Here is a 58,281-nt window from a genome sequence, read left to right on the forward strand (position 1 = left end):
CTCAGTTGTGCACCAGGGCCTCCCACTCCTCTTTTTATTCTGGTTAGGGCCAGCTTGCACTGTTCTGTGAAGGGAGTAGTACACAGCGATGTACGAGATCTTCAGTTTCTTGGCAATTTCTCGTAATGAATAGCCTTCATTTCTCAGAACAAGAATAGACTGACATGTTTCAGAAGAAAGGTCTTTGTTTCTGGCCATTTTGAGCCTGTAATCAAATCCACAAATGCTGATGCTCCAGATATTCAACTAGTCTAAAGAAGGTCACTTTTATTGCTTTTTTAATCAAGACAACAGTTTCCAGTGTTAACATAATTGCAAAAAGGGTTTTCTGATGATCAATTAGCCTTTTAAAATGATACACTTGGATTAGCTAACACAATGTGCTATTGGAACACAGGAGTGATGGTTGCTGATAATGGTCCTCTTTACGCCTATGTAGATATTCCATTAAAAAAATCAGCCGTTTCCAGCTACAATAGTAATTTATAGTATTAACAATATCTACACTGTATATCTGATCGATTTGCTGTTATTTTTATGGGGGGGGGGGGGGGGGTGTGCTTTTCTTTCAAAAACAAGAACATTTCTAAGTGTCCCCAAACTTTTGAATGGTAGTGTATATGTCTGTCTGTGTGTATATCTATATAATAGATAATGTATATCTATTAACTGAGTGTGTTATTAATGAACTAAATATAACTCTCTAAAATCTAAACTACATGAATGTAATATTCAATATAAATAATTGAGACAACTGTAGCATTCAAAAGAAGGTATTTATTATTGACAATACATACAGTACATGAAGCAGAATTGGAGCCCACAAAAAAAACTTTGAACAATTAATCTGCATATCTGAACAATATAATAGTCAACTTTTCAGTAAACATGGCTTCATGGCTTTGTTAATTTCCCTTTAAATTCATGGATTAAGACTTAATATAAAAGAGCAGAAATAAATGCAGTTGTAATAAGGGAATTTATGCGAGCTAATGATACAATGAAGCAAAAATCTGATTATTTAGCATGTATTCAGTCTAACTATTGTGCATTCTACAAACTGAACCTTAGAATACTATATATTGTAGTGTATTATATAGTTAACCATTTGGTAATATGAGGAGCTACATGAAACACTTGAATAAACAAAGTACATGCTATAAGAATAAATACATACTTATAGAAAAATGTAAAAGTTTTGGATCTCCTACATGAGAATATTGCTTTTCACCATTGTTACCAATTCTTTGGATTAAAGGAAATAATACATGTACATAAGAGACACATTTTTCTATTACAGTCTTAAATGTATACATTATTTAAGAAACAAACGCTATACCAGCATATTGCATAGGTATCCAGTAATTATTTTCTAATTGACAATTTAACCAAAGTGAGATTTCTTCCTTTCATATGAATAAAATAATGATTGCTAATGTACGTATTACCAGATTTCTCCACTGTTTGTACAAGCGAAACCAAAAAAAAATAATTTCAGGGATGGCATGATTAGTGTGGCGAAAACCTGCTGTATATGCTCTATCCCATTCACATATTTTTTCAAGCATAATTCTTTCCCTCAGTATCTTGTAGACAAGAACTACACAACTATGTAATAACTATGTAAAGGAAATGCATTTGAGTTAGCCTATGGCAACCATATGAAGCAGAAGCAAATCAAGCATTGGCCAGTAAGCAACAGAGTTATTATCACAGGCTGACTATTGGCTAATCAAGCATATGAAATGCAAACATTGCATTGTCCCAACAGGACAGAGGCAGCACTGGTACTTGAGATGACATTTTGGCCTTCCAAAAGGCACTAGCCTTGAATATCTTCAAAATCCTCTTGACAACATAGCCAACACATTGCCCTAGTTGTATTTCCTTAAAATAAATATACACCTGAGCAGATTGAGGTCTTTGTCTTTTATAAGGCATGTGCTTTTAACTCACTGTACTCAAGGACTCAATGTTGATGCCATTTCTCAGTCTTTGGATGACATGAAGAGATGGCTCAAGTCACAAACATACAAAGCTGTACTAAACAACAGATCAAAAGTCAAATTGAACAGGCAGGTAATGCTATCATTGGTGAGTGTGAACAAGTGCTTCAAGGTCAACTGCCCCTTGGAACCAACTTCACTGGTTTTAAACGGCCTATGTGGCATCGATGAGTCAAATTCATTCTAGTGTCAAAATAGAGTGCAAAGTGTAAATAGAATAATTTTTATTATAAAGTCAGTCTCGTTTAAAACAGAGTATTGTAAGTGCGTTCGTCACAACTTACTAGGGGGTTGGGTATGGATTACTTACATGGCCACTTTTGTAGATGATGCCCAATTGCCTAGAGAGAACACGTTGTCGTACCATGTGGACATTTGATGTCAAGTCTGCATATGGATACAACACACGCACGTTTCGCTCAGCAAACAGGAGTGAAAATAGGCTTCCATAAAGTTGCTGCAAACTCCCAATGCATTTCAACAATATTGCCAGATTACCAGGAATAGATTGTACCCGACACAGTCAATTCTGCTGCCTGTCAACCGTCAAGCGACTAGTGTTGGTGAGTATGTTAGCTAAATAGATAAGTGGTACTAGCTATCTAGTAGCTATTTTTGGTTATACATAGGGTGTGAAAAATGCCATATTTTGACTAATGTTGTATTTGTGTTGCTAATTGTGTAGCTAATCCTCTTAATGAAACCAATGGTTCAAACTGCATGTCTCTATCACAATCCGTTCAAAAGTTATTGGTGTTTTTTCCCTTGTAGGATGGCCAATATTAGGATGTCTAAATCAATGGAGGCCAGAGAAAAAAAGTGGTCTAAAGTTTGGAAAATTCCATTGTCATCTAGGCTGGATTCTGTGCAAGAATTAAGGCTACTGGCTACCTCACTTTCCTGTTGAAATCATATCTTTTCTCGAATCCGCAGGACATTAAACAATATAGAGGTAAGATGGATATTGATTTTGAGACATGGCATGTAGTATTTTCATATTTTAGTATACGCTTTTCATATTAATTCGAAATTCCTATTTAAAAAAAAAAAGATTTCTCACAAAAACAAACGTATCTCTGTGAAATGTCACTGAGCATATACCAAGCATTTTATTTTCAAAGCTTTTAATATTTATTTCACCGCTATGTCAACAGAGCTCGGTGCTTATTATTGGATGTATTAGGTTACTCATGTTAGAGAAAGACCCCATGGAACGATTCAGAACATAAGTAATCATATTTGTCTTGGTAAAATGTATTTTATAACATAAGGAAGTGAAATTTCATCAACAAAGCACGTTTTCACCCACCCTGGGCAGGACACCCTATTATAAAACATGATTTGATAATGCTAGCGAGCCAGGCTAGCTGTGATACCACAGATGAAATGGGAATGATACTGTAACTAGATAAATACATTACTCTAACGTGTAATGTGATGTACAGCATGTCAGAGGAAGATGTGCATAGCTCACATTAGCTAGCTACCTTGGCATTTAGGGTCAATAACAGGGCAAGCACTTGGATACTAGCTTGTTAGTCAATCATAGGATGTAGCCAGCTTGTTTTCAATCATGTTTTAACTCGAACTGCATAGCTAATGTTACGTTAGCTAGCTAGCCAATTCATTGAAACTCGTACAAAGATATGATAACTAACCCGGATTTGCAAGTTAGGTCTCTAGCTAGCATTCGGGGGCTTTGTCTGATAGCCCAAAACAACATGCCTGTTCTCATAAAAGTTTATCATGTCTGCTCTAGGGCAAAAATAAATGTAGGATGGCACTTGTCTACTGTAAATATAGCTATGGCTCTGGCAGCAAATAGCAAAACATAACAGTAAACATTCAGCAATGTAGACTGCTGGTTGCATAGCATCAGCGTCACCGGCCTGAATCTATTCCGTAGTTACAGTCCCTCTATTAGCATATAAATTACTTACAAACTAGAGAACCTTATGTTTCTCGCTATTCCATTCACAGGCTACATACAAAACCTGGTGGATTTGTTGTTCAGCAGCTTCGTGAGTAACCCCATACCATATTAGGAGCTGTTACAGAAGGCTGAGGCAGTGGTGAGGCACCAGTCCTGCTTCAGAGTAATGGGGGTCACATTTGGTCTGGTCAATGGTCAAAATTACTATCTGTCCTGAAATTCACCTAATCACCATTCATAATACAATGAGTGCCATGTATAGTATGTTGTAAGGAGGTGGCCCCTTCCACTGTGCCAATGGACTACTCCTGGGCCCCAGTGAGTAATGCCAACCAGTCAGTGCCATGCTGGCACGTGTCCCTTGTGAATTAGCTATGAATCAGGATTGGCTATGGCTATGTTCAACCGTGAAATAACGGCAGAAGAGATGCTTTTGAAATGTAGTCCTCTGACTGAAAGACAAGTTGACACTGATGTCTGAATTGGGAGAGACGTTGCACTCAGCATTAAAATTATACACATCTATTACTTTGTATCATATTTTGTTACTTTTGAATTGAATGGTACTATCAATAGGGGGGAGGGACCCTGTGTATTCTTCAAACATGTCAGGGAACTTTTGTCTTACACCATAAAGGAAGGTACAATATTTGCACATTATCAGAACACTTCTTCTACAGTATTATGTGAAGTATGGTTTATTATACATAGAACTGTTACACTTGAAAGTTATCAAAACACTTTGTTTAGAATATCTACATAAGTTTAACAATTGCACTCTTCTCATATTACTCTGTAGGCTCCTGGATGGAGCTTTGAATTGGGCAAACTCTGTCATATCCAGGCTGGAGTGTCATGCACTCCACCCCTCCTGCCCCCTAACTGCACTTGTCTATAACCTGTAATACATTACATATATTAAAGGGACCTCCTCACCCAGAGTTTTGCATGTCAGTGTGTGGTTAGACAGCCAAATCCTTAGATTTGGCCAAATAGAATGCCATTCTGATTAGACAGCTGAAGTTGTACTCTACACAACTTGTTTTTATTTGCTAGCTAAGTGTAGGCAAATCAATATGATATCTACATTATACAATACTTTGTCTTTGTAACACAAACTCATCCCTTTGTGCAATGTCAAGATTTAGGCTAGGTGACACCTGTTGTAGGGATATTAGTAGTTTTGGGATTTGTCCCCCTGGGAAAGATGTAACAGTGGACACAAAGAGAGATGAGACAAAACTAGCCAGTTATAGAATATTGTGTTGGTGGACAGCTGAGCTGACTTAAGACCAGGTGTTCAACTCTCGGTTTAAACCATTTCCACGGTAACATGCATTACATGACTTGACGAAACACTGAAACTAAGTTCTAAGCTACTTTCGTAGCAAGGTGTTGTAGAACGAGTGCCTTATGAAACACATTCCAGACACTGGCACTTGCTATCTTGGCATAACTGATTTGACAGAGAAATATTAGCTAGATAGCTGCAGCTGGCTATCCTAACACCAAGCTACACTAGCTGCTGTCAGCTTGACTAAACACAAGCTCACACAAACTGTAGAACTGAATTAGCTGACCATCTTGAGAAGGTCGAGTCAGTCAGGAGGGGAGAAGTCCTCAACTTCAAACGTTGTTCTCTCCATAGCAAAGCTAGTTTGTTTGTTGTGATTCCGCTAGCATTTCTTTATGAGCATTGATGAAAAACAAGGCCAAATCAGGAAGTGCAGTCGCCCTTTAATTCTCATCATTTCCTATTTCCAGTCAAAGGCACTTATTTTGGATGAAATCATCTCATTGAAAGCCAGATACACAAAACAATCTGAAGCATTGTACACAAAACGTACACTTAGGCACTGAATCATTTACAATATCTGCAGACAGAAGTTAAAAAAAAACTAAATTCTTGGTCCACTAAAAAGCATACTTATTGGGGTTGAGGCTGGAAGGTGCAGTGCTGCATAGTACGCCTGTTTTTATTTTCTGAGAGATCAGCCATTTCATTTCATCTTCAATTTGTATACATTGGTGAATCTTCTGAAACGGCATCTTCTGAAAGGCACACATTAGATTCTAATCTTCAAGATGCTCAATCTCTGTTCCCCTTTGTTGTTTTTTTGGCTTCCTGCATACTGTAGTCCAAGCATGCAGACGTTGTAAAATTATTGGTACAGTATGGTATTTCCCTTTCTTCTGCTTCAGTCCTCCTGTGTCCATGATTAAAGTGGTGCTACGCATGACTGTGGACAGAGATGCTTGAGAGGTCGTTCCTGATGATCTCATTAACTGTGAAGAAAGGAGAAAGATGTCAATTTCTCCCAATCTACATCAAAGCATCTCCGGTACATTCTTAGAAAAAAGGGTTCCAAAAGGGTTATTCGGCTGTCCCCATAGTGGAAAGGGTTCTACATGGAACCCAAAAGTTCTACCTGGAACCAAAAAGGGTTCTTCAAAAGGTTCTCCTATGTAGACAGCCAAATAACCCTTTTAGGTTCTAGATAGCACTTCTTTTTTTAAGTGTATAGTTCATAGTATTTGAGAGATATAGCTAGGTGTTTTAGCAGGTATTACGTCATGATGCGTTCAGTGTGCAAAATATATTCATTTGTTCAAACGGAAAATAAATGGAGTCTTGTTAACACAGATAAATAGAAGTCTCAGACTGTTTGGTTTGGAGAGGATGCAGCTTCTTGCCCTCTACAAAGGATCCAAATGCACTTGTCATGCACTTGTCTCTCCCCCTTTCCTGCCTACTGCCACTCTTTCAGTGTTCCCACAGTCGGTGAGCTTGTCCCCTTTTATCAGCTGTGTTCTTTGGCTGATGGGAGGGAAGTGACCAAACACCAAAGGGACCAATTGGAACTAAACAAACAGCAATGTGGCAGTGTGTGCCTTCTGAAAAAGAGGATGGCAAAGGCAGCCATCTTGATTGAGGAGTCCACCATGAACCAGCAGTGTCAGACTCTCCAAGAGGACCTGACTCCCTTTACAGTGCTTTTTCTGGCAAGCCTTATCAGATCTGCAGTCTGTCAATATTTCACAATCTGGTAACATTTGCAAAACCTAAAGCTTTTAGCAAGAAAAGGTCTCCTTCATATTAGAACAAGCTATGCCCCTTCATTACTTGTGAGACCGAATCACCAGCGGTGTTATAGTTGCTTCAGTATTTAACCTATCTAGGACTGGCTCGCCAACAGCCAATGAAATTGCAGGGCGCCAAATACAAATCAACAGAAATCTCATAAATCAAATTTCTCAAACATACAAGTATTAGGCACCATTTTAAAGATACAATTCTCGTTAATCCAGCCACAGTGTCTGATTTCAAAAAATGCTTTACAGCGAAAGCTCCACAAATGATTATGTTAGGTCACCACCAACTCACAGAAAAACCCAGCCATTTTTCCAGACAAAGAGAGGAGTCACAAAAAGCACAAATAGAGATAAAAATTAATCACTAACCTTTGATGATCTTCATCAGATGACACTCATAGGACTTCATGTACCGAACAAAACATACATGTATTGTGTAAAAGTTCATATTTTATATCCAAAAATCGTATTTTACATTGGCGTGTTATGTTCAGTATTTCCAAAACATGCAGCGATATTGCAGAGAGCCACATGAAATCACAGATACACTTCTCCTTAATGCAACCGCTGTGTCAGATTTCAAACAAACTTTACGGGAAAAGCATAATCTGAGAACGGCGCTCAGAGCCCAAATCAGCCAAAAGAAATATCCGCCATGTTGCGCAGTCAACATTAGTCATAAATAGCATTATAAATATTCACTTACATTTGATGATCTTCATCAGAATGCACTCCCAGGAATCGCAGTTCCACAATAAATGTTTGTTTTGTTTGATAATGTCCATCATTTATGTCCAAATAGCTTATTTTGTTAGTGCGTTTGGTAAACAAATCCAAAAGCGCGTTCAGGTCCAGTCGGACAAAAAGTTATATTACAGGTCGAAGAAACTTGTCAAAGTATAGAATCAATCTTTAGGATGTTTTTATCATCAACGTTCAATAATGTTCCAACCGGAGAATTCCATTGTCTGTAGAAAAGCAATGGAACGAGAGATACCTCTCATGTGAAATGCGCGTGACTGAGAACGAGGCTGCTGCCAGACCCCTTAGTCAAACAGCTCCCATCCGGCCCCCCTTCACAGGAGAAGCCTGAAACAACGTTCTACAGACAGTTGACATCTAGTGGAAGCCTTAGGAAGTGCAAAATAACCCATATCCCACTGAATTCGATAGGGGCTGAGTTCAAAAACTACAAACTTCAGATTTCCCACTTCCTGTTTGGATTTCTTCTCAGGTTTTTGCCTGCCATATGAGTTCTGTTATACTCACAGACATCATTCAAACTGTTTTAGAAACTTCAGAGTGTTTTCTATCCAATACTAATAATATTATGCATATATTAGCATCTGGGACTGAGTAGGAGGCAGTTTACTCTGGGCACTCTATTCATCCAAAAGTGAAAATGCTGCCCCCTATCCCAAAGAAGATAAATAAACATTATTTTCCTATTATTTTTTTAAATATTATTTTCCTATGATGATAGGATAAAGGGTCAATAGTACAAGGCATTTATTTTCATTGACACAGACACCTGATTGAGGAGCTTGGAGGAAAATTCCTTCCTTTTTTGAAATTCAGAGGATATATCATTTAATAGTACTGAATGAACCAGCACTACTATCATTTAACAGCCTCTGTCTGAATCCCAAATGGCACCATAATCCATAAATAGTGCACTACTTTTAACCCTGGTCAAAAGTAGTGCACTATTTAGAGAATAAGGTGGTATTTGAGTCTCTAACCACCTCGGCAGCAGCTCCTCCTGGACTAAGATCTAGCCACAGGCCAAGGATGTGTCTCTCAGCTCCACCAGATAGCAGCCAGATAGGGGAACACCCCTGGAGCCTGGTGGTGGAAGCCAAGCCCACGAGCCTACAGAGGAATTCCCTTTGACCGGACACTGGCCCTGCACCATTAGCTCGCTCCCATTACAGCCAGGAGCTGGGGCCTGGAATTGTGAGATTCCCTCCCAAAAAATGGGGTGGTGCTTTTTCATCTATTGTGGTGCGGTACAGCTCTTCCCTGTGTGGACCAGCCCAGACACAGCCACTTCCTCTCAGCCTTCTCCCTTACTTCCCTGCACAATAAGAGTGACAGGGTGTTCCTAGCAGCGCTTGGCTGGTCCCGGAGGTGTTTACATGGTAGAGAGAAGTCTTTGTGGTCCAAACAATGTGCAGGTCAAACTAATTTGACATGATCACAACCGGTGGTATAAATGTACAGAGGACAGAGGTGAATGTGAGAAACCGATAAATGTGAGCAACCAATAAACTAAACGAAAGAGGCATTCCATAACATGTTCAGGGATTTCGAAGACAAATCACTTGCATTTTGATAGTAGGGAAGCTCTTTTCTTATGGCTACAGAGTACAGTACAAATGTCTCTGAATCTGAGCCGTCAAGTTGTCTAGACATAAAGTTAATATGTTTGGCCAGCTGATTGACTGCTATTAATAAAGAAATAGGAAAACGATCTGTGTTGGCTAAATGACGGAGTAGAGCTCTCATACGTGTGTGTCATAGAAACACACAGACACACACTATTATGTGTCTTTGAGGACAGGCGTGTATTTCAATGTGATACGGCTTCATGAGGAACTTGGCAAGAGCAGATACTTGTTAGTGGAATTATGGCATTTTTATTCAGGTACATTAAATCACCTCTTAATCTGCCATAATAGTGGATCTAGAAAAAAATGGCTTCAGTTTCCAACAGTTCACTTCTGTGCTTTAAAGTTTTATCTTTGTAATACATCACCAGCAGACAATTTCCAAACCCATCTTTCAGATATTAGCAAAGCAATGTGCTAGGAGAGCAGGCTAGCCATCTTTCAGATATTAGCAAAGCAATGTGCTAGGAGAGCAGGCTAGCCATCTTTCAGATATTAGCAAAGCATGTGCTAGGAGAGCAGGCTAGCCATCTTTCAGATATTAGCATGTGCTAGGAGAGCAGGCTAGCCATCTTTCAGATATTAGCAAAGCATGTGCCATGAGAGCAGGCTAGCCATCTTTCAGATATTAGCAAAGCATGTGCTAGGAGAGCAGGCTAGCCATCTTTCAGATATTAGCAAAGTATGTGCTAGGAGAGCAGGCTAGCCATCTTTCAGATATTAGCAAAGCATGTGCTAGGAGAGCAGGCTAGCTATCTTTCAGATATTAGCAAAGCATGTGCTAGGAGAGCAGGCTAGCCATCTTTCAGATATTAGCAAAGCATGTGCCAGGAGAGCAGGCTAGCCATCTTTCAGATATTAGCAAAGCATGTGCCATGAGAGCAGGCTAGCCATCTTTCAGATATTAGCAAAGCATGTGCTAGGAGAGCAGGCTAGCCATCTTTCAGATATTAGCAAAGCATGTGCTAGGAGAGCAGGCTAGCCATCTTTCAGATATTAGCAAAGCATGTGCTAGGAGAGCAGGCTAGCCATCTTTCAAGGGAGACCTTGGAGTATTCCCATTCAGTCATATGGAAGATCTGTGCTTCTGTGGGGATAATGTACCATACTAGGCCTCGGCTTGAATTTGATTGAAATCTTTAACAACTCTATTTTGGTTCAATGCAAGTCAAATTTACATCATGACATTTTTTAATGCATACACAAGGTGCATAGTTTAATTTCAACATGATCTTCAGAGCCCCACACTACTTCTTAGTCTTTGTCAGCAGCAAGGTGTATAACTTGGCCTTTCAAAAAGAATAGCCATTAACCACAAAGTGAAGAAATAACCACATCCCCACCTCAATCCCCACCCTTTGACTTTATTCTCCCCAACCCCTGCCACGTGTGTCCTTCCCAGAACTCAGTCCACTGGCCCGGCCGTCAGTCGTCTATTTGATCTGGCATCAACCTTCTCTGCAGCTGGAGGTTATGGGATATCCTTTTCCAAACTCAAACAACCAGGGACGAGTTGTGCTCCAACGTCTCCATACATACAGTACATACATCAAGTCATGATGTCAGACATCAATCTGAGACATTAATACATCAGAAACAGACACACCATATCATCACCTTCCCATTTAATGACCAACATGGTGGATGGATTACGGAGGTTGAATAGATTTGCAGAAATATGCCACATATGGTTCAATAGGTTCTAGATATCTGCTGAATATAGAAAATACACATCTGTAAAAACATTGTATTTTAAACAGATTGACAGCAGTTTACATGAATCTAAATCTGGGATTGATTATTAAATCTAAGTGTTGAGTTTAACACCAACTATGTTGGTGGTAGATCCTACAGCGCTGTAACAAGAACAATGTCCCCCTTTCTGAATCAGTGCTGTTCATTTTGACTCTGCAAAAGCAAGCTGACCCACTGACTACAAGCAGAAAACACTATGGCTTACCCCCACCAAGCCCACACCGTTGTCTGTTTACGTCTGTTGCCTTGGACTACATTTCATTCTGTTGCCACATTTCATGTGAGGGATCTAATTGAAAAAATCTAACCGTTGATCTGTGTATGTTTACGGATGATTCAGGCTCCCCGCCCTCAACAAAACATTAAAAATAGCCTCCCGTATGAAAGTGACAGTAGCATGTGGAACTGGTTACTATGGCGATGTTCAATACCGAGTCTTGCAATAGAGACATACTGAAAAAATCTGTGTTGTTCAAAGCAAACAACCCAGATGGGAATTTCTTGTGTGAATGGCAAGGACCACTACTGAAGGAACGGTGGAAAACAATGACTCTGAACAGCTAGAGAAACAAAGTCAATCACACCATTCACAAAACAATTAGCAGAACAGTGCTGTTAGCCTCATTAAGGGTTCCAGAGCAACAACAACCGTGCCAATAACGAGTGTTTCTGTCAACACAATACTACAGGACAACCGGTCCACTAACATGCTAACTACCACCTTTAAAACCTATTCATATTCACAGAAAAAGACAAGCCCTGAAACAGTGAGGAAGGGTGGTGGACATGCACGCATGTACACACACATCCTCCAGAAGATGGCCACATGGCTGGGCCAGGCCACAAGATGTTCTTGGCCCGTGCGGGCTGGGGCTCCTGCTGTATTACTGTTAGTCAGTTCCTGAGTGCAGTCGGTTAGTTCAGCATGTCACCCTGTATTACGCCAATGAAAACACTCATCCAACCAGGTATTTTATACATGCAAATTGCCTGAACAATGGAGAAATACTGAAATATGGGAAAGGCTTAAAAAATATATATATGAAAAAGGAGGGCAAAGTGAGAGAGAGAGCAAAAATGTTACCGTGCGGATAACATTCCATGTCAATATCTGGAAATGCAGCATTGACTGGCTACTTCTCTGTGGACAGTATAAAACCAGTTGGTATTCAATATTGGATCATGGTAATCCAAAAGCCACATAATATATCCTAACCAAAACTGTAAAAGTGGTTTTGTTTCCTTCCTTAGGTTGAGAATATTTACCAAAATGTTGAGGGAATCACAATCTCAAGCTATAGCCTTAACCTCCCTCCCCTCCTCTCCCTCGGGTCTCTCTCCTCTACTACCCCTGGCTCTCAGCTATGACTTTACAGTAACAGTACACTATGTGCCCTGGTCCTCTACTCCTCCACTGCCTCAGGCCACAGTGGCAGCAGGCTCAGGCAGCATCCAGAACACACAAGCTCCAGTCAGTAGCTTTTATAGCCACGTGGCCTAGTCAGAGTTTCCATGAAGAAAGAGGTTTGGAGCCTCCTACAGGAGAATCTGAGAAATGGTAGACAGACAGGGGGGATCTTGAGACTAGGTTAAAAGATAGCACGGTGAGGGAGATACTGGGATGATGGAAGACAGGGATACCTTTTGGTAGTGTGGTAGGACAGTTATTAAGCATGGGGCTCAAAATATTAGAGGTCTGTTGTATACAACTTTGTTTTACACTATAATTGAATGTATGGACATTCCATTAGGATATTCACATCGGGCGACATGGTGGCCTAGTGATTAGAGCGTTGGACTAGTAACTGAAAGGTACTGACAAGGTTCAAATCTGTCCTTCTGCCCCTGAACAAGGCAGTTAACCCACTGTTCCTAGGTCGTCATTGTAAATAAGAATTTGTTCTTAACTGACTTGCCTAGTTAAATTAAAATATATATACACTGTCTCACACCATTTTAAACTAATAAAAAGCTAGGAAGTATGACTTCAGCGGCCACATCTAATGATCATTTTTTACAAATCAAATTTCCTGTTAGTGCTGAAACTAATTGAACAGAATAAGTTACTAGTCCATGGACAGTAGGTGTCTCTGCACAAAATACAAACATTATATTTGTCTATGTGAACTTTAACGAGCATAGTCGACAATGAATTAGCGTACCACCACACCTGAGTGAGTCAATAAAATTCAAATCCACATGTACCCGTGCCAAAACGTCTGTCCACATTACTGTAATTATACCTCTCCTGGTCCAAATCCACATGTAACCGTGCCAAAACTCCTGTCCACATTACTGTAATTATACCTCTCCTGGTCCAAATCCACATCTAACCGAGCCAAAACTACTGTCCACATTACTGTAATTATACCTCTCCTGGTCCAAATCCACATGTAACCGTGCCAAAACTCCTGTCCACATTACTGTAATTATACCACTCCTGGTCCAAATCTACCATTGTTCACTAAGTGTACAAGAGAAGCACAACTCCTGATAAATGTGGTTGGTGATAACTTGATTATTAGAGGAGTGATGTAAATAACCTACTACAATAAAAGCTCTGCTGCTTGATTTCCCCAGACAGACAGAGCAGCCCAACAGAACTTCAGTCAGTGTGTTATTTAACCAGACTGTTAGCAGGAAGGGGGCAATTAGAATGGTTGGAGCGTAGCTCCAGCATAACAACCAATCCACCAGGGCTAGGAAGGCCCAGCCCAACCCAGCCAGACATTTGAGCTCAGTTCAGTTCAGCTGGGGTCTGGTGCAGATCACATCAAAGAGCTCTACTTTTACTGCTGCTGATAGCTGCTGGTTAGCGACTATCCCAGCTCCAGGTCTGAAGGATGGTTTCCTCCCAGTGATTGATATGGGGCCAGGCAGCACTGTTGTCTAGCTAACCCCAGGGAAGATCATTTATCCCATTTATTGCAAATCAGCACACAGCCCAGAACCCTTAGTGGTTGTGAATTCTGGAATCCCAGACCAGTGAGATCATAAAACTGGGTTTCTAAAATTCCCCAGCTTGCACTCTGCTTGGGAGGAATAAAAGAGGTAGAGGAGAGTTGTTTATTTTATCAGTGGACTTTTAAAAGGCCTGGCCATTATTCAGTGGCTTCAAAGTATGATATTTCAACCATAGACCTACCAGGGTTCTATGATTGAACTGTAAGTCCCTGTTCTAGTCGCCTGATAGCAGTGGGAGGACAAGGACCAGAGGGTGTTAATCATAAAAGCCTTTCTCACCAAGTTCATGAGAAGGCAATTACTGTAAATAGTGACTGATAGTAGCATAGTATTACATCAAGTGTGCATTTACATAGCTTCTAAGCGGCTGGCTATACAAAAAATGATTTACTGTATGATTCAATGGTGGCTTTAATTATCACAGTGCATTAGGTTAATGTGGAGAGGTGTATGATTAATAACGCACCATCATCTAGGTACATCTGGTCCAGTTCCTCTGGCTCCTGTTTGATGTTAATGGCCAGCGTGGGGCTCGACGAGCGGCTGCCTCTCTCTGGCACTTTGGAGAACTGGGTCACTGGGCTGGAGCTGCCACTGATGGGCTGGGGCGGCGTTAGGCAGTGGGTGGGGGAGAACGGGGCCTCCGGGCCGCTGGTGTCAGGGGTGGAGGGCTGTGAGCCTGGTGAGGATGAGGCACTACTGGGTGGGTAGAGGACAGATTGCGGCTGGTAGCATTCAGAACTCTCCTGGATGATGGAGACATGTGGGATCGGAGACTGGGATGGGCCTGCTGACAGGCACTTGGAGAAGGGCGTGGTGGGTGACAGGTCATGCAGTTTGGGACTGGTGCTGGGGGAGGATGAGGAGGATAGTGAGGAAGGCTTCCCTCCCAGTCTCCGTTGGCAGGCGGAGTAGGTACCCCCCACACATGGCCGGAGTTCTGTGGGTATAATGGAGGTCATGACCTGTGGGGTGTAGTAGGGCTTGGTGCGAAGCGCCAGGCCAGGGCCACGCTGGGGACACACCTGAGGGGGGTCGTAGTCATCATTCGGCTCCATTTTTATAATTGGAACTGAAAGAAGGAGAAAAAGGAGAGGAAAAGGAGGAAAATGAATAAACATACAGTTCGATCTCCTGTTGAGGGTGAGTGAGTGAGTGAGTGGGTGAGTGAGTGAGTGAGTGAGTGAGTGAGTGAGTGAGTGAGTGAGTGAGAAAGTGTCCGTGAATGAGTGAGTGAATAAGTGAGTGTCAGTGAATGAGTGAGTGAGTGAGTGAGTGAGTGTGAGTGAGTGAATAAGTGAGTGAATAAGTGAGTCAGTGAGTGGGTTTGTGACTAGAATACCCACAGCCAAACAAACACTCTCATCAATGAGACTGTGTCTTTTCCACCCTGCTGAAAATATTCAAAAATGAAAAAAGGTGAATGAGTGAGTGAGTGAGTGTGAGCGAGTGAGTGAGTGAGTGTCAGTGAGTGAGTGAGTGAGTGAGTGAGTGAGTGAGTGAGTGAGAAAGTGTCAGTGAATAGGTGAGTGAGTGAGTGTGTGAGTGAGTGAGTGAATAAGTGAGTGAGTGTGAGTGAGTGAGCAAGTGTCAGTGAGTGAGTGAGCAAGTGTGTGAGTGAGCGAGTGAGAAAGTGTCAGTGAATAGGTGAGTGAGTGAGTGAATAAGTGAGTGAATAAGTGAGTGAGTGAGTGTGAGTGTGTGAATAAGTGAGTGAGTGAGTGAGTGTGAGTGTGTGTGTGTGTGAATAAGTGAGTGAGTGAGTGGGTGGGTGAGTGAGTGAGTGGGTTTGTGGCTAGGATACCCACAGCCAAACAAACAATCTCATCAATGAGACTCTGTGTCTTTTCCACCCTGCTGAAAATATTCAAAAATGAAAAAAGGAAGACAAAAGGGATGAATCATCACCACAAGAGACTTCCAGCTGTTTTTACAATAAAAATGCCTATTTTCTTTGGAACAGACCCCGGCAATAATATCCTATAAACGTGCATTATGAAATATGTTGCTGCTGCATAAGTTTCATGCTGTACCCAAACATGAGATACATTACTGCTCTCTCAAAAAAACACACACAAAAAACAGTTTTACCAAATATGCTATGTATTGCTCCTTCAAACCCCAATATTTCAAGACGTGGCTCAGTATTGAAACAAAATGGTGCCTGCAAAATGCTTTGAAGATTGCAATGATTATGCTTGTGGTGACCATGGTTGAGTTCAGAAAGGCCCTTTCTCCACTGTCTTGTTCTCAGTTCCCAGCCCTTGGTTACCAATACCAAATTCCTGTGTGGATCGTGTTGAACATTACATTTCAACAAGATCCACATGTGTTGAACATAACATCTCCTCCTGTATGATTCTCGGGTCAATCTCGTTTAATGGCTGATGCCGCAGTCCACTGACAACCGGCCGTTAGCACCGGTTTTGAACCTGAGATTTATCGTGCATCAAAAACTAAACTCGATTTGAACACCTAAAACGAGTGAAACCAAGCTACATCCTGCAACACCCAGCCTTGCTGAGCCCGCTGTCAAGTGAACAAGGTGAAGTCTGATGAGAAGAGTCATAGCAAACCGCTTCTATTTTAGACCCAGTAGGATGAGGTGTGTCTGCAAGCAATAGGATAGACTAATGCGCAGACACAACACACAGATGAGTAGGATGAGTGCAATGTTTGTGTTACCACAAAATCTGAGAGCGTGCCTTAGCATCTCCGCAATAACAATCTGTGATGTTGCTGTACTGTAAGCTTACTGTTAGAAATGCCTGGGTAAGTGTACTATAACAGAAATGTTTGTACTTCTGCAGATTTGATTGATATATGCAAGTAAAAAAAACAATAATAACAATAATTTCCATCTCTTTAAGTGTAGGCTTAATCCACATATTTTTTTGGAGGGATATCAAATCTCCTTTTACTGTAGGTTTAGCTGTCTGGACCTAATGTGTAGACTACTAGAGTGTGTGGCATGACACTGTCCAGACAGCTTGTTTAATGAAGAGACTTGAGTCTAACTCTTTAAGAGACACTGACCAGGCCCAGTGTCCCCTCTCTCCCCCCTCTCTGACTCTCACCAGAGGCTGAGGACAATGCTGCACTTTCAGAGGGGAAAGCAACTGAGGCACGTCAGCGCCCACATACAGGACTGGGACTGCAGTTGAACCAGAGCTTTGAACCACCCACTGGATACTAGCTTTCTCTGCAATTAGAAGTGTTTATTTTTTTTACATTTGATCTGGTGTGGCGTTTTTAATTTAGTCTGGCAACAGTTTGGCTATTCAAAAAACACTGTTCCGCTCCCCTTTTCCACTCTTGTGCAGTCCACTCCAAGTGTTCTTATAGCTGCAGGTATGGAAAATAATATATTTTATGGAGATCCATTTTTACAATGGGAATAACCGAAAAACCATCGCTTTGTTCCTCACTTGAAAACCACCAAAGACGGAATACAGAATGCTTGTGTTCTTTTCTTCAGATGTAAAAATTGTGCTCAAAGTGTTCATATTGGTCTGGTATATGAAAGGACAAGGATAGACAAAAGAGGAGTAGGGGATAGGGTGCTGGGTAGAAAAAGAGAGAGAGAAAGAGAGAGTTGGAGACAGACAGAACGAAAGAGAGTTTACCATTGGCAGACATGTAGGTGAAGTGCTGGTACTGGCTCCTTTTCCTCTTGCCATTGCACACATAGAAGTTCACCTGAACAGGATTGGATATCCTCTGGTTCCGATAAGGAGGGATTTCAATGAGAAGAGATGTCTGCAATATAAAGTCAAAGGCAATGCCATCCATAGTGAGATGCAACCGAGTGCCTTCAGAAAGTATTCACACCCCTTGACTTTTTCCAAATGTTGTTGAGTTAAAGCCTGAATTTAAAAAGGGATTACATTTAGATTGTTTGGTCACTGGTCTACACACAATACCCCATAATGTCAAAGTGGAATTATGTTTTTAATTTGTTTTAAACAAATTAATAAAAATTAAAAGCTGAAATGTCTTGAGTCAATAAGTATTCAACCCTTTTGTTATGGCAAGCCTAAATAAGTTCAGGAGTAAAAATGTGCTTAACAAGTCACATGATAGATTGCATGGACACACTTTGTTTGCAATAATAGTATTTAACATGATTTTTGAATGACTACCTCATCTTTGTACCCAACACATACAATTATCTGTAAGGTCCCTCAGTCGAGCTGTGAATTTCAAATACATATTCAACCACAAAGTGTAGGGAGGTTTTCCAATGCCTCACAAAGAAGGGCATCTATTGTTACAGTGCTTGCGAAAGTATTCACCCCCTTGGCATTTTTCCTATTTTGTGACCTTACAACCTGGAAACCACTCAGGGATTTGAGGCCAATGGTGACTTTAAAACAGTTACAGAGTGGCTGTGATAGGAGAAAACTGAGGATGGATCAACAACATTGTAGATACACCACAATAAAAAATATTAAATATTAAATAAAAATATTCCAAAACAATACTTCAAAAAGTTTTTATCCTGAATACAAAGTGTTATGTTTGGGGCAAATCCAATACAACACATTACTGGGTACCACTCTCCATCTTTTGAAGCACAGTGGTGGCTGCGTCATATTATGGGTATGTTTGTAAACTGGGGAGTTTTTCAGGAGAGAAAAAAAGAAACGGAATGAGCTAAGCACAATTAATTCACAGTTCAGCAGGACAATAACCTAAAACAAGGACAAATCTACACTGGTGTTGCTTACCAAGAAGACAGTAAATGTTCCTGAGTGGCCAAGATACAGTTGCCTTAAATCTACTTAAAAATCTAAAGCATGATCTGTAAATGATTGTCTAGCAATGATCAACAACCAATTTGACAGAGCTTGAAGAATTTTGAAAATAGTAATGTGCAAATATTGCACAATCCAGGTGTGGAAAGCTCTTAGACTTACCCAGAAAGACTCACAGCTGTAATGGCTTCCAAAGGTGCTTATACAAAGTAGTGCGTCAGGGGTGTGAATACTTACAGTACCAGTCAAAAGTTGACACACCTACTCATTCAAGGGTTTTTCTTTATTTTTACCATTTTGTACATTGAAGAATAATAGTGAAGACATCAAAACTATGAAATAGCACATGGAATCACGTAGTAACCAAAAAAGGTGTTAAACAAATCAAAATATATTTTATATTTGAGATTCTTCAAAGTAGCCACCCTTTGCCTTGATAACAGCTTTGCACACACTTGGCATTCTCTCAACCAGCTTCATGAGGAAGTCACATGGAATGCATTTTAATTAACAGGTGTGCCTTGTTAATTTATGGAATTTCTTTCCTTCTTATTAATACGTTTTGAGCCAATCAGTTGTGTTGTGACGAGGGAGGGGTGGTATACAGAAAGACCAAGTCCATATTATGGCAAGAACAGCTCAAATTAGCAAAGAGAAATGACAGTCCATCATTACTTTAAGACATGAAGGTCAGTCAATGCCGAAATTTCCAGACCTTTGAAAGTTTCTTCAAGTGCCTTCGCAAAAACCATCAAGCGCTATGATGAAACTGGCTCTCATGAGGACCGCCACAGGGAAGGAAGACCCAGAGTTATCTCTGCTGCAGAGGATAAGTCCATTATAGTTAACTGCACCTCAGAAATTGCAACCCAAAGAAATGCTTCACAGAGTTCAAGTAACAGACTCTCAACATCAACTGTGTGTGAATCAGGTCTTCATGGTCAAATTGCTGCAAAGAAACCACTACTAAAGGAAACCAATAATAAGAAGAGACTTGCTTGGGCCAATAAACACGAGCAATGGACATTAGACCGGTGGTCTGATGAGTCTTTGATCATTTCTCCCTCCTTTTGCCCTCAGAACAGCCTCAATTCGTCAGGGCACAGACTCTACAAGGTGTCCAAAGCATTCCACGGGGATGCTGGCACATGTTGAGGCCAATGCGTCCCACAATTGTGTAAAGTTGGCTGGATGTCCTTGGGGTGGTGGACCATTCTTGATACACATGTTGAGCGTGAAAAACCCAGCAGCGTTGCAGTTCTTGACATAAACTGGTGCGCCTGGCACTTAAATATTTTGCCTTGCCCATTCACCCTCTGAATGGCACACATACACAATCCATGTCTCAATTGTCTCGAATTGTCTTTAACCTGTCTCCTCCCCTTCATCTACACTGACTGAAGTGGATTTAACAAGTGATATCAACAAGGGATCATAGTTTCACTTGTATTCACCTGGTTAGTCTATGTCATGGAAATGTCCTTAATGTTTTGTATACTCAGTGTACACACAAAACTGGCCCAAATATCGTGAAACATTTATTTTGCGAAGTAAAGACACACCTGAGATATGTCACAGATGGCCATCAGGTATGTTTCTTAAAATCAGCCACTTTATCCTGCACTGTCATTTTATATCCAGTTCAGGGAGTGTCCAGTGCATTCGGAAAGTATTCAGACCCCACATTTTGTTACGTTAGTCTTGTTCTAAAATGTGACCCAATTCAGGAAACTAGGTGTATGTAACAAGTCTCAGCTTCACAGGAGAAGAAAGTAAAAAAAACATAATTTTTTAACAAAATGCGTTTTTTGGCAGAAATGCTTTCTTGAACATGTGAACTTCCATGTGCCTTAATATCAAATGTGTATGTCATCTGTAAATACGAATACAATTGTTAAATTATGAGCCTAGTTGGTTTAATCATAGAAAAAGTCAGAAACCTTCCCACTAGCCATTATTGGCTGTGATAATGAGTGAGCTGGACATGCTGAGAGATGAGTTTGGATTGGTCTGCGGTGTTGCATCTTGTGTCTATAAAATGAGCTGCTCGAAATGCGTAAATAATACTTTCCACTGCAGTTTTTTCAAAAGATATTATGTTACCCATGGAGAACTGCAAATATGTTGCTACTGCTCTCAATAACATTACTGCCCTGAATTTATCAGTCGCTATCGACAAAGGTCAGTGGGAAAAAGTTGTGATGGACGACGATCGGGCCATGCTAGACTGACTCTCAGTTCATAACACGTTTTGAAATCAGTGGAACACAACAGGCCAAACAAGCTGTGCAAACTAAACGGAAACAACACAGGATGTCTTATAAAAGGGGTTGCAGTCTGCCGTGAAGCTTTCATCCATGTATACCGGTAAGAATCTAGCTACAGATTCAGGTATTATGTTTCTAATTTTGTCTGAAGGTTGTTTTCATTGCAAGCTTAGGCTTGCTGTTAGCTAGCCAGCTGGAGTATGATGGCTGGCTTGTTAACTAACAATAAGCCAAACGTTATTTGGTTAACTTTAGCTTGCTATGACAATCGGTTTGTATTGCTAGTAACGTTACTCTATGGATTGGGATTATAATTTTTTAGCTAGCTAGCTAACGTTAACGTGACATGTCTAAACAAAAGATCCTAAGTTAAAGCTTGCTGTTAGCTAGCTAATGTTAGCTGTGGTTAGGTGGCTGGCTAGCTAGCTAACATTAACTTATGTGTAGGAACTGTGTGTAACGTTAGTGATGTTTTCTCAGAATGCCATTTTGCATTGCTAGTTATAGCCTAATGTTAGCTAGCTTATCAGTTAACTTTAGCTAGCTATGACAATATGTTTGTATTGCTAGTTAAAGCTTGCTGTTAGCTAGCCAGCTGAAGTTAGATCGACCCAGGGCAGGCGGAGAGGCAGGTTTCGGGTCGAGAGCCAGACCCTGTCCCCCGGTGCGAACTGCGGTAACGGTCTGCGCCAACTTTCTGGCGCAGTACGGAGCGCTGAAGGTGGACATGGGTGGCGTCCCATCTTTCCTTCGTGTGCCGGAACCAGTCGTCCACCGCAGGATCCTCGGTCTGACTCTGATGCCAAAGAGCCAGAACCGGCTGATACCCCAATACACACTGGAAGGGAGAAAGGTTAGTGGAGGAGTGGCGTAGTGAGTTCTGGGCCATATCTGCCCAGGGCACGAATTTCGCACACTCCTCCGGACGGTCCTGGCAATAAGACCTCAGAAACCTACCCACATCCTGGTTAACTCTCTCCACCTGCCCGTTACTCTCGGGGTGAAAACCTGAGGTAAGGCTGACCGAGACCCCCAGACGTTCCATGAATGCCTTCCAGACCCTTGACGTGAACTGGGGACCCCGATCAGACACTATATTCTCAGGCACTCCGTAGTGCCGGAAGACGTGTGTAAACAGGGCCTCCACAGTTTGTAGGGCCGTAGGGAGACCGGGCAAAGGGAGGAGACGACAGGACTTAGAAAAATGATCCACAACAACCAGGATCGTGGTGTTACCATGTGAAGATGAAAGATCGGTTAGGAAATCCACGACAGGTGCGACCACGGCCATTGTGGAACGGGTAAGGGTTGTAACTTACCTCTGGGAAGGTGTCTAGGAGCCTTGCACTGAGCTCACAACGAGCAGGAGGAAACATAAACCCTCACGTCCTTAGCTAAAGTGGGCCACCAGTACTTCCCACTAAGACAGCGCACCCTCCGACCAATCCCAGGACGACCAGAGGAGGGTGACATGTGGGCCCAATAGATCAGCTGGTCGCGGACAGCTGGACACTGAGGGGGAGACGCCCAGCTGGACACTGAGGGGGAGCGGGCTCTGCACGTGACGCCCGCTCAATGTCTGCGTCCAGCTCCCACAATACCAGCGCCAACAAACAAGAGGCGTGTGGGAGTGGGATCCATGGGCCGCTCCTCTGTGTCATACAGCCGGGACAATGCATCTGCCTTAATGTTCTGGGAGCCTAGTCTGTAAGAAAGGGTAAACACAAAACTGGTGAAAAACATGGCCCACCTTGCCTGGCGAGGGTTCAGTCTCCTCGCCGCCCGGATGAACTCCAGATTGCGGAGGTCAGTCCAGATGAGAAAAGGGTGTCTCCACTATGAATGCCAAAACAGGGACCCTGTCCGCCTCAGGTGTCCACTGCAAGCGCACCGAGCCCCCCTTCAGCAGTGAAGTAATGGGAGCGGCTACCTGACCAAAACCTTGGATAAACCTCCGGTAGTAGTTGGCAAACCCCAAGAATTGCTGCACCTCCTTTACCGTGGTGGGAGTCGGCAAATTACGCACGGCTGCAATGCAGTCACTCTCCATCTCCACCCCTGACGTGGAAATGCGATACCCTAGGAAGGAGACTGACTGTTGGAAGAACAGGTATTTCTCAGCCTTGACGTACAGGTCATGCTCCAACAGGCGACCAAGCACTTTGCGCACCAGGGACACATGCTAGGCGCGTGTAGCGGAGTATATCAAAATGTCTTCAATATACACCACTACACCCTGCCCGTGCAGATCCCTGAAAATCTTGTCTACAAAAGCTTGGAAGACTGATGGCGCATTCATCAACCCATACGGCATGACGAGGTACTCATAGTGCCTAGAGATGGTACTGAAAGCCGTCTTCCACTCATCTCCCTCTCGGATACGCACCAGATTGTAAGCGCTCCTGAGATGTAGTTTGGTGAAGAAGCGTGCCACGTGCATTGACTCTATCGCTATGGCTATGAGCAGTAGCGGGTAACTATACCGCACCGTGATCTGATTTAGACCCCGGTAGTCAATACACAAACGCAGACCTCCCTCCTTCTTCACAAAAAATTAACTTGAGGAGACTCATCTCCCTCTCGGATATGCACCAGATTGTAAGCGCTCCTGAGATGTAGTTTGGTGAAGAAGCGTGCCACGTGCATTGACTCTATCGCTATGGCTATGAGCAGTAGCGGGTAACTATACCGCACCGTGATCTGATTTAGACCCCGGTAGTCAATACACAAACGCAGACCTCCCTCCTTCTTCACAAAAAAAACTTGAGGAGACGGGTGAAGTGGAGGACCGAATGTACCCCTGATGCAGGGATTCGGAGACATGTTTCCATAGCCTCCGTCTCCGCCTGTGAGAGGGGATACACGTGACTCCTGGGAAGTGCAGCGTCTACCAGGAGATCTATCGCACAAACGCCCCGTCGATGAGGTGGTAATTGAGTCGCCTTCTTCTTAGAGAAGGCGAGAGCCAAATCGGCATATTCAGGGGGAATTGGCACGGGGAGACCTGGTCTGGACCATAGTAGCACCAACGGAAACCCCTAAACACCTACCTGAGCACTCTCGCGACCACCCCGTGAGAGTCCTCTGTGGCCAAGAAACAGTGGGGTTATGAGAAGCTAACAAGGGGAGGCCCAGCACCACGGGAAACGCAGGAGAGTCAATAAGGAAAAGACCAATTTTCTCTGTGTGACCCCCCTGATTCACCATGCCCAAAGGAGCGGTGACCTCCATAATTAAGCCTGACCCTAATGGTTGACTATCTAAGGCGTGAATGGGGAAGGGCACATCCACGGGAACAATGGGGGTCCCTAAACTATGAGCTAACGCTCTATGAATGAAATTCCCAGCCGCGCCTGAATCTAAGAGCGCCTTATGCATGGAATGCGGGGAAAACTCAGGAAAAGTGACAGACACAAACATATGTGCAACAGAGGACTCTGGGTGAGAATGGTGCCAGCTCACCTGGGGTGACGCCAGAGCGCCCTGCCTGCTGCCTCAATTCCCAGAGGAACCAACCCGGCACTGACCAGCAGTGTGACCTCTGCAGCCACATGAGCGGAAACCCCCTCCGGTCTCCATGCGCACCGCCCTTCCCAGCTCCATGGGTATCGGAGAGGGGGTGCAGGAGGATGGAACCATCAGACCCCGATCTGGACGTCCGCGAGTAGCCGGCAGGTTATCCAGCCGGATGGACAGGTCCACCAGCTGGTCGAAAGTGAGGTTGGTGTCTCTGCTGGCCAGCTCCCGACGGACGTCCTCGTGCGGACTGCAGCAGTAGTGGTCGATCAGGGCACTGTTGTTCCATCCCGCGCCGGCAGCCATGGTTCTAAACTCCAGGGCAAACTCCTGGGCGCTCCTCGTCTCCTGCCTCAGATGGTAGAGGCGCTCACCCGCCGCTCTGCCCTCGGGCGGGTTGTCGAAGACTGCCCGAAAACGGCAGGTGAACTCCTCAAAATGGTCCAACGCCGCATCTCCTTCTCTCCACAAGGCGTTGGCCCACTCCAGGGCTTTCCTGGTGAGGCACAAGACGAGTGCGGACACCCTCTCACGGTCCAATGGAGCTGGGTGGACCGTGGCCAGATAGAGGTTTAATTGAAGGAGTTGGCAGCACTCCCGTCGTACTCCTGTGGCAAGGAGAGACGGATCCCACTGGGTTCAGGGGGGAAAGGGGCACTCAGGGGAGACCCCGGTTGTGCTGGTGGAGACGCTGGAAGAACTCCCTGTCTCTCCCAGCCGTCCATTGTCTGGACAACGCGGTCCATAGTGGCACCAAGATGGTAAAGTATTACTGCATGCTCCTGGACGCGCTCATTCACCTCTATGGCCGGGGTACTTTCTCCTGCTGACTCTATAGAAGGGTCGGAGATTCTGTAATGGGTGTGTGTATAGGTGGCAGGGAAGTCAGGCGCAGGAGAACGAACTTGGTATAAACGGAGTCGTTTAATAAAAGTTAACAAAACTCCAAAACCAAAATATAAAAATAATCAAAGTGGGTACAAAACCCGTCGCGCACCAACACATAACTTGCACAAACATACAATCAAACAATCTCCGACAAGGACATGAGGGGAAACAGAGGGTTAAATACACAACATGTAATTGATGGGATTGGAATCAGGTGTTAAGGAAGACAAGACAAAACCAATGGAAAATTAAAAATGGATCCGTGATGACTAGAAGGTTGGTGACGTCGACTGCCGAACACCGCCTGAAGAAGGAGAGGGACCGACTTAGGCGGAAGTCGTGACATCTTGTACAAACTGTATAAAAAAGAAGAGGCGACTCCGGGATGCTGGCCTTCTAGGCAGTGCTGCAAGGAAAAAGCCATATCTCAGACTGGCCAATAAAAATAAAAGATTAAGATGGACAAAAGAACACAGACACTGGAAAGAGGAACTCTGCCTAGAAGGCAAGCATCCCGGAGTCGCCTCTTCACTGTTGACATTGAGACTGGTGTTTTGCAGGTACTATTTAATGAAGCTGCCAGTTGAGGACTTGTGAGGTGTCTGTTTCTCAAACTAGACACTCTAATGTACTTGTCCTCCTGCTCAGTTGTGCACCGGGGCCTCCCACTCCTCTTTCTATTCTGGTTAGGGCCAGTTTGCATTTTTCTGTGAAGGGAGTAGTACACAGCATTGTACGTTTCTTGGTAATTTCTCGCATGGAATAGCCTTCATTTCTCAGAACAAGAATAGACTGACGAGTTTCAGGAGAAAGTTATTTGTTTCTGGCCATTTTGAGCCTGTAATCGAACCCACAAATGCTGATGCCCCATATACTCAACTAGTCTAAAGAAGGCCAGTTGTATTGCTTCTTTAATCAGATCAACAGTTTTCAGCTGTGCTAACATAATTGCAAAAGGATTTTCTAATTATTAATTAGCCTTTTAATATGATACACTTGGATTAGCTAACACAACGTGCCATTGGAACACAGGAGGGATAGTTGCTGATAATGGGCCTCTGTACGCCTATGTAGATATTTCCAGCTACAATAGTCATTTACAACATTAACAATGTCTACACTGTATTTCTGATCAATTTTATGTTATTTTAGTGGCCAGAAAACATGCTTTTCTTTCAAAAAACAAGGACATTTCTAACTGACCCCAAACTTTTGAATGGTAGTGTATATTGATTGACTAATTAAAACGTTAATTTATCTTATGCTACACAAAGATGGATAACATGATTTGTTCTAAACAAATCCATTCTGTTACTGAAATGGTTGTTCCAGTTTAGATGGTTTTGGTGACGTGTCAAACTCATTCCACGGAGGGCCGAGTGTCTGCTGGTTTTTGCTCCAACCTTGTACTTGATTGACGAATTAAGATCACTAATTAGTAAGGAACTCACCTGGTTGTCCAGCTCTTAATTGAAAGGAAAAACCCAAAACCCACAGACATTGGGCCCACCGTGGAATGAGATTGACACCCCTGATTTAGGTAGTCTCATTCATTAGTCTCTGGCAGTCTTTCTGAATGCAGATTGTAGGACCAGCTTGACCAGCATCTGACCAGCATTGACCAGCATAGACCAGCATGGACCCCCTTGAAATGTATGCTAGTCTAAACTGTTTTTTTTCAGCAGGGTGTATGAGCATGTGTCAGACACAGAGAGAGAGAGAGAGAGAGAGAGAGAGAGAGAGAGAGAGAGAGAGAGAGAGAGAGAGAGAGAGAGAGAGAGAGAGAGAGAGAGAGAGAGAGAGAGAGAGAGAGAGAGAGAGAGAGAGAGAGAGAGAGAGAGAGAGAGAGAGAGAGAGAGAGAGAGAGAGAGAGAGAGAGAGAGAGAGAGAGAGAGAGAGTGTGTGTGTGTGTGTGTGTGTGTGCGTGCGTGTGTATGACCGTGTGTGTGCTCACACGCTTGCATGTGTGTGTGTATGCATCTGTGTGTATGTATCAGTGGAGGCTCCTCAGAGGAGGAAGGGGAGGACCATCATCCTCAGTGAATTTCATAATGAAGGTCTACAGTAGCCTCAACAGCACTCTGTAGGGTAGCACCGTGTTGTAACCGGAGGACAGCTAGCTTCCGGCCTCCTCTTGGTAAATTGACTTAATACAAAACGTAGGAGGCTCTTGGTTCTCACTCCCTTCCATAGACTTACACAGTAATTATGACAACTTTTGGAAGACATCCTCCAACCTATCAGAGCTCTTGCAGCATGACATGTTGTCTACCCAATCAAAGGATCAGAGAATGAATCTAGTACTGAAAGCATGAGCTATAGCTAGCTAGCACTGCAGTGCATAAAATGTGGTGAGTTGTTGACTCAAAGAGAGAGAAAGACAATAGTTAATTTCTTAAAAAATGAAGGAGAAGCAAGAGAAAGAGAGAGAGAAAGATGGTCAATTTTTCACTTTCAGTTCACTTACTTAGCTAGCAAATGCAGCTGGCTAGTTTAGTTACTCAAACACCCGGCTCAAACAAAGGGATGCTATGTTAGCTAGCTGGCTATGACTATCCAACACAACACTGGAACTCTTCCAAGTCCAAGGTAAGCTTTTGATTTTATTAATGTATTGCCACCGTGGTTTGCCGGTGTAACTGCTTACCGACTCTACACTGCAACATTACTGCATGATCATAGCGGGTTAACTAACGTATTAGTTCTATTAGCTATTTTGACTAGGACGTTACTTTAGCTAATATGGGAACAACGATGTAGGCTGTGTGTAGCGGTTATGACATGGTTTATCTTGGAAAGGTTTTTTCGCAGGTAACATAGCTGATGTGTTGTTCATTGAAGTCCACAAACGAAGGGAAAGGTGAGAGGAGAGTGCATAGAGGTGAGAAGGAATACAGTGTGGCTGCTATGAAAGTGAACTTGTTTTATGTGTGATCGGGGGTGTATTCATTCCGCCAATTCTGTTGAAAAACGTTTCTTAAATGTAAGCAAAAACAACGGGGATGTTTGCAACTGTTGGACTAATGATTATGTATTTTGTGTATATACTGTATGAGTGTGTGAGAGAGCGAGAAGAGAGAGAGAGAGGGAGAGAGAGAGAGAGTAAAAGGAAGTAAAAAGCACATGACATCCGGTTTGGAGTTTGCCAAAAGGCACCTAAAGACTCTCAGACCATAAGAAAGAAGATTCTCTGGTCTGATGAAACCAAGATTTAACTATTTGGCCTGAATGCCAAGCATCACGTCTGTAGGAAACCTGGCACCATCCCTACGGTGAAGCATGGTGGTGGCAGCATCATGCTATGGGGATGTTTTTCACTATCAGGGACAGTCAGCATCGAGAGAAAAATGAACGGAGCAAAGTACAGAGAGATCCTTGATGAAAACCTGCTCCAGAGCGCTCAGGACCTCAGACTGAGGCGAAGGTTCCCCTTCCAACAGGACAACGACCCTAAGCACACAGCCAAGAAAACGCAGAAGTGGCTTTGGGACAAGTCTTTGAATGTCCTTGAGTGGCCCAGCTATAGCCTGGACTTGAACACGATCGAACATCTCTGGAGTGACCTGAAAATAGCTGTGCAGCAACGCTCCCCATCCATCCTGACAGAGCTTGTGAGGATCTGCAGAGAAGAATGGGAGAAACTCCCCAAATACAGGTGTGTCAAGCTTGTAGCTTCATACCCAACTTCTGCACTTCTGAGTTTCTCCCATTCTTCACAGACGTGATGCTTGGCATTCAGGCCAAATAGTTAAGTCTTGGTTTCATCAGACCAGAGAATCTTCTTTCTTATGGTCTCTCCAGAGATGTTCGATCGGATTCAAGTCCGGGCTACGGCTGGGCCATTTAAGGACATTCAAAGACTTGACCCGAAGCCACTTCTGCGTTGTCTCGGCTGTGTGCATAGAGTCGTTGTCCTGTTGAAAGGTAAACCTTCACCCCAGTCTGAGGTCCTGAGCACTCTGTAGCAGGTTTTCATCAAAGATCTCTCTGTACTTGACTCTAACCTAAGTGTATTTAAACTTCCGACTTCAACTATATACACACTCTAATCGCCTAGTCTCAGTCCCAGTCTCCCAGAAGAAAAGAGTGCTCTGGGTGACTCCCCCGGCCCCTGGCCTACCTGTGGCAGCATCCAATCCCCCCCCCCCCCCCCCGTACCAGACCAAGACAGCTAGCACACCCTGTTAAACATACACTCCAACAAGGAAACGCTGAACTCCTCAGAACCTTTTGAAATATTTTTGCTCAACACCGTTTCCCCAGGAGTATCCTTAATACAGAAATGAAAATAATCAGAAGTGTGTCTACTGTACTGTCTTTTCCAGACACAGGTCATATGCTGGGTGTTTTAGAGAGAGTAACAGAGACTCGGCAGAGTGTCTTCCAACTAACACAAACATTGCTGCGAAATACCTATAAAAAATGCAGAATGTCTTATTTATTGAACTTACAGACTTGCAGGAGTCCTTGTCAACCTTGGCCTCTGTCTCCCATAGGTGATGGCCATCTATAGAAGGGAGAGTAGAACAGAGAGAGTAAGCATGTGGAAAAATTATATGTGACAAATTTGCCAGTATTCAGATTTGCAAAAATGAGTAACTACCGAAACTGGCTAGACTAACTCATGTAAATGTTGACATCATAAGCCATGATGTTGTGAATGATTTTATTATTAGCTCTGTCTGACATCAGTGGTCTATTAAAAAGCTTCAACAGAACCAAGGCTATCACCAACATAAGTTGAGTCTGCCGATGAACTCATATCCTCAGTCTCAGTCTTGGCTAAACCACTAGGGCCAAGGGGGCCGTTCTGATGCACCTCTGAGACCCGAGTCATAGGCCATACCAAAGGGATCTCTGACGTCTTTGGTCGATGAGAGAAACGCTGAATTCATTCCTTTGTGGAATCCCATACTGCATGACCAATTGTGACTTGTGGGCTTGTTAATGAGGTTATAAAATGGGGATTCCGATAACCAATGGGCTGTGAATGACTGGAAAGTGAAGCCTTGGCATTAAGTTTCTCTTCCCAACCCACCGTTTTAAATAGCTCATATTCAAATATCGGTGCTTTTGTCATGCTCATTAAAGTATTATTAAATGTTTTACTTGTTTTATATTCTGTTAATGAAACTTCTTTTAACACTCAACTTGTCGAAAACAAATAGGCTTTCCCATCAGGCATTAAAATAGTGCATCACAGCTGTTGGAAACATGGGTCCTAAAAAAGCTAATGTTTTGCTATTCTTCTATGAGACGTCAACATAAAGTAATTTTCACACAGTTTATAAGAAACAGTGTAACCACTGCACTATTTTCTCTTACACCAATGACTCGTTAACAAAGCCTGAAATAGAAATGAAATCACATAAAAATGTCCTTAAACTTTCTCAGAAGTGCCTTTGTAACAATTCTGGTCATGTAATATATTATAAAAATAAAGAAAACTCTATGGAATATCGGGAAAAATGCACCAAATTATTTTTTTTTATCTTCAACATAGAAATGCTACCAAAAACAATTTACTGAAACTTGTTGCAAATGACGGAGCAGAGTCACCCATGATTCACCAAATTATATTTTGAAAGAGTAAGCAAAGTACTTTCAACATATGCTTTTGTTTCAGTCTCCTCAATCTCCTCTAACCGAAGCTAATTGTATGGATTTTCTCCTATTAATAATGTAAAATTAACAGCCATACAGAAAGACTCATGTGAAGGACAAATTACAGAGGAGGAACTTCTTGATGCAATTAAAGCCTTTAAGGCTGGGAAAACTCCAGGGCTGGATGGCATACCAGTTGAGGTATACCAAACTTGTTTTGATTATCAGACACTCAATAAGAAGGTCTGATTTCATTATTACTGAAACAGGATACAAGTGGGAAATATAAAGATCTAGTCCATTAAAAAAATTGGAGGTCCCTTACACTTCAGTGATGTGATACAAAAATACTTGCAAAATATATAGCGCATAGAATTAAAAAGGTATTGTCGGACATTATTCATTCTAATCAGCCAGGTTTTTTACATGGAGAATACATTGGAGATAATATAAGGCAAGTACTGGAAACAATAGAATACTATGAAAAATCTGGGAAACAAGGCCTGCTATTCATAGCTGACTTTGAAAAGGCTTTTGATAAAATACGACTGGAGTTTATATATAAATGCCTGGAACATTTCAATTTTGGAGAATCTCTTATAAAATGGGTTAAAATCATGTATAGTAACCCTAGGTGTAAAATAGTAAAAGAATGGCTAATTCTCAGAAAGTTTTAAACTGTCGAGAGGCGTAAAACAAGGTTGTCCACTATTGGCAAATCTATTTATTATGGCCATCAAAATGTTAGATATTAAAATCAGATCGAACAATAATATCAAGGGTTTAGAAATCTAGGCCTTTCAAACAAAGGTTTCATTGTACGCTGATGATTAATGTTTCTTTTAAATCCACAACTTGGATCTCTCCACAGCCTCCTGGAGTATCTAGATCCTTTTTCTAACCTCTCTGGATTACAAGCAAATTATGATAAATGTACTATATAATGTATTGGATCACCCACCCGTAGCACTCGCTCCAGCAGGTATATTTCACTGGTCACCCCCAAAGCCAACTCCTCCTTTGGCCACATTTTATTCCAGTTCTCCTCTGCCAATGACTGGAACAAATTGCAAAAATCACTGAAACTGGAGACTCATATCTCCCTCACTAACTTTAAGAATCAGCTGTCAGAGCAGCTTACAGATCATTGCATCTGTACATAGCCCATTCTGTAAATAGCCCACCCAATCTACCTCATCCCCATATTGTTATTTATTTATTTTGCTCTTTTGCACCTCAGTATCTCTACTTGCACATTTATCTTCTGCACATCTAATACTCCAGTGTTTAATTGCTAAATTGTAGTTATTTTGCCACTATGGCCTATTTATTGCCTTACCTCCCTAATCCTACTTCATTTGCACACACTGTATCTATTGTGTTATTGACTGTATGTTTGTTTATTCCATGTGTAACTCTGTGTTGTTTGTGTCGCACTGCTTTGCTTTATCTTGGCCAGGTCGCAGTTGGTTAAATAAAGGTTAAATAAAAAAAATCACAAAAAATAAAACTTTTACATTACCGTGTAGTGTACCAATAAAATGGGCTGATGGTGATGTGGATATACTCGGTATAAATATCCAGAAATAATTAAATGATCTCACTCCAGTACATTTTTATAGAAAGTAGATAAGATCTTGATAGCATGGAAATTGAAAACACCTGCCTATTTGTGGAAAAATCTCCCTGATTAACTCTTTAGTCATATCCCAGTTTACCTATCTGCTTATGGTCTTGCCTATACCTAGAAACCCGTTTTTTTAATGATATGAGAAAAAAATATTACATTTTATTTGGAACAGCTAGCCAAACAAAATTAAACGGACCTATTTATATAATGAATATGAATTTGGAGGGCAGAAATGATTAAATATTACATCATTAGACCTCTTACTAAAGGCTTCAGTCATACAAAAGTTATACTTACATCCGAACTGGTTCTCTAGCAAATTAGTAAAAATGTCTCACCCAATGTTCAAGTTTTCCCTTTATTCAGATTACAACCTCTCACGTTCAGTTATTTGAAAAGGAAATTATCTAACAAATAGCGCTATTTTAAAACAAGTCATAGAAAGTTGGTTGCAATTTGAATTTAATCCACCAGAAAAGACAACAAATATTGTGGTTAAACCCAAATATATGAATTGATTAAAAAAACAATCTTTTAAAATTTTTTAAAGGTATAATCTACACAAATTATATCATAAACAGGACTGGTGGAGTTATGTCCCACATGCAGCTAACAAAAACATTTGGAAATGTCTGCTCTACCCAAAATTACAACCATCTACAGTGTAATAACTAGCAAGTTAGTGCTAGTTTTACCACCAGAGGGAATATTTGAAAAGCATCTGATAGCCTTCCATATTGTTATTACCAGAGACTGGGTGGGCAAGCGGGAGACCGGGGTTCAATTCCCCGATGGGGAGGAATGAGTAGGCTGTCCTCGTAATAAATAATTTGTTCTTAACTGATTCCATATGTGTTATTTCATAGTTGTGATGTCTTCAATAGTTGTGATTCTACAATGTAGAGTAAAATAAAGAGAAATCCTGGAATGAGCAGGTGTGTCCAAACTTTTGACTGATAATTGCTTAATTAATTTGAATAATATTATGATGTTTCTATTCCAAGAAAAACGGAAAACCCTCTTGGTTTCTGTTAGGATGGAACAGAAAATATGGCGCTGTACAACGTGACGGTCGGCAGTACAACGTGACGGTAGGCAATTTAGCTAAAGAATCCCTGTGTCGTGCGTACCGGACTGGAGTCAGGGATTCAATTCCCCGACGGGGAGAAAGGAGTAGGCTGTCCTCGTAAATAAGAATTGGTTCTTAAATGGATTGCCTAGTTAAATAAAGGTTACACCAAGAGCATAACATTTCTACACCCTAATTGTATAATTGTAGTTTAACCAATACCCAAACGGAGATTCAGTGAAAATAAAAATCTAATTGATTTATCAAGATCAGTCCCCATGCTTGTCTCAGAAACCAAAAGCCCCTTTATGGGTCTCCCAGTGGCGGCCAGCACGGGTATCGAACCTGCATCTGTAGCATCTGTGGCATTTTGCACTGTGGGAGCCCCCATCCACTCCGGAGCCCCCATCCACAAAGTATCAAAATACAGAGAGGTGTTGGTAAAGGTATATTGTCCTGCTATTAGCCCATCATGGGCTATTATAATACTGTACATGGTGTCCAGGTCAGGATAACCAAAACATTTCTTTATTAAAGACTATCAGAAAGAATGTTGGTACTTATTTATTTTGATCCAAAACCATGAATGAGTGAGTCACTCAGCTTTATGTAGGTGCCGAGGCTATATGACTGTGCCATCAACTTGATAATATATAACAATATTTTGGAGGTTATTTCATTTAAAAAAGTGAGCGATTGTAATCTGAAATATTTGTATTGGGCCAAAACATTTATTTCTGTTTTTAGGGCCAATTATGCGCCACCCTATGGGACTCCCAATCACGGTCGGATGTGATACATAATAGTAATACTTTTTGTTGTATTATTTGTTTAGTCTTTTCTGGTGGATTAAACTGAAACTGCAACCAATCACGGCCGTTTGTGACACAGCCAACCTAACTAAGAAATACATTTGAAGATAGAATTCTCCCCCTTCCCTGCTTCTAGGCAAGTATATTGTCCAACTACCTGCTAATAACCATAATGGCGCTGTGTGTTTGAAAGAGTATTTTCCAGTTAAGCAACAATTTGTTTACCTTCTTTAGACAACTTTTTTCAATAATTCTGTAATTCAGTGATATTTATTCCCATAGTAATTCGCTAACTAAATAAACATTGGCATTTTGAAGAGTATTTTTATCATTATTTTATTAACGAAAGCATGAAAGATGCCATTATTAGTTCCATTGATTTAGTTTGAATGTGCAGACTGGCACTAAGAACAGCGGGAACGTTTCCCTAGCCATTATTAGTGCAATGTCCCTTAAAGCTTAAAGTGTTGCTCTGTTCTACACAGTGGGGCAGGGTGGGGGTTCGCCCCCCTCCCCCTTCCTCCTCCTCCCTTCCCTATGGGCTAGGTCCATCTTCTGTGCACGGCTCTGCGGCCCATCCCGTGCCCTCGTGCCTTGAATCTCACACGCTTTCAGTGGATACAACTGGAGAACTGCAAGGCAATCCAATTGTGCGCCACTCGGGAGCCATGACCAATATGACCAATATACTGTATATATTTATATATAATAAAAATATGGTGTTTATAATGTGTATATTTATGTTGTATCATACAGTGCATATTTGAAAAAGAGACATACTGTAGGTCGCAATATGCGTTTCCTGTTCAAATAAAGGTTACAAAAAATGTCAGAGGGGAAAAACAGTGTTCGTTGTTTGCAGTAACACTTTGTTGTTGTAATGTTGTAAACGCACGTGGCAGTTTTCCCATTAAGGATTACAACTCCACAGATAGAAACACTCTTGATTATGTCTATATTATGACAGATGTTATTTTGAAGGCTGTCTGGTCTTATAAAGTGAGACAGAGGTAAACACAGACACAGGCATTGGAGCAGACAGCCCATTGCAGATAGGGCATCCTTGGTTTGGGTCTGCTTAGGCTGTGATGTGGCAGAGACTGAAGCTGGCACTGACTGATAGCTCCCAATGCCTCCCATTATGTCTGGAGACTACAGGCAGGAGGGGCCCTCTCCACGTCCACCTCCACTCTCTCCCTCTCTCTCCCACTCTGGGAACCACTCCAAAAGGGAAACCTTAGATGGCTACGCAAAAAGTAAACATGTTTTTCAGATCTCCCCTCTCATTTCCTATCTCCCTTTTTTTCAATTTCGTGATATCCAATTAGTAATTAGTCTTGTACCATTGCTGTAACTCCCTTACGGACTCGGGGAAAGGTGAACGTCAAAAGGGTCATGCGTCCTCCAAAACACAACCCTGCCAAGCCACATTGCTTCTGAAACACTGCGTGCTTAGCCCGGAAGCCATCCGCACCAATGTGTCGGAGGAAACACCATCCAACTGGTGACTGATGTCAGCTTACAGGCGACTGGGGGTCAGCTTGCAGGCGCCCGGCCCGCCACAGGCTAGAGCGCGGTGGGACAAGGAAATCTCAGCCGGCCAAACCCTCCCCTAACCCGGACGACACTGAGCCAATTGTGCACCACCTCATGGGTCTCCCGGACCGCTGCACCACTCGGGAGGCCCTTGTCTTCCCTTTTCTTATCTCTCTCTCTCTCTCTATTGTATAATAATTTTTTTAATGCAACATTTAATTGAGCAATTTGTTGTTGCCCCTCTGTCTGAAAAAGTGTCTATAGGCATCACATGCGTGGGATACCTTTAACCTTTACTTTGATGGCAAGAGGTGTACTGGGGAACTGATAACCACCGAATGTTCCATTGGGCCTGAGCAACATCTGCACAATGCCTCTCACCATCAAAACCCTTGGTAACAGTACCAACCAGACAACTCCCTCACTTCAACAAACCCTGGTCTACAGGAGTAATGACCTTTCATAAGGCAGACATAACACAAGTTAGCCAATAGACACAACACTGGTGGTGTACTACACTGTTATGGCAGCCAGCGTGGATTTGAATGAAGTAGTATACAATACAGCTACTTGTCATGCAGAGTTTATAAAGGGAATCAAACAGCTCCTTGTGCTCTTTAATTGGAGTGGGGTGGAGTAAACTCTAGTGCCCGAAGCCAAACAGCAGGGTGGCGTATACCCAAAGCTCTCATAACTTACAGTAAATATAAACACATGCGCTACCCAGGCCCATGTGGCATGGTGAAAGAGAACCCTTGTCCTGGTTCTGATGACTGTAACTTCTTCCTTCCAGTGCTACCCCCAGAACACGTGGATTGTGGGTATTGCATGCAAGCATGCTGTCGCAGGGAAGGGCGTTAATTGAGGCAAGCCAGCTCTTCAAACTGCTTCAATCAATTGCAGCTGGAGGGGATACTGTATTTGCTATAGTGAAGTTCACTACTCAATACAACACACTGTCTGTCTTCTACATTGCAATATATCACTTTACACTCTATGCCACCATTAATTCCTAAATAATATGTCTCTTGTTTTCCTCAAATATGAACTGCACGCTGTAATTTATAAAAACATAAACTCCCTGTTTATGTGCATATAATTGATTTGTTTATGAAAACAGCAATTGTTCTCTGAAATGTCGAGGCTGGCCAAACCGCTGAACAGTTTCAAAGTGGAAGTCATTGTTCTGAGAATGCAATTAATTAAATCCATAAGCACTGACCAGATAAGTAACACAGAGCACCCCTCCCACTGAGTGTAGGCTAATCATTACTCTGAGGAAGATGGATGGTTATGCCACGGTAACTCCCGCTCCCCCTTTCCGGTGCTCGACCTCGTCAGTTGTCTCATCATTACGCACATCTGCCACCATCATTACGTGCACCTGCACCTCATGACACTCACCTGGACTCCATCATCTTCCTGATTATCTAGCCTATATCTGTCATTCTCCTTGGTTCTTTCCTTGTTTCTGTTTCATGTCTGTACGTTTTTCGTGTTTCTTGTTTTGCACTATGTTCTATTTATTATTACATTTTCACTCCCTGTACTTGCTTCCCGACTCCCGATTATTAGCGTACACGTTACAGAATAACGCCTCACCAAGGGGAAGGAACCGGGATACATTTTTTTACTGGTGATGCTGGTCCAAGTGCCGCTGAAGAAGCAACCAGGGATGCCTCAGCTGGCGCAACAGGTTCTCAAGCCTCAGCCGGCTCGTCAGGCTCCCACATGCCTCAGCCGGCTCTATAGGTTCCCGTGCCTCAGCAGAAGCGACCGGCCCGCTTCTGGTCCTCGGGACCATCCCTCGGGTCGGCGTCGTCCGGCGGCTAGAGCCACGTGTCAGGGAGGGGGTACTGTTACGTTTACTCCCACTCCCCCTCTCCAGAGCTCGACGTCACCAGTTGTCTCATCATTACGCACACCTGCCACCATCATTACGGACACCTGTACCTCATGACACTCACCTGGACTCCATCCCCTTCCCGATTACCTCCCCAATATCTATCACTCCTCTTAGTTATTTCCCCAGGTGTTATTGACTCTGTTTCATGTCTGTGTTGCTTGTTTTGTACTATGTTCTATTTATTATTACATTTGCACCCTCCTTGCTTTCCGACTCCTGATTATTAGCGTACACGTAACAGGTTAGATATACTTTTCTCAGGTAATTCCAGACACCATCTGACAAGGTTCTTGCAGTTTGATAATCCTCACAGAATTCAATTTGGAGGTCCTTGATCATACTGCAGACATAGACGGCACCTCTGGCCAAGAACAACATGCCTGTATGGGTCTGTTGCTGTTCCAGGACAGGTCTGTACAGTACTTGGTTAGACTGACTGTCCTCATTGACTCTGACTGACAGGGAGACGGTGAACTTTGGGTCATGTGTCACAAAGTAGTCAGTCGATTTAGGCAGGGGAAACTGGTGAAACTGAAGTCCAGTGGGTCTCTGTCTGACACAGTGAGTATTTCTCCATGGTTGCTCCAGCCTGCCTGCAGTAGACCAGGCAGCCATCCAGTCAGCCAGGCCCAGATGTGAAAGCACTCTTTTTATGAGCGACTTTCTCACCATGTCTGACTTTTCTGCTAGGAGGATTCCCTCACAGCTTCTTTGCTCTCAGCCATAACTCATGGTTGCTAGGAAATACCGTGCAGACATAGACACACGCCATGCAAATACTCTTACTGTGGTGTGAACACAAGCACGCAACTTGACACACAACTCCACATGTTTTAAAAAAAGTTTTTATGATTTTGAAAAGGGTAATATTATTCTGCATTATTTATGGTCCTCAATAAAATGTCAGAAGTGCAAATGATTCCGGTGACTATCCTTAATCTATCAATCTTGGCCTGGAGATGCAAATCCAAACAAAATCCATCTCTATTTTTAGACATTTACATAATGTTGTGTTTTGAGTCAACAAACTTCAGCCGCCAAAATCAATTTGAAAACAAATTCAGGGGCAAAACCTTGAGAAAGTGACTAAACGATTAATAATTTCCCCAAGCGGTACTGAGGCTAATCAAAAAGCCCATCTCTGGGCAGGCTGAGGCTGGAGAGAAGCGATGTCAGATTGAAGCAGTTTCAGATTACAGCCTGACTTCTGGGAGCTCTGAGGGCTGTAAGTCTCATTTCCTATAAGGCTCTCCATGCTCTACGCCAGTGCTATTCAAACTTTTCAGTGGGGACCCCCATTTCTTGGGACCCCACCCCAAATCTAATGACACGTGAAAATCGGTAAATGGACCTTTTTACATCAACAAATAACCTTCAACTAATCTCTTATTAAAATGAAAAGAAACCAATGAATACATTTACTCAATAAAAGTGTATTTTTCAAATGATCTTTCTTAAAGATGTTTGCATATTGTCCCATACAATAAACCCCGCCACCCCAACTTTGATTACTACTGATCTACACTGTAACCACAATTAAAATGATGTTATCTTTTGTCCCTCTAACTGTGCTGAGACAGAGTGGACAGGGAGCTCCGAGGCAGGACTGTGTCTGCATAATGAGCTGCAGTTTTTATTATGGGGCTGGAGTGGTTCTGAGATGCAGGTAAATGTCAGTGGGCCTCTCTACAGGGACATTATCCCTTAATAAAACTCTTTTGTTTGCAAAGGAAAAATAAATCTGGCAAATAACTTTTCTGACAATTTTTCTCAACAATAGAAAAAAAGAGTTTCAGTCAATATTGGCTAGTTATTCTCTACAGTAGGAGCCTCAAAATTCTGGGTGTTGTTTATTTGAATATTCATAGGATATTGGTAAAATGGGTAAACCCTCTGTGGCAGGATTCATGAGAAGGATCGTTAAACAGTTTTTAGACCTATGCCTTGGCACGGACCAAAAAATGATAAAAACATTACAATTAAAACAATATAAAAGAACAAGCACTACAATTTAAAATACTACTTGAGAATAAGTCTAAAAGTATTTGGTTTTAAAGTATCGAAAGTAAATGTAATTGCTAAAGTATACTTAAGTATGAAAATGTGAAAGTAAAAGTATAAATCATTTAAAATTCCTCATATTAAGCAAAGCAGACCCCACCATATTCTTGTTTTTAAAATGTATGGATAGCCAGGGGCACACAACCCAAAAATCTAAGCAAGTCAAATGTAATTTGTCACATGTGCTGAATGCAGTTTTAAGAAAAAGAAGTGTTAAGTAAAAAACAGATAAGTAAAAAACAACAGATAATTAAAGAGCAGCAGTAAAATAACAGTAGCAAGGCTATATACAGGGGGTACTAGTACAGAGTCAATGTGCGGGGGCACAGGTTAGTCGAGGTAATTGAGGTAATATGTACCTGTAGGTAGAGTTAAAGTGACTAGGCATAGATAATAAACAGCGAGCAGCAAAAGCGTAAAAAAGGTGGTGGTGGTGGTGGGGGGGGGGGGGATCAATGCAAATAGTCTGGGTAGCCATTTGATTAGCTGTTCAGGAGTCTTATGTATTGGGGTAGAAACTGTTAAGAAGCCTTTTGAACCTAGACCTGACGCTCCGGTACCGCTTGCCGTGCGGTAGTTTGGCAATTTTAAGGGCCTTCCTCTGACATCGCCTGATATAGAGGTACTGGATGGCAGGAAGCTTGGCCCCTTCCAGTGATGTACTGGGCCATACGCTCTACCCTCTGACACAGTGAGTGCAGTGTAGTGCCTTGCGGTCGGAGGACAAGCTATACCAGGCAGTGATGCAACCAGTCAGGATGCTCTCGATGGTGCAGCTGTATAACTTTTTGAGGATCTGAGGACCCATGCCAAATCTTTTCAATCCCATCAGGGGGAATAGACTTTGTCGTGCCCTCTTCATGATGGTCTTGGTGTGTTTAGACCATAATAGTTTGTTGGTGATGTGGACACCAAGGAACTTGAAGCTCTCAACCTGCTCCACTACAGCCCTGTTGATGACAATGGGGGTGTGCTCAGTCCTCCTTTTCATGTAGTCCACAATCATCTCCTTTGTCTTGATCACGTTGAGGGAGAGGTTGTTATCCTGGCACCACATGGCCAGGTCTCTGACCTCTTCCCTATAGGCTGTCTCATCGTTGTCGTTGTTGTGTCGTTGGAAAACTTAATGATGGTGTTGGAGTCGTGCCTGGCCATGCAGTCATGAGTGAACAGGGAGTACAGGAGGAGACTGAGCATGCACCCCTGAGGGGCCTCCGTGTTGGCAGATCAGCGTGGCAGATGTGTTGTTACCTACCCTTACCACATGAGTGCAGCCCAGGATCCAGTTGCAGAGGGAGGTGTTTAGTACCAGGGTCCTTAACTTAGTGATGAGCTTTGAGGGCACTATGGTGTTGACCGCTGAGCTGTAGTTAATTAATAGCATTCTCACATAGGTGTTCCTTTTGTCCAGGTGGGAAAGGGCAGTGTGGAGTGCAATAGAGATTCCATCATCTGTTGTCACGAAAAGATGCTCGACTATGCATATAATTGACAGCTTTGGAAAGAAAACACTCTGACGTTTCCAAAACTGCAAAGATATTGTCTGTGAGTGCCACAGAACTGATGTTACAGAAAACACCCAGATAAAAATACAATCAGGAAGTGCCGCATTTTTTAAAACTGCCTCATGCCAATGACTCCTTATATGGCTGTGGAGGAGCTAGGAGTCAGCTTACCTTTTCCACGTTTTCCCCAAGGTGTCTGCAGCAGTGTGACGTATTTGTAGGCATATCATTGGAAGATTGACCATAAGAGACTACATTTACCAGGTGGTCGCTTGGTGTCCTCTGTCGGAATTATTGCGTAATCTCCAGCTGCAGTATTTTTCCGATTGGCTCTGATGAGAAACCGACTGCCAGGAATTATTTTTCATCTAATAGAATTGTGAAAAATACCTTGAGGATTGATTCTAAACAACGTTTGCCATGTTTCTGTCTATATTATGGAGCTAATTTGGAAAAAAGTTTGGCGTTGTAAGTGACTGCATTTTCGTTTTTTTTTCTTAGCCAAACGTGATGAACAAAACGGAGCTATTTCTCTTACACAAATAATATTTTTGGAAAAAATTAACATTTGCTATCTAACTGAGAGTCTCGTCATTGAAAACATCCGAAGTTCTTCAAAGGTAAATTATTTTATTTGAATGCTTTTCTTGTTTTTGTGAAAATGTTGCCTGCTGAATGCTAGGCTATCAATACTCTTACACAAATGCTTGTGTAGCTTTGGTTAAAGCATATTTTGAAAATCTGAGATTACAGTGGTAACAAAAGGCTAAGCTTGTGTTTCAATATATTTATTTCCTTTCATTTGCGATGTTCATGAATAGGAAACGTTGCGTTATGGTAATGAGCTTGAGGCTATGATTACGCTCCCGGATACGGGAGTGCTCGACGCTAGAGGTTAAGGCAGGTTAGCTTAGTGTTCTATGGTGCTCTGCTTGAAACTTGTTTGTATTACAGACTAAGTCGGGGACAAGTTGAAAATGTCAGTGAAGACACTTGCCAGTTGGTCAGCGCATGCTCGGAGTACATGTCCTGGTAATCCGTCTGGCCCTGCAGCCTTTTGAATGTTGACCTATTTAAAGGTCTTACTCACATCGACTATGGAGTGCTTGATCACACAGTCGTCCGGAAGAGCTGATACTCTCATGCATGCTTCAGTGTTGCTTGCCTCGAAGCGAGCATAGAAGTAATTTTGTCACGCCTACTCCCGCTCCTCCTCTCTGGCGCTCGAGGGCACCAGGCTGCCCATCATTACGCACACCTGTTACCATCAGTATGCGCATCAGCGCTCATTGGACTCACCTGGATTCCATTACCTTGTTGATTGCCCCTCCTATATCTGTCTGTTCCTCGGTTAGATCCTTGTGTCAGCATTATTGTCGTTTTGTTTTCCCCTGTCCAGACACTGTCCGTATTCTGTTTGTTTCATTAAGTGTTCACTCCCTGTACTTGCTTCTTGTCTCCAGCGTCTGTCCTTACAAATTGAGCTTGTCTAGTAGGCTCGTGTCACTGGGCAGCTCGCGGCTGTGCTTCCCTTTATAGTCTGTAATAGTTTGCAAGCCCTGCCACATCCGACGAAAGTCAGAGCCTGTGTAGTACGATTCAATCTTAGTCCTGTATTGACGCTTTGCCTGTTTGATGGTTCGTCGGAGGGCATAGCGGGATTTCTTATAAGCTTCTGGATTAGAGTCCCACTCCTTGAAAGCGGGTAGCTCTACCTTTTAGCTCGGTGCGGATGTTACCTGTGTTCCATGGCTTCTGGTTGGGGTATGTACGTACGTACAGTCACTGTAAGGACAACGTTGCACTTATTGATAAAGCCAGTGACTGATGTGGTGTACTCCTCAATTCGATTGGAAGAATCCCGGAACATATTCCAGTCTGTGATAGCAAAGCAGTCCTATAGCTTAGCATCTGTGTCATCTGACCACCTCTTTATTGATCGAGTCACTGGTGCTTCCTGCTTTAATTTTTGCTTGTAAGCAGGAATCAGGAGGAAAGAATTACGGTCAGATTTGCCAAATGGAGTGCTAGTGAGAGCTTTGTATGTATCTCTGTGTGTGGAGTAAAGGTGGTCTAGAGTTTTTTCCCTCTGGTTGCACATTTAACATGCTGGTAGAAATTAGGTAAAACTGATTTAAGTTCCCTGCATTAAAGTCCCCGGCCACTAGGAGTGTCGCTTCTGGATGAGCGTTTCCCTGTTTGCTTATGGCAGTATACAGCTCAATGTGTGCGATCTTAGTGCCAGCATCAGTTTGTGGTGGTAAATAGGCAGCTACGAAGAATAAGATGAAAACTCTCTTGGTACATAGCGTGGTCTACAGCTTATCATGAGATTTATTTTTTATTTAACCTTTATTTATAACTACGCAAGTCAGTTAAGAACAAATTCTTATTTACAAAAACGGCCTAACCCGGCCAAACCCTAACCCGGACGACGCTGGGCCAATTGTGCACCGCCCTATGGACTCCCAGTCACGGCTGGTTGTGATACAGCCTGGAATCGAACCAGGGTCTGTGGTGACGCCTCTAGCACTGAGATGCAGTGCCTTAGACCGCTGCACCATTCGGGAGCCCAGATGCTCTACCTCAGGCTTCCTTACTATTATAATTTGTGCACCAGCTGTAGTTTACAAATATACACAGACACCTCTCGTCTTACTGGAGGCGGCTGTTCTATCTTGCCAATGCAGCGTAAAACCCGCCAGCTGTATGTTATTCATGTCGTCGTTCAGCCACAACTCTGTGAAACATAAGATATTACTGTTTTGAATGTCCAGTTAGTAGGATATTCGTGATCGTAGTTTGTCTATTTTGTTATCCAATGATTGTACGTTGGCTAATAGGACTGATGGCAGAGGCAGATTACCCACTCGCCGTCAGATCCTTACAAGGCGCCCCAACCTACGTCCCCGATATCTCTATCTATTTCTCATGCAAATCACAGTGATTTGGGCCTTGTCGGGTGTCTGAAGTAAATCCTTTGTGTCCGACTCGTTAAAGAAAAAATCTTTGTCTAGGACGAGGTGAGTAATCACTGTCCTGATATCCAGAAGTTCTTTTCGGTGACAGTGGCAGAAACATTGTGTACAAAATAAGTTAAAAACACACACAATAGCACAATTGGTTAGGAGACTGTAAAACGGCAACCATCTCCTCCAGCGCCATTATAATCTTTTTGTTGTCACGGAAAATGTATGGAGTAAAAAGTACAATATTTTCTTTAGGAATGTAGTTAAGCTAAAGTAAAATTCTAAAAATAGAAATAGTAAAGTACAGATACCCCAAAAACGTCTTAAGTAATACTTTCCACCACTGGAGTCAAGGCAACAGCTGAACTGAAGATTCACAGGGTATTCCACAGCACACAGTGGTAATGAATTGGGATATTGAGGCTGAAAGGGAGACTCAATGGAGGGAGGGAGGCAGAGGAGAGTGAGAAGGGGTGGAAGGCTGGCTTAAGGGTGTTTCCATGGTAGGATTGCCCAGGAATCCTAATTCTAGTGCCAGATGCAGGGAAACCCTCATCAAATACAAGGGAGCATCAACGCCAACCCAGAGGCTGCACTAGGCCCTAAAGACAGTCTGCTAAACCTCAACAGATCTGAGGGAGCCACTGATCTTCTTCAAACTGACAAAAAACTATAAACCAAAAAGGGAGTTATGTAGAATTCTAGGCAAGGTAAATATTTTGAATTTCACATACATAAATCAATAGCAATCCCCTAGTTCCTAGCTAGAAGAGATTAGGATAAATCAAGAGATGTAGAAAGAGATATAGCAAAGCTCTCACACAATCACTTCTTGTTTTGAAAAACAATCTCACACTGCTGTATTGTATAACAGTGGGGCTTGAGACCCCACCCAACTAACCTAGAATTCCTCTCCTCACAGGTGGAACAATGGCAACGGATTCCCCTCTGTTCTGAGTGACTCACAGAGCGATACAATTAGATGTGTTCACATTGCACAGCCTTGGCCCAAACCATACCTCAAGTTACTTTTCTAAAGCAAATCAAGGACATTGCTGTAAGTAAACCCTAAGCGTCAACATCTCGGAGCAGTCCCTCCCTCCCTCCTTCCTAACTGAGAGGGCTTAGAGAGAGGATAGGAAACAAATACAGAACTGTGAGGGACAGCACAGCAGCACACAGCCTATAGTGCATTTGTGATCCATTCCTGTGCTGAACAGGCAATGGAAACTTCTGCAAATGTAAATCTGCTGTGTTAAAAATACAGCGCATTAATGTGCACCACATGTGGCACTCTGGCAGGATGGGGGATATTTTGACGGCGGGGAAAGAGGAGGGAGGAAGGAGGGAGGGAGTAGTCCTGAGGTTTCTCCAACCCAGAGAGAGAGGGAGGGAGTTGGAGCACGCACCCACACACACTTGAGTAGACACACACACAAGCGTGCAAGCACACACACACGCGCACACACAACACACACACACACTTGTGTAGACACATGCACACATACACTTGCACACTAACCCACATACAGCTACATCTGCACTGCGTTAGCTCCTGCTCCATCTCCAGCTCCTACCTTGGGCTTTCTCCACGAACACCACCTTGGAGTCGTGCTGGAAGTTGTGTCCGCTGAGGAGCATCCTCTCTCCCCCAGCAGCAGGGCACGTCTCCAAGGTCTGCTTATCCACCAAGGGCAGCTCCTGGGCTGATCTCTGGGCTGTAGGAGGGGGACAAACACTATCCTCACGAAAGAGTCAATACAAACCCATTCCCCATGCAGCCCCGAGCATCCAGACCAAGTCATTTTCACAAGCCTGACAACTCTTAAAAGAATCATCACAACTAGCAATGCCATGAGCCGTTAGCTCTAGAGACATAGGGTTCCTCTGACCTGAGGGTGAGGGCATGGATCCATTTAGCATTTGTTATTGTATCATTTTCTCAAATTATTGTTTTTACAAATAATTTCTTGGCATCATGATCATACTTGGCCATCACCTCCTGGTTAACTTCAACTGCCTTGAAGTGTGTTATATTCCTTAATAAAAGTCTAATGTTTGCAAATGAAAAATACATCTGGCAAAGAACCTTTCTGACAATTATTCTCGACAATAGAAAAAAAGAGTCTCAGTCAATAACAGTTTTGTGGCAGTGTATCAGCGACCGACAATGGTCTATTCTTATGAGCTGAGATCATGGTTTAACCACATTTCTCATTGACCTCATAGCACTTGATCTCTGTGGTGTGATTCTCAGCTATAAACCCATGAGATTACCAGATCTGCTCAGATTTATATCTAGTTCTTTCAAGGTCAATGGTGCTTATCACCAAAGTCAAAAGGATCTGCCATGTTAAACCATTTCCCCTCTGTATAAGACATTGCACAATTGAGAAAATTGTTCACATGAAAGACTCTTTGTAGCATGGATGTCAGCCCAAAAAGGCATCCATACATTTTAAAGCCGGCTGATAGTGAAGGTGTACTCACAGCACTCTATGGGGTTGGATGCAGCCTGCAAGGACAATGTCCTTCCTGTGGGCTGGTTGATGTGAACCCGGAACACCATCCTCACACGTGTGTTCTTACGCCCGATGTCCGTCTCGCCCTTCCTCAGCTCGATATCCGAGTTGCGGAGTTTCAGGATGCCAGCGCAGTCAATTCTAGATGAAACAGATAGAAAACAAACTGAGTTAGACCTTAGAGAGGCTCATAGCTATCATCACGTTAGATAGATCCCCATCATTATTGAGATCCCAAATCATTATCCCTGTGACACTTACCACATACAGTAAATATCAACACTCAGCTAATTAAGGTATAGTTTAAGAGTTTCTCTCTAGCACCACAAAGGGATTTCACTGTAGAATCATGCAACAGTATTTCAGCAGAATGATGCTTTTTACACCGTCTCCGAGCCTTCATCAGACACTTTATAAATGTCTCATTTCTCACCCCCTCCCTCCTGTTAATGCTGTGCACTCACTTTTAACATTTCAGAATTTTATGGAGTTAGCTTTTTACAAACAAATGTTAGTTTTCCCTTGGCAGTACTCCTCGACACTACATTCCTTATAATGTAGTTCATGTCAACTTTTACACTAACTGAACATTCCCGAGAATTCTTTGTCAATCACTGGGGGCTGCTCCGCTGGTGAGGCAATCAGGTGTTGAGGCTAAGGACCCCAGCTGTTCAGCTCTCCCTCCGCCTACAGCCAGACAGCTTGGGGTGTGATGAGTGAACAAAGCACAGGCTGAGGCTACTGAGGCGTCTCTAGTAGCCTGAAAAGAAGGTTGCATCCCAAATGGCACCTATTCGCTATATATTGCACTACTTTTGACCAGAGCCTATGGGGAATAGGGTGCCATTTTGGACACGGACAAAGTCTCAGTCAACTGTGCCAAGGGTTCAACTCAATGCCAATCTCAGGAGGAAAAACGTTTCTCCATTGAACCCTATGCAACCCGTGTTAAGAGTGTTTGGCTTTTGGAGTGTAGTCTCGGTCATTGGTAACAAAAGCATTGAATTTATCTCTAATCGAGTCAAATTAAGTTGTCAGTATTGGTGCCCAAATAATACTGAAAGACTTGTCACGTGTTCAAGTTGATTAAAACTTTACCATAATTGATGATATGCTATTACTGGTAACTTCCCAGATCACGATGAATTAAACCTTGTGATATATAATTTTACTTGTATAAAATAGACAAAGTCACATGGGAATATACTTCAAAATGTATAAACCCCTTGCTTACACAAACATCACATTTCGGGCTCCCGAGTGGCGCAGCGATCTAAGGCACTGCATCTCATTGCTAGAGGCGTCACTACAGACCTGGTTCGATTCCAGGTTGTATCACAACCGGCGTGATTGGGAGTCCCATAGGGCGGCGCACAATTGGCCGAGCGTCGTTAGGGTTTGGCCGGGGTAGGCCGTAATTGTAATAAGAATTTGTCTGACTTGCCTAGTTAAATAAATCAAATAAAATCACTTTAAGGTGTGTTCTCCAGAAAGACTACTGAAACCAAACACTGAAGTGAAAATGGTTCTATAAGTTTAAGTGTTACATCCATTAAAATGCAGTAGAACTGCTACTGCCTAGTTGGCAGCTTTGAGGTTCCCCCTGTAATATGAGCCCCAGGGATTATTATACTGTGTAGGGGGAAACCCATCCATCTGTACAGAGGGGTGATCCAGTCCACACAGACAGACACACCCAAGCCGGTGCTGATAAGCCGTCATGGACACAACTCTACAGATGTTCACTCATCATTTGAGTTGCTTGAGGAGGAGCATAAATGTCTGACTGGCTGATAGGCGCAACAAAAATACATACACAGTGGCGAATAAATGCACACTCACACACTACTCACATGGCGCGCATTTTGTTCTCGGGCAGCAGTGGAATCTCCAGCACCTTGGTGTTGGACTGCAGGACCTCATGGCTGGGGGTGGAGACGGTCTTGCCGGTGATGCGGTGGACCTGGTAGAAGGCATGGGGCCGCAGGAGACGGTCGTCTGCCGTACCAATGAACAGCTGCAGGGTCAGGGGCTCACTCTCCATGTAGCCTTGGAGCTGGAGGGAGAAGACATAGAGATTCCATTCCATTAAATTGTATTAAATTAATAACTTATTGCCAATCAACAATGGTTAATAGGAATTTGTTTTACAATGTTAATAGATAAGAAACAACTTATGTCTGGTATCGAGTATCCCCCCACACACACAACACTTGACAACTTGTTAAAAAAAAACAGGGATACCTTTCAAACACAGTTTACATTTTTTCCCCCACTCTTTATCCAAGGCCAACAACCCATACACATTTTTCCTCCATTAATGTCAGTCCGTGTCAGTACTGATAGGCTGCGACACAGCATGATATTACAGTAGCTCCATCCCCAGCGTTCCGCTGGCTGCCCAAGAGCCAGTTAACCATCTGAGACAAACGTCCCTGTGATTTCACAGGGTAGTTTACCCTGCTGACAGAACTAAGCCCGGGTTACAGTGAACTAAAGGTTATGGGTGTCTCCCAAATGGCATCCTATTCCCTATATAGTGCACACCCTATGGGCTCTGGTCAAAAGTAGTGCAGTGGGCCCTGGTCAAAAATAGTGCACTATAGAGGGAATAGGGAGCCACTTGGGACGTAATCCATGTCACTTACACATGCTCTCATTGACCAAGATCAGGGATAGATTTTTGTAGCGGTGGACAGAGTTTTTATCAGCGAGACAATCACATCATTATTTAATTGGACAGGATTCAGAACGTCTGCAGTACAAAACGGTCCTTAAAGAATCCCAGACCTCCATAGGTGTTGCTTGACAGCCACCCAGAAAGCTGAGCAAAGGCATGGAGCCTGATACCCACTCTGAAACCTGATAATAGAGACTACAATCGACACAGAGTGTGGAGCTATGCATGTTATCTGTACGCTATGACAGTGGAGGAATTAGCAGAGGAAACTTGGCATTGGGGGGTCAGACTGACATAGTAAAAAAAAAAAAAAAAAGCAGCAAAGCCATTGAGTTACAGTGGTCTACTTTATGCATCACAAAGCCCTGACCTTAATCCTGTAGAACATTTGTGGGCAGAATTGAAAAAGCGTGTGCGAACAAGAAGGTCTACAAACCTGACTCAGTTACACCAGCTCTGTCAGAAGGAATGGGCCAAAATTCACCAAACTTATTGTGGGAAGCCGTAAAAGTTTGACCCAAGATTAACAATTTAAAGGCAATGCTACCAAATACTAATTGAGTGTATGTAAACTTCTGACCCACTGGGAATGTGATGAAAGAAAGAAAAGCTGAAATAAATCATTCTCTCTACTATTATTGATATTTCACATTCTTAAAATACGGTGGTGATCCTAACTGACCTAAGACAGGGAATTTTTACTAGGATTAAATGTCAGGAATTGTGAAAAACTGAGTTAAATGTATTTCGCTAAGGTGTATGTAAACTTCCAAATTCAACTGTATGTAGTCACCCCTCCCCGTTTTTTCAGTCTGTCGCACCTGAAGATGTTGTAATTAGCAATGTCAATGTTCTTATTTGGGATCGAGTCAATTATCCAAATCTCTGTGAGAACCAAAATATCTGGGCTCGTGTTCATGCACCAAGATATCAAGAAGGTCCATCTTTGACATCAAACTTGATATGTAACAGCCCAAGCCCTCTTCGTGATTTGAAATCCATATTTATGGTATTTGAAGTATTAGCACTGGATGAGCTTACCACAGTGGGCTTCCCATTGGGCGAACAGTAACAGAGCTAACACAAGATTATTACTGACAATACCCCTGGGAATATGGTAGCAGTACGATGACAACGCTGTGAAATAGTGGGAATAGGAAGAATTACCTGAGCAGGGGTTACGCTGTCATTAACTCACTGTTTTATAAGAGCCTCCTCGATGTTGGACAAGATAACTTTTCCCCCGTTCCTATTTGGATGCTAGACATCCCACTTGTTAAACTGGAGCCTCTCCCAAAAGTAGTCAAAATTGTCAATGTACTCCAAATCCATTGAGTAACTGTAGAATTTAAGACAGTACCGTAGCCAGAGGAGATGACTAAAGTGTTCCATTCAGTGACCTATTGTTGGTAGAGGCCCGGGAAAGAAAAAACGCTTCTGTCTCCTTTAGCCTATCCGTAAGCCCTATAAAGTCATCTTTGAATTGCTTTGTGAAGATTGATGTTGTTTGTACCAACATGAATGACTACTGTGTAAGCATTTGGGTGCTTTTCCATCACAGCGGGGACCTGTTGATGTCTGTCACGAGCACGGGCTCCACGGAAGCAGTGGCCCCTTGCTTCCGCGACTACCACATCCCTAACTATGGAGCTCCCTATAACAAACACCACCGCTTGTTTCGGCACAGGCAGTGCAGTCTCCCCTCCCTAGATCGTATTATCACCTACTAGTGGAATGTCAAGACTGGCAGCTCAAGGTACCAGAAAGAGATTAAAAAGGGAGAGGGGGAAGAGGGCAACAGGGGCACCCTCTCTCTCTTTCTCTCTTTCTTCTCCAACCCTCCAGCTGACTTCACAGTCTTATCGTGCTTTTGAAAATATGGTTCACATGACCTCAAATGTTGTTTTCTTGAACACAAAAAAAGCCTTATAATTTAAAATAACATGGTTACATGACTTTCATAGTTAAGATTAAGAAAATCAACATTTAGCTAATGAAAAATGAATCTACCAGTAGTTACATTTATAATCTTTGACCAGTTTTAGATATTTTCACTCACTTTATTTGACATCACTTAATGATTTTTGCCATAAAAGCCCCCCACAGACTTGAGTATGGGGTATTCCCTCAGACCCAGCTATGAAAGCTAAGCCTAAAACCTAGAACATGCAGTCCTTTAGGAGAGCATAACTCAGTCTGCCATCGGTATAATGGCGCGTGTGGTCTGCAGCAGCAGCAGCAGCAGCTGTGGCATTAGAAAAAAACAGAAAACACCAGGCTGTGCTCGACATGGAGGGAACCAGTGACTTCCAGAACAAACTCTGCACAGTTTGGGCAAGGTTTGACTCCGAGGAAGAGCAAGAGAGAAGGGCCAGTCAGCCAGTGTCCACAGCTCCACAGCCCACAGTGTACCATGTAATCAGGAAGCTAGGGAGAGATTGAGTGGCCTTAGGCTCCCTCTAACATCTCTATCAGGCTGCCAGAAACGTGTGTGGTTTGAGCCCGGCCTGGACTGGCCGCCTCCACAGGACGCCACTGTTGATGATGTCAGCATTACAGATGGGAACTTTCCTAAACAAAGGGAAGTCTGTGTGTTTGGTCGGAAGCTGGCGGGGGGAGGGAAGGAAGAGGAGGGGAGGGAGGTGGAGGTTTTGAAAGAACACACTATATCATGATGAGAGTAACCCAGAGCCCATGTCATTAAATCATTAGCACCTAATCACAGAGAAAAACATGCTACCCAGTACAGATGTGAATTCTGATGTTCAGACACACAGGACCATATAACATGCTTAGCTAGCTACATTCTCAGGTTCCCATTCATCCCCACTGCAGCCTTCCTGTTTATAATCCCAGGTTGGTCGCAAACTTTGGGGTGTTACCACACAAGGATATGTGAGAAGTTCAACCGTCCAGATACTATTCAACACATGTAAACTTTGCCTGCTGAAACCTTTGATGGCTTACTTTCTCTTCTCAACGTAGACACTGTGGTTTATTCAGAGGTTGAAGTCAAGTCAGTGATGTGGTACAATGATTGGGAAGACCGGCCTTGTAGTCCAAGAATTACAATTGCTCAATGCTTCTTCTGAGTTGACCACCAAAGCTACTGTGGTTTAAGCTCATGACTAAGCTTTACTGGCCACACTACCTCGCTTTGCGACTGTCTGTCTGCACTTCAGACGTAATGGAAAAGTTTGAGTCACCCTCGTCTGGACAGGAACTGACTGAGCGCACTGGTCTGTCTATTAGCATACCTATGGTATTTCATTCAGAACTATGACGTCTTTCGGATAACATCATAGACGTGTAAGGATAAAACACATACCTACTAATCTATTTAAGCGCTGGTGATATAAATAGATTGGAAAGAAAGTGATCGGAGAAATACGAAATACAGTGAGCTCCAAAAGTATTGGGACAGTGACAATTTTAGTTGGCTTTGGATTTTAAAGTTACAAACGCACAAATATCACCCCCCCCCCCCCCCCCCCCCCAAAAAAAATGCTAACCCCTGTTATTGTAATGGTGAGAGGTTAGCATGTCTATATTTGTACTTTCTCACTCATCATTATTCACGATTCATTCAGGATTATCCCTAACCATGGTAGCATCCACATTACAGTAGAAATGTTTAGAAACGTATTCTATTCTTATTTACAAAAGGACACAATACATTATTTACCATTCATTTATATTGGGCCCAAAATAATCTGACACACAACCAAAACAAATGGTAAATGCACAAAAACGTATGTACTTTCCCCATACTTTTGGAGCTCACCATAGGTCGGAGAAGTGATGGGGGTAATAGTATTACATCCAGACAAGTCTATATTAGAGTACGTTAGTATAAGGAGGATAGCAGACCTGCACCACAGGGTGTCCTCCTGCCAGAGCCTTGACTGCCCCTCTGCTCCCTTCGGTCTCATAGTGGGCCCGGTGGTGAGATTTGGGCTGCACCTCGATCTGTAGGCTGTACGGCCCCGAGCTGGACGGCAGCTGCCAGTCAAGGGCTGGTAGAGATGGGCTAAGGTGGAGAGAGTATTTTTCAAGTTTGCAGTGTAACAAGGCACAACTGCAGATTGTCAATGCTTTGCTTGTATATTTCGGAGTTGACTTCACTTTGACCTCAAAAACTTTCCGTTGTTAGGAGCTGTCAACCTTATAATGAATATTCTTTCAGTCAGTCAAAGTCTTGCTTCAGCTTACCTGACATATTGCTTTGGCTTGGACCATGAGTATGGGTGCTGTGGCACATCCAGGAATCCCCCACAGTAGTTCTCCTTCTTAAAGGGCATGCGGGAGAAGGGGTACTCATCCTGACCGAGCTCCCCAGGGCTGAGCTCCTCTCCTCCAGGCTCAACCTTCAGGCAGACTGCCCCAGGCTCCAGGCTGGTCTTCCGGGCCTTCAGAGGGATGCCCTCCCCCAGGTCTGCCACACCGTCTGTGGTCAGAGCGTTGATGGCTGCAACTATGGCTGAGTTGGTGTACTGGTTGGTGTTGTTAGGCATCCAGGACTCACCTGTGACGCAGAGGCGTGGGGAGGTGTGAGGGGACGGTCCGGGGGAGTGGTTAGGGGAGTAGGGGGACTTGGAGGTTGTGGTTCCGTTGAAGCTGTATTTCCTCTTTCCACCACTAGGGGAGTTGGGCCTGGAGCCCCGCTGGCCCATCCAGGTGTCGTCCGTTACACTGGTGCTGGGGGAGGTGGAGGGGGAGTGCCGGGGGGAGCCCGCATTGGCGCAAGCATCACCCGGAAGGGCGAGAGAGGAGGAGCCACTGGGTGAGACGCAGGGCGACTGCCAGGGCGAGTTTTGGGGTGAGTTTTCGTAGTTGTAGGAGAAGCCCGACTCATAGGACGAGGCCTCGGAGTGACAGCTGCGTGACGACACACTGCTGGCCGGGCTGAGGCAGCTGGGGTCACGGTAGCCATCTGCATTGGGCAACGTCAGGGTCACGATGGAGTTGACCCGTTTAGCCACAGTAAGGTTGTTGCTCTCTTCAACTTTGTCCTCGGGAAACTGCCCGTAGGCTGTGATCTCAATACGAGGGCTCTCGAGGGCTGGCGCCCCATTTGGACGGATGCTAGGGGAGGAGTAGTAACCCACTGTCCTCATGTTGTTGTGGGCGCCGTAGCTGGGAGGCTGGCTGATGGAGACTGAGATGGTGGGGCCAGACTGGAGACTGTGGTATTGGGAAGGCATGCAGGGGTTGCCCTGGGAGAGACTGACGTTGGGGGTGTGGCTGTATGCATCTGAAAAGCAAATACATGGAATGAGTTAGAATTATGGTCCATACACACTCTCATTGGCTCACACACTGAAACACATACGGTAGTTGCCAGTTAACTACAAAGAAAGCTGCTGCGATGGTGTTGCTCATGATGGAGTGTAAACTGCATCTACACGCTGATGCAGAAAGTAAATATGTTCCTGTATCCAAATAAGAGCAAGACCAGAGAACTCAAAACTAAATGGGTTTCCCCAATCACAGAAGTAAAACTACCACCAACACACCATCCCTGAAAGACACAACCTTCACAAAATAACTAAGGTGAGAAGTATACAAATAATTGGCAAAAAGAATTACACAAAAAATAACCAGTATATATTTATTTATTAATAACCAAAATATATTTATTTATTTAACCCTTATTTTATCAGGTAAGTTGACTGAGAACGCATTGTCATTTACAGCAACGACCTGGGGAATAGAGGGGGCATGAATGAGCCGATAGGAAAGCAGATGTAGACAATAACTTTTTTCCAATTTCAAATTGCCTCTGGTTTTATATACCACAGCAATCAAAACATTGAACCAATTACTACACTTTTTCCTGGCTAGTTTATTTTCAAAAGCTATAGGAAAATGTATCACCTGTGTGTACCACATGGCTAGTTTGTTTGCATGACTAAAGGTGCAAGCTCAACCCAACAGGGGAGCCTCATGATGCCAGCTAAGATGCCAGCTCCCCCACTGGGTATGAGGGCATAAGAGACTAAGAGACTGACTACCTATGTGGCACAGACAGAAGAGAATGGGGGAAGTTGTGGTTAAGGGTACAGGGACCTGAGTAATCTTACTACAGTCAGCTCTACAGTCTCAGGCAGTATGCTGTTGCCAGAGCTCCTGTCTGCTGTGAATTAAGAAACATAATCACAACCATAAAGACATGACATCACTGCACCAACGTATGACTCCCACAACATAATCACAATGTAATAGCCTTAACATCACAGTGGTGTCACAGCATTGCTATGTCTTTATGAAAATTCTTGATGGATTGCAGAAGATGCCACTTTACCAATGAGAACCACTGGTAGTTAGTTATGTGTATGTTCTCTGATTCAATTGTAGTAAATCTAGACATGCACACTGAAACACTGCTCATTTGGTGTAAATGTATCTTCAAATGGGGTCTGTTTACTCATGCAAGAAGAGGCATTGAGGCATGGATTACCAATTTGAGTAAACCCTCCTGAATGTGAGTTTTGGTGCCACCGCTGCCACTCCCACCACTCCCTACTCATGGGAGAGGCACCTCAAAATGTAATGTAGAGCTCATAATAATGTGTTTCATGTTCATCCTTCCTTATGGCGATCTCAACATATTTCTTCTTTCAATACATACAATGTTAGTAGGTACTTTAAATAAACCTTTTGGTGAAACCAAATATTTATTTCAAAATGTAAGTAGCTACCATGAATAAGATAACAATGACGTAGCCTATCCTATAATCATCTCGGTATTCAATACGCTGCATTACATTGTAATACCTGTATAATAGTAGGCTATCTAAACAGAGAATAAACCCATTGACTGACACCTGAGGAGCGCCTGAAGTGCGCCACTAGACAAGACAGGCAGCTATCCAATATGCAGAAGCATCTGTTCAAATGTCGATTGACTTACCGTTTACGAATGCTATATTACTCTTACACACAGTCTGACATTCAGACGCAAAGTAACAGCCTACTCACCCTCTTCAGCAGATTTCATTTTTTCTGTCAGACAGGGTAACGGAATGTCTGAAATCGAACTTTTGTCTGCGTACTCCAATATCCATAAAACGGCGATTTACCCCTCCAATGATGATGGCGATGCTCGCTCGCTATATTCTAACAAACCTCGAAACTATAGAAAATGTCCTTAATGAGAAAAAATAAATACATGTAGATTAATTAAAAAGTGACTCGAAGAAAAATACAAATCGTATCTGCAGAGTGAAAAACTTTTGGATACAATTGGATAGCGCAAAGAAATCAAAACGATGAGTCGGGATTCAGTTTATGATTGAGAGTAGATATTATTTTAGTGCCTGATTTGAAATATCGGACTTGATTTTGTGAAAAGGAATCCTAGCTGGTATTGGTCTGTGTGACGCACTGCTTGGTTGCAGAGAGCTCCTCAGCACTTATAAACCTGGGGATCACCTCCGGCGGGAGTGCACCGCCCCTCGAACAGTGACGCATCTCCACGTCTGACCAACCAACAGACCCGTTGAATTGAGATTCTCTCCACTCTCTGGGGTTTCCAGCTGCTTTCAGACGTGGTTGACTAGTTGGGCTGGCAGTCTACAGTTGCAGTTCAGAGAGAGATGCAGGCTAGTGGAAAATGTTATGCAATATTTAGATGTACAGATAATGAGAAGAAAGATCAGATAATGGACATGCCATTGTCCAGTGCCACAGCTACATCAGCCTTAAAAATATTGTTGACATTAATCTATTCTCTAATATATTAATAAGCAGTTGCAGGAAATACATCCACATCAAATATATGGACCCTGTCCTTTCCATGTACTTGATTTTGTGTCCATGAGAATATCATATACCTATTTACAAGCTTGTCTCTTGGGCTCTAAAAACAGTGGGCAGGACCAACATTACACTTTAATATGGCGATACCCTTAACTAATATTTTCAATGCTTGTATTATTTTCACTCCCCCAGATACCTGGGTCATTCGAAACCCTCCCTGCTCCGAGTCATAATTCACCCAGCATCGTTCCATCTCTTCCTTCTGGCATCACACACAACGTCTGAGCAGTCATTCATGCCTCATGGTATGATGGAGCGTGACATTATACAGAAGGAATGTTCTTAATCAAGATTTGCAAGCAGCTTAATCATGGCAAATGTTTTACATTAAACCACTGCCATGTTCACCCTGATACAGACATTCATCACATGGCAGCAGGCAGATGCTTGTCTGTTCAGTTAAAGAGCTGCATTAAAGAGCCCCGTCTGCTTACCTCCTCCAGAGGAAGGAGTACAGCGCAGTATGAGGACCAGCTGAACCAAACATGCATGAGCTTAGCTTGGCTCTGATCTGAAGCTGAAGATAAAGATACATCTGAAGATAAAGATGGCTGCTGCATCTTCAAACATCATACAGGATGACATCCTTCGGATTTT

At 43.0% G+C, this 58,281-nt stretch overlaps 1 protein-coding gene across 1 annotated transcript; it reads right to left on the minus strand.

The window, feature by feature from the left end:
* Positions 1 to 763: 763 nt before the first annotated feature.
* LOC139373356 (nuclear factor of activated T-cells, cytoplasmic 1-like) lies at positions 764 to 57,251 on the minus strand. Its single transcript, XM_071113789.1, has 10 exons — positions 56,845 to 57,251; positions 54,076 to 55,117; positions 53,734 to 53,893; positions 49,037 to 49,239; positions 47,152 to 47,324; positions 46,239 to 46,379; positions 30,021 to 30,076; positions 17,768 to 17,900; positions 14,608 to 15,213; positions 764 to 6,225 (listed from the first exon to the last, which is right to left on the minus strand). The coding sequence occupies exons 1-10, from the start codon at positions 56,861 to 56,863 to the stop codon at positions 6,170 to 6,172; spliced, it is 2,589 nt and encodes an 862-aa protein (XP_070969890.1). The 5' UTR covers positions 56,864 to 57,251; the 3' UTR covers positions 764 to 6,169.
* Positions 57,252 to 58,281: the final 1,030 nt, after the last annotated feature.

Source organism: Oncorhynchus clarkii, chromosome 18, assembly GCF_045791955.1.
Source record: "Oncorhynchus clarkii lewisi isolate Uvic-CL-2024 chromosome 18, UVic_Ocla_1.0, whole genome shotgun sequence".
Classification (NCBI taxonomy): Eukaryota; Metazoa; Chordata; class Actinopteri; order Salmoniformes; family Salmonidae; genus Oncorhynchus; species Oncorhynchus clarkii.

What these genes read in the sequence shown, in the direction of transcription:
- LOC139373356 (XM_071113789.1), bottom strand. An exon ending in GAGGACACCCTGTGGTGCAG is followed by an intron (nt 49,240 to 53,733) that starts GTCTGCTATCCT and finishes TTCTCCCTCCAG; the next exon opens with CTCCAAGGCTACATGGAGAG. An exon ending in CACCTACATGTCTGCCAATG is followed by an intron (nt 15,214 to 17,767) that starts GTAAACTCTCTT and finishes TCCTTCTTTCAG; the next exon opens with TTCCAATTATAAAAATGGAG.